The 71377-nt window shown below is 38.1% G+C and overlaps 7 protein-coding genes and 1 long non-coding RNA gene across 11 annotated transcripts; 4 read left to right on the forward strand and 4 right to left on the reverse strand.

Moving 5' to 3' along the window:
- Nucleotides 1-3004: 3004 nt before the first annotated feature.
- Nucleotides 3005-18396, forward strand: LOC104090458 (deoxyhypusine synthase). Of its 2 annotated transcripts, none has more exons than XM_009595555.4 (7): nt 3005-3324; nt 4083-4250; nt 4795-5013; nt 5284-5370; nt 17061-17193; nt 17276-17511; nt 17916-18396. In XM_009595555.4, exons 1-7 carry the CDS (start codon nt 3124-3126, stop codon nt 18009-18011), a joined length of 1140 nt encoding a protein of 379 aa, XP_009593850.1. In that variant the 5' UTR covers nt 3005-3123; the 3' UTR covers nt 18012-18396. The 2 variants fall into 2 exon arrangements, with proteins under 2 accessions (XP_009593850.1, XP_018624387.1); XM_018768871.3 differs by having other exon boundaries at nt 3025-3324; nt 4087-4250.
- A 357-nt stretch (nt 18397-18753) lies between these two features.
- On the forward strand, nt 18754-24258 carry LOC104090456 (uncharacterized). 3 transcript variants are annotated; one of them, XM_009595553.4, is made up of 8 exons: nt 18754-18974; nt 19098-19122; nt 20038-20299; nt 20378-20497; nt 20579-20737; nt 22911-23083; nt 23301-23406; nt 23986-24258. In XM_009595553.4, exons 3-8 carry the CDS (start codon nt 20060-20062, stop codon nt 24013-24015), a joined length of 828 nt encoding a protein of 275 aa, XP_009593848.1. In that variant the 5' UTR covers nt 18754-18974; nt 19098-19122; nt 20038-20059; the 3' UTR covers nt 24016-24258. The 3 variants fall into 3 exon arrangements, with proteins under 3 accessions (XP_009593848.1, XP_009593847.1, XP_009593849.1); XM_009595554.4 differs by lacking the exon at nt 18754-18974 and adding an exon at nt 19831-19906 and having other exon boundaries at nt 18995-19122; XM_009595552.4 differs by having other exon boundaries at nt 18756-19122.
- Nucleotides 24259-24390: 132 nt separating this feature from the next.
- On the forward strand, nt 24391-27222 carry LOC104103232 (uncharacterized). Its single transcript, XM_070195665.1, has 2 exons — nt 24391-26696; nt 27047-27222. The coding sequence occupies exons 1-2, from the start codon at nt 25505-25507 to the stop codon at nt 27079-27081; spliced, it is 1227 nt and encodes a 408-aa protein (XP_070051766.1). The 5' UTR covers nt 24391-25504; the 3' UTR covers nt 27082-27222.
- A 4499-nt stretch (nt 27223-31721) lies between these two features.
- Nucleotides 31722-32780, reverse strand: LOC104118436 (glycine-rich cell wall structural protein 1-like). The gene has a single exon (XM_070193673.1). The coding sequence runs from the start codon at nt 32778-32780 to the stop codon at nt 31722-31724; it is 1059 nt and encodes a 352-aa protein (XP_070049774.1).
- A 5242-nt stretch (nt 32781-38022) lies between these two features.
- Nucleotides 38023-40266, forward strand: LOC117274919 (uncharacterized). The gene is made up of 2 exons (XR_004505073.2): nt 38023-38253; nt 39817-40266. It is a non-coding gene; the product is annotated as an uncharacterized lncRNA (long non-coding RNA).
- An 11091-nt stretch (nt 40267-51357) lies between these two features.
- On the reverse strand, nt 51358-52556 carry LOC138905169 (uncharacterized). The gene is made up of 2 exons (XM_070193674.1): nt 52269-52556; nt 51358-52170 (listed from the first exon to the last, which is right to left on the reverse strand). Exons 1-2 carry the CDS (start codon nt 52554-52556, stop codon nt 51358-51360), a joined length of 1101 nt encoding a protein of 366 aa, XP_070049775.1.
- Nucleotides 52557-54324: 1768 nt separating this feature from the next.
- On the reverse strand, nt 54325-54750 carry LOC138905170 (WD40 repeat-containing protein HOS15-like). Its single transcript, XM_070193675.1, has one exon. It carries the CDS (start codon nt 54748-54750, stop codon nt 54325-54327), a length of 426 nt encoding a protein of 141 aa, XP_070049776.1.
- Nucleotides 54751-54768: 18 nt separating this feature from the next.
- On the reverse strand, nt 54769-56247 carry LOC138905171 (uncharacterized). Its single transcript, XM_070193677.1, has one exon. The coding sequence runs from the start codon at nt 56245-56247 to the stop codon at nt 54769-54771; it is 1479 nt and encodes a 492-aa protein (XP_070049778.1).
- Nucleotides 56248-71377: the final 15130 nt, after the last annotated feature.

Consider the following 71377-nt stretch of genomic DNA (forward strand, 5'->3'; position numbering starts at 1 on the left):
CTAAGTTTACTTTAAGAGATATCATCCTAGCTTTGACAGATTCTTTTATGTTGGAATCTTCAATTAGGATGTGGGTCACAATTTCCTCAATGGTGAATTTTTTCTGTTTGTGCTTTAAGTTGTTTTTGTAGTCACTCCATGAGTCGGGCAGCTTCTCAATCAGCACTCCAACAACAAACTTTTCTGGTAATGACATCCCCCGGCCTTCAAGTCTTCTAGCAATTTTTGATATTCGTTGATTTGCACGTTCATCTCTTTATCATCTCTCATGTGCCATAGATAAAAATTTTCTAATATAAATTTTTGTTTTGTAGCATCTTCAGCAGTGAATTTTTTAATTAAGGCTTCTCAGATAGCTTTTGCTTTCTTGTAACTGCAATACACATCAAACAGTTCATTTGAAATAGTTTGTAATATAGTATGACGGCATACCTTGTTGGCATGTTGCCATGATTCCACTATTTTATTATCAGTGTTTGGACTAGGTTTGTGGATGCAGTAGTGCATGCGCAATACCATGGACATCAAGCAGTGAGAAAATACATTTTTGCCAACGTTTAAAATTTTTATTGGCGAAAATTTTGATATTCGACACATCTGGAAATGGCCTGGCATATGATAGTGCAACGGGAACAGGGGCAGCAGAGGTAGCGCCAATATTGGTAGTATCAGTAGTATTTTCAGCATTAGTGTTGTTTGCCATAGTTTCTTAGATTGTAGTATAAAAAAACGATACCGAAAATAACAACACTGCAATAATATTATTTGTAAGCAGATACACGAATTGGCTTTAGTCGTGTTGGACACTGTCTTAAAAAATTATTTCAGCAGTGTAAAATCTCTTTCCATGATTAAACAAGCCTATCTCTATCTGGAAGGATACACAAATCAGCAAAATATTAAATTATAAACCCAACTATTTAAAAGAGGGAAACAAAGAAAGTAGACTACAAAAGTTTAAGGTGGAAAGAAAAGAAAGCTGAAGAGGAACGAAAAAGGCAAGAAAAAGATGCTGATGATTGATTGCTATTTCGAAGGCTTATTTATAGGCTTTAAGAGAAGCTTAGAGCATGACAAGTCTTGTCTTGAATTTTCCATGCAAATTGCCCCATGGAAGGACATTTGTCCACTTTTTGAAAATATCACAACACAACCGTGGGATGATCGTCGCGTCCATGTTAGCTATATGCCTATATCATGGGGACGAATTCATTGTGCTGCTAAGACTCAAGTTAAATTTACAAATAACTAAGTAATGAGCTTTATTTTCTCCGACATGCAAGTAAGAACTTGAGAAAATGAAGGCTATGAAGAATAGAGAGGAGTCAGATCTTTATCTGCATATATTATAAATAAATAAAAGTGTTTTGTGTGAGATGAAATGATTCATAAAACTCAACATGATCTAAAGACAAAAAGGAGAAGTTACGAGTTTAGCTAATACCCATCAACAAATAAATTTCACGTATTTAGTTCAAGAAAAAAGAACCATGTCTACGTGTGAGAGAGCGTGTTGCATAACTAAATAAAAAAATAAATTTTTTCTAAAATTTCTCTTTCTAACAAATTAAAAAATTTAATGAGATAGATTGCACATAGAATAGCATTCCCCTAAAGAATTACTTAACACTCAATGACCGTTTTCCATTTGATTATTATTATTATTAAAATAAAATTCCTAAGAGGGAACTTCTATTTCACAGGTTATTTTAACATTAAGGTATAACGTGCAGTATCTTAAAAAGTGAGAAAAATGCACGAATCTTTTTTTGTTTTTTATTTTTGCTTTACATATTCAATATTTTAAAGTTCCCAAAGTCCTAAGCAAAAGGTTCTCCATCAACTAATATAGGGAAAACTACACAGTGTAGCCACCCCGAAATAATAGCCACAAATATGTATTTTTTGTATATAAATATTTAGTATACATACAATATACACATTTATTTGATATATATTTGGTTAGCGGCTATAATTATTTTTGGCCCGAATCAAATATATGAAAATCCTAATTAATATACTAAACGGCAAAGGGAATATACTAAACGGCAAAGGGTTAAATATATCCATATATTTTCGAAAATAGTCTAAAAATACCCCTTGTTATACTATTGGTTATCTATACTCATGTCGCCATACTTTGAAATGGAGTGCCACGTGGCAACGCCAGATTAAAGCGACCCATTTTTTTATCCGATCCGTTTAAAAAAACCCACCACCCGACCCAACGAATTAAGCCCTCAATTCTCACTATCACTCAAATAAGTCAAAAGAACGCACCACTATGTCCTCTGTTGCATAGCCTTCTATACAACCAAGGTAAAAATTTTCCTTGATTAAATCTTTGTTTAAGTTTATTTAGAAGGTAAATTTCTTTTGAAAATTATTTAAGGTTTCTTTTAGGGTTTACAAATAAGTCATATATGAATTTCAGAAACTTTTTTTTAGTCTAGGTTTTGGGTGTTGGTTCAAATCGACAATATATATGTATATGTATATATTTAGGTTGTTATTGTGTAGGTTTAGTACTGAATTTTGTTTGCATGTGTACTTTTAAGTGGTGGTCTTAAAATAATTTTGGTTTCACATATTTTGTTTTAGCTACTATTCTTTTGGGTTCTATATTTATTAATGATTCCGATTACCTTTATGGGATTTTTGTATTATGGCTGAGAGGTACTTTGTTTAGTTTATGATTTGGGTTTTGATGATTTGAGAATTGAGGGCTTAATTCGTTGTAGGTTGTATTTTAAGTGGGGTGAAATTTGGGTCGGGTGATGGGTTTCTTTTAAATGGATCGGGTAAAAAATAAAATGAATCATTTTAATCTAGTAATGCCACGTGACACTCTATCCAAAATAAGAGTATTTTTATTCCAAAGTATGGCGGCAGTACCATAAATAACTCAATAGTATAACGAGTGTATTTTTTGATCATTTCGAAAGTATATAGTTATATTTGATACTTTGCCATATATTAAATGGATAAGAGATATGGGGATAGGCCAACAATTGGTGGACAACATAGAAGCGAATAGAAATCGGCCCGTTCGAGAGAGACCGATTAATTACATAAATAAACTTGCGTTTTGAAAACGCAGAAACTCGCCGCGCAGCCGCAAAAATGGGAGAGGCCCTCAACGTAATGGAGTCAGTAAGATCGATAGTATTCAAAGAATCGGAAAATCTAGAAGGTTCTGCCACAAAAATCGAAGGCTATGATTTCAATAAAGGCGTTAACTATGCTGAGCTTTTCAAGTCTATGGCCTCAACTGGTTTCCAAGCTGCTAATCTTGGTGACGCCATTCAAATTGTTAATCAAATGGTCAGTTTTCACTTCTTTCTTCAACTTAGCCTAGAAAGTTTTATTGCTTTATGCAAAATTATCATATTTCAGTATCTCCGTTTCAATATTTTTTTTCCAGTTAATTTAGATTTAATGCTATTGGCTTTGTTCACTGAATAGTCATAGATACTTCTTTCTTGAGCTTAGGAAAAAAGTTAATTGCTTTACACTGATTTTTGCATTTTAGTGTTTTAAATATTTTTCCAATCTTTACAAATATTTTTAACTAGTCTCGTCTTTCCATTTTATATGATTGGTTTTGACTGGAGACAGAGTTAGGATGTTAATTTGACTTATACATTATCGTAGTGGAATAAAGTATTGGTTGAAAAGTTAGTTTTATGGAGAAAACATTACATCAAAGTTTGAAATTTGAATACCTTAAATGATATGAAACGTTTTGGAACGTCATTAGATATTAATAGTTTCATATAAATTGGAATAAGAAAGTTTAAATTCAGAGTTGTAGAATTCTTATGTAGTCAAAATATGTTAAAAGATGTTCTCCTAAAACAGAAAAAGTGTCAAATAAATTGGAATTGGCTGAGTATAAATGTTATGATTCATTGTATTTTTATGTATATTGAAAGTATGTAGCTCAGGGAGTTTTTCTTAATTGTTTTAATTTGATGGATTACCTTCATCTTTAAATTTCTTGAAGTTCTTGAACTAGTCTTGAGATGATTCCCAAAAGTTTGAAATTTGTGTGTTTGATTCGTGGTGTCATGGGTTTGAAGCTAGATTGGAGGCTTTCACATGAGCAGCCCATGGAAGATTGCAGCGAAGAAGAAAGAGATGTCGCATACAGAGAGTCAGTGACATGCAAAATCTTTTTGGGGTTCACTTCAAACCTTGTTTCTTCGGGTGTTAGAGACACTATCCGCTACCTTGTTCAGCACCGTATGGTGAGTGGCATTTAAGGAACAGTTACAGTTGTTTCTATTCTGTTAACTTTTATGTCTGTACTGTGTGATGAAGTTGTACCGTCAAGTCTAAACCCTGCGGGCTACTTTTGTATGAGAACATCTTTGTATATTGTCTTTAATTTTTTGTGTGTCCACCCCCTTCTAAACACTAAAGTTATACTTACCAAACTAATACTGTCACATCCTCTCAATCAACCTCCATACTCTTTCAGATGATTTATTATGTCAAGCACTGAATCACTGCTAGGCTTGGTTTGTATTTATTGAAAATTATGGATTCTGATATTATTTGCCATGTTCCTCTTTCCTTGCCTCTACTTTATTGGTTATGCGAACTAGAATATCCTCACCATCCTCTCGCTGCCGCACAAGTAGTAAATGCTACTCTAGCAAATATGACTTTTTGAGTTAGGTTTTAGCTATCGTGCTTAGCATTGGTCAAATGAAATTATTGTTGCATATGGAAGAATTTGCTATCATTTATTGCATCTTGGACCTAGCAAATTGTCTTCCCTCGCTGCAGGTTGATGTTGTGGTTACTACAGCTGGCGGTATTGAGGAGGATCTCATAAAATGCCTTGCACCAACCTACAAGGGGGACTTCTCTTTACCTGGAGCTGTTCTACGCTCGAAAGGATTGAACCGTATTGGTAACTTATTGGTTCCTAATGACAACTACTGCAAATTTGAGAATTGGATCATCCCAATTTTTGACCAAATGTATGAGGAGCAGATTAAAGAGGTATATACTCCTTTGTCTAGTCCAAGTGTTAGATCTTCCTGTGACTTGTTTAATATTTGCTGAAACTTTAGTATCTAACCTGTATTATGAATTTACTTTCAAAGATAAATGGATCTATGGATTGAGTTATTGCGTTTGTGAAATTCTTTCGAATATGATATACTTATTATTTCAGGTTGATCCTTACTATTATTTGTTTTATCAGCCATCTTAGCTTTTGCTTGTGATGATTTAATATCTGACCTTTTTTAGCTTCTTGTTGTACTACAGAAGGTTTTGTGGACACCATCTAAAGTTATTGCTCGCCTGGCTAAAGAAATTAATGATGAAACCTCATACTTGTATTGGGCTTACAAGGTACATTTCTAATCTACTTCCGATTCATTACATAGTTGATTAAATTTTATTTGTGAAATTAGAATGCCAAATATATAATAAGTACGAATGTCTGGAAATTATTTTCATAAATGAGAGAATTAGAAAGAGTAAGAGATATTACCTGAGAGCACACGAGTGCATTGTGGTGGCAAATTCATGATTGTGATCAGCAAGTGAAATCGAGAAGAAGCGGAAGGATAAAAGGAGAAGAAACCTATCAGGGTTGTATTGATAACCAAGAATTACAAAAAAGTATATATACGATGTAAAGTTCAGCTACTATCCAATAAATTAGAGGAAGAGAGAGAATGACAGTGTTTATAGTATTTTTGATCTAGAAAATGCAATTGGGAAGGAGAGGTCTCTTTCCAAAGGGGTATGAATTGAAACAACATCTTATGAAGTTCAGTAGGAAAATTAGTGTTCTAAAAATATCCGTTTTATCTCTAGATACTAGATATTTGAAGTGATATTTTAGGACAAACAGAAGACCTCCTATTGAAACTTTATGACTTAATTTCCAAAAGAGAACTGTCACGACCCAAAATCCCAACCTGTCGTGATGGCACCTATCTCAATACTAGGCAAGCCGAAAATCTCAATAAACCACAATTTCTCTCAAGATTGAAAATATAACATTTAAATACAATACAAACACTCCCCAAAACCTGGCGTCACTGAGTACACGAACATCTAATTATGAATACAAGTCTGGAAAATATAGTCTATAATAGTCTGAGACCAAATACGGTAAAAAAGAGATAGAGAAGGAGAGACAAGGTCTGCGGAACACGGCAGCTACCTCAAAATCTCCTGAAAATCAACCGCGCGAAAGGATCAACACCCGCTATGTCCGGGAACACCTGGATCTGCACATGAAGTGTAGGGTGTAGTATGAGTACAACCAACTCAGCAAGTAACAATAATAAATAAGGAACTGAAGATAGTAACGAGCTACACAGTTATGGTTCATTTCGAGTAATTCCAGCAAAGAATAGACATGCTATCAAATCTGGCAGATTAATGTCAAATCAATTTTTATACAGTTCATGTTCATGTAATCCGTATATCAACAATCTTTCAGAGATTTCACAACAATGACAGATAACAACTAAGTGTAACAACAAATGGAAATCAAGTACAACCTCTTAGGACAACAATCACTCACTAGGCTCCCAGCCCTCATCACTCCCTGGGCTCCCAGCCCTCATCACTCTCTCAATGGGTACCCGCGCTCACTGGGGTTGTACAGACTCCGGAGGGGCTCCTACAGCCCAAGTGCTATAATCTGCATGGACAACTCACGTGCTGCACGGACAACTCACGTGCCATAATATAAATATCTGGATCCGCATGGCCAACTCACGTGCTATAATATAATATAAGGATCCGCACGGCCAACTCACGTGCTGCACGGACAATTTACGTGCTATAGTATCAATATCTCACAATCAGGCCCTCGGCCTCACTCAGTCATAAATCTCTCCAGTCTCTCGGGCTCTCAATAATCATGAAATCAGCCCAAACAACAATGATATGATGTATCAATAATAATAACAGAGAATGAGATAAAATGTGCAAGTAAAAACTGAGACTGAGTCAATATAGCCTTTAGCAGTCAATTCAACAAGTACACGACCTCTGTCGGTCCCAACAGTACTATCACATAGCCTAAGCATGATTTCTAACATGGTTTACAGTCAAATTTTATCAACACATAGAGAGCATAGCTAACAACAAAATTATTCAACTTTACAGTTTTTCAGGACGGACCAAGTCACAATCCCCTCGGTGCACGCCCACACACCCGTCACCTAGCATGTGCGTCACCTCCAAAATAATCACATGATACCAAAATCCGGGGTTTAATACCCTCTGGACCAGATTTAAAACTGTTACTTACATCAAGCCGTGAAATTCTTATTTTGCAATGTCCTTTCCTCGTGAATTGGTTTCCAAACGCCTTGAATCTGGTCATAAATAATTCGTTTCAGTCAATAAAATTCATTGGAATTAATTCCATAAGAAAATAATGATTTTCATAAAAATCCTAAAATTAGCTCAAAAATCGCCCGTGGGGCCCACGTCTCGAAATCCGACAAAAGTTACAAAATCCGAAAGCTCATTCCACTACGAGTCTAACCATACTATTTTTACCAAAATCCGACATCAACTCGACCTCCAAATCATCAAATCTCATTTCAAATCCTTAAGTTCAAAACCCCCGATTTACACCTCAAAAACATGTAATCTAGTCGGATTATTCGATGATAATTCAATATTATGGAGTAGAAATGATCACAAGGGACTTACCTCAAGTTTCCCGTGAAAACCTTGCTCAAAATCGCCCAACCCGAGCTTGAAATGCCCAAAAATGGCAAAAGCTCGGAACCCCTCTATTTTTGTACTGCCTAGAGGTTTTCGCACCTGCGGCAACTTGGCCGCTTCTGCGCCAACCGCATGTGCGGCAAAAGTTCCGCATCTGCGCGCCTATTTGTGCTCCTGCGCAAGCCGCTTCTGCACGCGTCCCTCCGCATCTGCGCTCACGCAGGTGCGGAATTTCCTTAGCACCTGCGACCACTGCCCCCACAGTCCATTTGCGCATCTGCGCTTGCCAGACTCGCTTCTGCGAGCTCGCACCTGCGATGGAATTTCCACAGGTGCGATTGCAGCAGAAGGCAGAAACTTCAGCTATTTCTTCTAAGTCCGAATTTGATCAGTTAACCATCTGAAACTCACCCGAGGTCCCCGGGACCTCAACCAAATGTACCAACAAGTCCTAAAACATCATACGAACTTAGTCGAGCATTCAAATCACATCCAACAACACTAAAACACGAATCTTACATAGATTCAAGCCTAATGAACTTTGAAATTTTCAATTTCTACAAACGACTTCGGAACCTATTAAATCACGTCCGATTGACCTCAAATTTTGCACAGAAGTCATAAATGACATAACGGAGGTATTCAAATTTTCAGAATCGGATTTCGACCTCGATATCAAAAAGTCAACCCCCGGTCAAACTTCCCAAAAATTCAAATTTCGGCATTTCAAGCCTAATTCCACTATGGACCTCCAAATAATATTCCGGACACGCCCAAAATCACCATACGGAGCTATTGGAATCATCAAAATTCAAATCCGAGGTCGTTTACATATAGGTCCATATCCGGTCCATTTTTCTAACTTAAATTTTCAATTATGAGACTAAGTGTCTTATTTCATTCTGGACCCGAACCAACTAACCCGATAAATCAATTGCAAGACATAATTTGAGTAGTAAATGGGGGAACAGGGTTATAATATTCAAAACGACCGGCCGGGTCGTTACAAGAACCCCCTCTTAAACAAACGTTCGTCCTCGAACGAGTTTAGAATAATACCTGGAGTCTCAAATAAGTATGGATATTTGTTACGCATCTCCTGCTCAGTCTCCCAAGTAGCTTCTCCGATTGGCTGGCCTCTCCACTGCACCTTCACTGATGCTATGTTCTTTGACCTCAGCTTTCGAACCTGCCGGTCTAAAATAGCCACCGACTCCATATCATAAGTCAAATTACCGTCCAGCTGTACTGTACTGAAATTCAGAATGTGAGACGGATCCCCGACATACTTTCGGAGCATGGATACATGGAACACTGGATGAACACCTAATAGACTAGGTGGCAAAGCAAGTTCATAAGCCACCTCCCCAATTTTCTTAAGTATTTCAAAAGGCCCAATATACCGAGGGCTCAACTTGCTCTTTTTCCCGAACCTCAACACACCCTTCATGGGTGAAATCTTGAGCAGAACCTTCTCCCCAACCATGTGAACAACATCACGAACCTTCCTGTCGGCATAACTCTTCTGTCTAGACTGTGCCGTGCGAAGCCGTTCCTGAATCACTTTGACCTTCTCTAAAGCATCCTGAACCAAGTCAGTACCCAATAACCTAACCTCACCCGGCTCAAACCAACCCACTGGAGACCGACACCGTCTCCTATATAATAAAGCTTTATACGGAGCCATCTGAATGCTTGACTGGTAGCTATTATTGTAAGCAAACTCTGCGAGTGGCAGAAATTGATCCCATGAACCCCCAAAGTCAATGACACAAGCGCGTAACATATCCTCCAATATCTGAATAGTGCGCTCGGACTGTCTGTCCGTCTGAGGGTGAAATGCTGTACTCAACTAAACCTGTGTGCCCAATTCTCGCTGCACTGCCCTCCAAAACTGTGAGGTAAATTGCGTACCCCGATCTGAAATAATGGACACCGGCACACCGTGTAGGCGAGCAATCTCGCGAATATAAATCCCAGCCAACCGCTCCGAAGAATAATTAGTACCGACTGGAATAAAATGTGCGGACTTGGTCAACCGATCTACTATCACCCAAACAACATCAAACTTTCTCAGTCTGTGGGAGTCCAACTACGAAGTCCATGGTAATACGCTCCCACTTCCACTCCGGAATTTCAAGTCTCTGTAGTAATCCGCCCGGTCTCTGGTGCTCGTACACGGAGATACAAACCCAACTATATCTTTCTTCATCCGCCTCCACCAATAGTGCTGTCTCAAATCCTTATAAATCTTCGCGGCGCCTGGATGAATAGAGTACCGCAAACCGTGAGCTTCCTGGAGAATCAGCTCACGCAACCCATCTACATTAGGTACGCATAGCCTGCCCTGCATCCGTAATACACCGTCATCTCCAATAGCGACTTCCTTGGCATCATCATGCTGAACCGTGTCCTTAAGGACAAGCAGATGTGGATCATCATACTGGCGCTCTTTGATGCGATCATATAAAGAAGACCGAGAAACCACACAGGCCAAAACTCGATTCGGCTCGGAAACATCCAATCTAACAAACTGATTAGCCAAGGCCTGAACCTCCAAGGCTAAAGGCCTCTCTTCTACCGGTAAGTATGCTAAGCTGCCCAAATTCTCTGCCTTACGACTCAAGGCATCGACAACCACATTGGCCTTTCCGGGATGATAGAGAATGGTGATATCATAGTCTTTAAGCAACTCCAACCACCTTCTGTTTAAACAAATGTTGTAGACAAGTTAAGATCCTTCTGTTTAAACAAATCAGTATATACCTCACACTGGACACCGTACAAGTAATGCTGCCAAATTTTCAAGGCATGAACAATAGCTGCTAACTCAAGATCGTGGACTGGATAATTCTTATCATGTACCTTTAACTGTCTGGACGCATAAGCAATCACCCTACCGTCTTGCATAAGTACTGCGCCGAGACCAATCCGCGACGCGTCACAATACACAGTATAAGACCCTGAACTTGTAGGCAACACCAATACTGGAGCTGTAGTCAAAGCTGTCTTGAGCTTCTGAAAGCTCTCTTCACATTCATCCGACCACCTGAACGGAGCACCTTTCTGGGTCAATTTAGTCATAGGCGATGCAATAGACGAGAAACCCTCCACGAAACGACGATAATAACCGGCCAAGCCGAGAAAACTCCGAATCTCAGTAACTGAGGATGGTCTGGGCCAATTCTGAACTGCATTTATTTTCTTCGGATCCACCTTAATACCTTCACTGGACACTATATGTCCCAAGAATGCCACCGAACTAAGCCAGAACTCACACTTAGAAAATTTGGCATAAAGTTTCTCCTCTCTCAGCCTCTGTAATAAAATACCCAAGTGTTGTGCATGCTCCTCCTGGCTACGTGAGTACACCAGAATATCATCAATGAATACCACGACAAATAAATCAAGATATGGCTGAAATACACTATTCATCAAATGCATAAATGCTGCTGGGGCATTGGTTAGCCCAAAAGACATCACAAGAAATTCATAGTGGCCATAACGAGTACCGAATGCCGTCTTTAGAATATCCGAGTCTCGAATTTTTAATTGGTGATACCCAGACCTCAAATCAATTTTGGAGAACACCCTCGCTCCCTGAAGCTGGTCAAATAAATCATCAATACGCGGCAATGGATATTTATTCTTGATTGTAACTTTGTTCAACTGCCTATAATCAATGCACATCTGTATAGTACCATCTTTCTTTTTCACAAACAGAACCGGTGCACCCCAAGGTGACACACTAGGCCTAATAAACCCCTTTTCAAGGAGTTCTTGAAGTTGCTCTTTCAATTTTTTTAACTCAGCTGGTGCCATACGATACAGAGGAATAAAAATAGGCTGAGTGCCCTGCACCAAGTCAATACCGAAATCAATATCCCTGTCGGGTGGCATACCCGGCAGGTCTGCAGGAAATACATCCGGAAAGTCTCGCACGACCGGTACTGAATCAATAATAGGAGTATCTGCATCAACATCTCTCACAAAGGCCAAATATGACAAGCATCCCTTTCCAACCATACGTTGGGCCTTCAAATAAGAAATTACCCTGCTAGGAACAAGATCTAGAGAACCCTCCATTCAACCTTTGGCAACCCCGGCATCATCAACGTCACGATTTTTGCGTGACAGTCCAGAATAGCATGACATGGAGACAACCAATCCATACCTAGGATTACATCGAAATCAACCATACCGAGTAATAAGAGATCAACTCTAGTCTCCAGTTCCTCAATAGTTACCACACACGACCGATACACACGATCCGCAATAATAATATCGCCCACCGGTGTAGATACACAAACAGGTGAAACTAAGGACTCACAGGGCATATCCAGATAATGAGCAAAATATGATGATACATATGAATAAGTGGAACCAAAGTCAAATAATATAGAAGCCTCCCTGTGGCACATTGAAACAATACCTGTGATCACTGCGTCTGAGGCAACAACATTTGGCCTGGCAGGAAAAGCATAGAATCGAGCCTGCCCGCCACCTGATCGGCCTCCCCCTGGGCGACCCCTAGCTGCCTGACCCCCACCCCGAGATGGCAGGGCGGGTGGTGCAACTGCTGGTGTTGGTGCCGTCGGTCGAGAACTCTGCTGTGAAACCCCACTCAATAGCTTAGGACACTCTCTCTTGAAATGTCCAAATTCTCCGCACTCGAAACAACCCCTCCTCTGACGGAACTGCTGCTCCTGATAACCCGAGGAATGACCTGCAGAAGCCTGTGCGAACGAGGCATGATGAGAACTCTGCGCTGGTAGTGCACTGAATGAAGACTGGCCTGAGTGAGCGCTGTAAGAACCATGGCTAGCTGATGCACCACGATGAGCTGGACGACCCGTCTGAGCGTGTCTGTAAGAACGACCCCTACCTCGGTGAAACTTACCCCCTGAAGGAACACCGCTGTAATCACCCGGACCACGAGGCCTCTTAGCCTCTCTCTCTCCACGTTCCTGGCTACGAACCATCTCTATCTGCCGAGCAATATCCACTACCTCATCAAAAGTAGCACCAGATACTCTCTCCCTAGTCATAAGTAATCGCAGCTGATATGTAAAGCCATCAATGAACCTCCTAATCCTCTCCCTATCAATGGGAACCAATCAGACTGCGTGACGAGCCAACTCAGAAAATCTCATCACGTACCGCGTCACGGACATATCACCCTGGCGAAGCTGCTCAAACTGTCTGCGCATCTCTTCTCTGCGGGACTGAGGTACGAACATCTCCAAAAAGACCACGGAGAACTGATGCCAAGTAAGGGGTGCTGCGCCAACAGGCCTACGTCTCTCGTAAGTCTCCCACCATCTGAGTGCAGACCCAGAAAACTGAAAAGTAGTGAATGAGACCCCACTGGTCTCCAGAATACCCGCTGTTTGAAGCATCCGTTGACACCTATCCAGAAAATCCTGAGCATCCTCTGACTCAGTACCGCTAAATGGTGGAGATCGAAGCCTCTCAAATCTCTCAAGTCTCCTCTGCTCATCATCTGCCATAACAGGAACTACCGAGGCCTGAGCAGCTACAGCCGGCTGGGATGGTAGCGCTCCCGGTATCTGAAGTCCCTGTACTACCTGGTCTGGAGTACGGGCAACAGGGGTGTGAGTACCTCCCCCAGCCTTAGAAGTGGCAGGTGCGGCCTGAGCCGAAACCACCTGAGCAAGACCAGTGCAGGCTGCCAATATCTGGGCCAAAGTCTCCTGAATGCCTGCAATCTCAATGGGCACAGCTGATGCCTGAGCTGATCTTGCCGGCTCAACTATATTTGGAATCTGCTCCTGAGATGGAATAACTGGTGGTACTACAGGTGCTGTTCCAACTGTGGTACGAGCTACACCTCGACCTCTACCTCGGCCCCGGCCTCTCGCGGCCCTAACTGGTGGCACTGGTGGCTGACCGTCCGATCCGGTAGTACGTGTCCTCACCATCTGTGAGAGAATAGAATAGCAGAAATTTAGTTTCCAGAATCAACAAATTCGCACGACAGAATACAAGAAAGTGAAATTTTCCTAAGGGTTCTGCAGCCTTTCGAAGATAAGTACAGACGTCTCCGTACCGATCCGCAAGACTCTACTAAACCTGCTCATGACTCGTGAGACCTATGTAACCTAGGCCCTGATATCAACTTGTCACGACCCAAAATCCCAACTTGTCGTGATGGCGCCTATCTCAATACTAGGCAAGCTGAAAATCTCAATAAACCACAATTTCTCTCAAGATTGAAAATATAATATTTAAATACAATACAAATACTCCCCAAAACCTGGCGTCACTGAGTACATGAGCATCTAATTATGAATACAAGTTTGGAAAATATAGTCTATAATAGTCTGAGACCAAATACGGTAATCAAAGAGATAGAGAAGGAGAGACAAGGTCTACGGAACACGGCAGCTACCTCAAAATCTCCTGAAAATCAACCACACGAAAGGATCAACACCCGCTATGTCCGGGAACACCTGGATCTGCACACGAAGTGCAGGGTATAGTATGAGTACAACCAACTCAGCAAGTAACAATAATAAATAAGGAACTGAAGATAGTAACGAGCTACACAGTTATGGTTCATTTCGAGTAATTCCAGCAAAGAATAAACATGCTATCAAATCTGGCAGATTAATGTCAAATCAATTTTTATACAGTTCATGTTCAGGTAATCCGTATATCAACAATCTTTCAGAGATTCCACAACAATGATAGATAGCAACTAAGTGCAATAACAAATGGAAATCAAGTACAACCTCTTAGGACAACAATCACTCACTGGGCTCCCAACCCTCTTCACTCTCTCAATGGGTACCCGCGCTCACTGGGGATATACAGACTCCGGAGGGGCTCCTACAGCCCAAGCGCTATAATCTGGACGGACAACTCACGTGCTGCACGGCCAACTCACGTGCTATAGAATAATATAAGGATCCGCACGGCCAACTCACGTGCTATAGTATAATATAAGGATCCGCACGGCCAGCTCACGTGCTGCACGGACAACTCAAGTGCTATAGTATCAATATCTCACAATCAGGCCCTCGGCCTCACTCAGTCATAAATCTCTCCAGTCTCTCGGGCTCTCAATAATCATGAAATCAGCCCAAACAACAATGATATGATGTATCAATAATAATAACAGAGAATGAGATAAAATGTGCAAGTAAAAACTAAGACTGAGTAAATATAGTATTTAGCAGGCAATTCAACAAGTACACGACCTCTGTGGGTCCCAACAGTACTATCACATAGCCTAAGCATGATTTCTAACATGATTTACAGTCAAATTTTATCAACACATAGAGAGCATATAGCTAACAACAAAATTATTCAACTTTACAGTTTCTCGGGACGGACCAAGTCACAATCCCCTCGGTGCACGCCCACACGCCCGTCACCTAGCATGTGCGTCACCTCCAAAAATAATCACATAATATCAAAATCCGGGGTTTAATACCCTCAGGACCAGATTTAAAACTGTTACTTACATCAAGCCGTGAAATTCTTATTCTGCAATGTCCTTTCCTCGTGAATTGGTCTCCAAACGCCTCGAATCTGGTCATAAATAATTCGTTTCAGTCAATAAAATTCATTGGAATTAATTCCATAAGAAAATAATGATTTTCCATAAAAATCCTAAAATTAGCTCAAAAATCTCCCGTGGGGCCCACGTCTCGGAACCCGACAAAAGTTACAAAATCCGAAAGCTCATTCTACCACGAGTCTAACCATACTAATTTTACCAAAATCCGACATCAACTCGACCTCCAAATCATCACATCTTATTTCAAATCCCTAAGTTCATAACCCCCGATTTACACCTCAAAAACATGTAATCTAATCGGATTATTCGATGATAATTCAATATTATGGAGTAGAAATGATCACAAGGGACTTACCTCAAGTTTCCCGTGAAAACCTTGCTCAAAATCGCCCAACCCGAGCTTGAAATGCCCAAAAATGGCAAAAGCTCGAAACCCCTCTGTTTTTGTACTGCCCAGAGGTTTTCGCACCTGCGGCAACTTGGCCGCTTCTGCGCCAACCGCATGTGCGGAAAAAGTTCCGCATCTGCGCGCCTATTTGCGCTCCTGCGCAAGCCGCTTCTGCGCGCGTCCCTCCGCATCTGCGCTCACGCAGGTGCGTAATTTCCCTCGCACCTGCGGCCACTGCCCCCACAGTCCATTTGCGCATCTGCGCTTGCCAGGCTCGCTTCTGCGAGCTCGCACCTGCGATGGAATTTCCGCAGGTGCGATTGCAGCAGAGGACAGAAACTTCAGCTATTTCTTCTAAGTCCGAATTTGATCCGTTAACCATCCGAAACTCACCCGAGGCCTCCGGGACCTAAACCAAATATACCAACAAGTCCTAAAACATCATACGAACTTAGTCGAGCCTTCAAATCACATCCAACAATACCTAAACACGAATCACACATAGATTCAAGCCTAATGAACTTTGAAATTTTCAATTTCTACAAATGACTTCGGAACCTATCAAATCACGTCCGATTGACCTCAAATTTTGCACACAAGTCATAAATGACATAACGGAGGTATTCAAATTTTCAGAATCGGATTTCGACCCCGATATCAAAAAGTCAACCCCCGGTCAAACTTCCCAAAAATTCAACTTTCGGCATTTCAAGCCTAATTCCACCATGGACCTCTAAATAATATTCCGGACACGCTCCTAAGCCCAAAATCACCATACGGAGCTATTGGAATCATCAAAATTCAAATCCGAGGTCGTTTACACATAGGTCCATATCCGGTCCATTTTTCTAACTTAAATTTTCAATTATGAGACTAAATGTCTTATTTCATTCCGAATTCCTTTTGGACCCGAACCAACTAACCCGATAAATCTTAAATCAATTGCAAGACATAATTTGAGCAGTAAATGGGGGAACGGGGTTATAATATTCAAAACGATCGGCCGGGTCGTTACAAGAACTTCCATTCATTTTTGTGAAGTTACTAAAGTTTGCCCCCAAAATTTTTTGTCTCAAATCCAGAATTTGCTCTAGTTGCAGGTTTGGAACACTAGAGAATTAACTTAGATTGAATCCCACTATTACCCCTTCTACTATATTGATTTACAGCCTAGTTATCAACATGTTATGATAATTTTTGGATGACCAGAAGCTCATGCATGGAGGTTCATCTAATTTTACTTGGGCAAGTCTTTCGAAAAGTCATATTCATTCTGTTGAGAAGAGGTGCTTATTTCAGTACATGCAATTTATTTGAGTATTTAATTTAATGCTACCCTGGTATTTATCATCATGCATTTTCTTTGAGTATTTAATTTAGTGCTACCCTGGTATTTATCATTCTCAGAACCGGATTCCTGTCTTCTGTCCTGGCTTAACTGATGGATCACTAGGTGACATGCTATACTTCCATTCTTTCAAAAAGGGAGATCCAGATAATCCAGATCTTAATCCTGGTTTAATCATTGACATTGTGGGCGGTATAAGTATCTTATCAAGTGATTCTTTCTCTCATCAAGTATCTTTGACTAACGAATTGACAAAATTAAATTCTATAACCAGATATCAGGGCCATGAATAGTGAAGCTGTCCATGCTGGTTCAAGGAAGACTGGAATGATTATCCTGGGCGGGGGGCTGCCTAAGCACCATGTTTGCAATGCCAATATGATGCGAAATGGTGCAGATTTTGCTGTCTACATTAACACCGCACAAGAGTTTGATGGTAGTGACTCTGGCGCCCGTCCTGATGAAGCTGTATCATGGGGAAAAATACGTGGTGGTGCCAAGACTGTGAAGGTTAACAATCTTCCCTTCAATACATTTTGGCCGAGCATCTCCTTCTGGTGCTGTCTTTTGGATTAAGTTTAGGGGAAACGGTGTGTCTGACAAGTGGTGATGGGTGTTGAATTCCTGAGGAAGTGTTACAAACTAAGAGGTGGTTAAGTTTAATAACTAAAAGTTTCAGCTGGGAAACATCACAATATTTAGCTTTGAGGGTGGAAGTGCTAGAGATAATGCACTTTGCTCATCCTTAAAATCAGTTTTTATTTGTCTGTTAAACTCTTTATGTTTTTTGGGCTGGGATTAAATTAGAGTAGCAGAAATCATTAGAGGAACAAGGTTTCTTTTGCTGGCCTTTCCAGCCCTGCTATTAACATAACATAGATTTCGTGTGATTTTTAATGGTTCTTACTTTGCAGGTACATTGTGATGCAACAATTGCATTTCCCATATTAGTAGCTGAGACATTTGCAGCTAAGAGAAAGGAACTCTCCCAGATAAGATGCCAAGTTTAACCAATTGAGAACCTGTCCCTCCAATTACATATGAATTGCTAATTTTTGAAGCCAACCGTTAGTGTGTGTTATTAATTATTCTGCAAACTGACTGGAGATGGTACATTCAAGTACCCTGAGTTAGAGAGTCCTGTATGGTTCAAATAATTTTTCCCTTCCCACCATGTTATTTTTGGGGAGGAGCAAGCAATATTTAGTTCTCTCCCTGGTCTTATGTGGAGAGCTCAGCTGTGAATAGGTTTTGAATCATGTTGTATCAACAATTATGTTTTTTAGCTCTTTAGACTTTTGTTGCAAAGGGCACTTATCGATATAGATAATGCTTGTAATCTGAAATTTAAAGATGTTATTTATTGACTAATGAGACAGAATTCTTTAGTATTTATTTATTTCTTCAGTATCTTCCTGCTGAGCAAAATGTTATTGATATCCATGTTGGATATTTCTGTAGCAGATAAGAACGGAGATTTTTAATCAAATTGGTGGATGTTTCTTGCCCAAGTAGCCCCTCAAATATCTATTTTTTTCGGGCTGACAAATCCAGAAATAGTGTAAATCGTAAAGAAAATTGTTCTAAAATGTCCGGAAGCGAACATCTAAAACTGGCTTTGATATGTGGACTGTGGAGTGCAGTCATATTTTAAGCTGGAGCTCCGTTACATGAATAGACCTATGGTATAATGAAGATAAAATTAAGCAATTTCAAATAAAACAAGGACAAATTTGGACATTTCCCCTTCCATCTATCAAGTGCACCCTTAATGAAATTCCCCTTCAAAAGTTGGTGTAGCGTGGCAAAGAAAGGTCAAACGTACAAAAATCAACTGCCACTAAGAAGCAATTGGAGAATTTGGTGGAAGATAAAAGGGGATTCAGATGAAGAAAAGTCAGAACCATTCATGAAATTCGTGGCCCCGGCAAATTGTCCAATAGATTTTTCGCATATATCTTCACAAAGCTCAAGTATCCTTAAATAGCTATCTGCCTATTTAGTATCTGTAAAATAAATACGTGGCTATTTTCTTGATCTTTCTTTCTGTTCCAGTCTTGTTAGAACTGAACTCTGTCTTTCTTTATCCTTTGCAGATGATATCACAAAGTCCCTGATAAGGTTAGTTTAAGCTTTCACAACTCTGCAAGTTCATTCTTTTGAACACGATTTTTTTCTGTCCTCTATGACCACTGTGCATCATCTTAATCTTCCAATTTTTTTGTGTCAAAATTATCCATGTGAGTCTTGATGTTGGACAGTAGCTTCACTTTCCCCTTCAAATTATTTATGTGTTTCTGGTCTTTCAGCATGAATCACAATCTCAAATCAAATTTGCTGTTAGTTTTCAGAAAAGCGCAGCATCATTCTTGGACCAACAATTTTCAACGCAAATTATTTTTCCAGTATTGAAATGAAATGGGAATAGACCTGAATTGATATAGAGGATTCATATAGTCGATGCTAACTTAGTTTAAGCTTAAGGCATAGCTGTTGTAGTAGTCGATGCTGGCACCTTTCTGTTGTCGTGTGTAGAGTTGTAGATGGTGCTTGCTACTTGCTAGTAGACAAAAACCTTCTTGTTGGATTATCCATGAAGGTCAAAGTAGATACATAGATAAGATCACAACGTAAGTTAACCAGTTCAAAGTGTCAATTTGTGTACATTGCAGTTTATTAGTTATTAATCATTAGATTAAGGTTTTATTGGGAAGAAATACTTGAAGAATATGAGCAAAAGCCTTAGTCATATGATGTTGTATTGTCAAGAAGAAACAAATAAATTGAAGCCACGAAAGGGATAACATCTGTTTCTCTATATTTTCCCAGTTTCACCTGCTCAAGGAAACATAGAATGGTCAGAGCTCAGAAACTACATAGTCATTTGCAATACTAACTTGATAAAGTACGAAATTATTTGCACAGCTGCTATACATTTTTTATTTCTGCATATTTCTGAAAAATGCTTCTGAAGATGGTTAGTAGGAAACAAAATTTTACTTTGAATCTCATATTCTCTGTTGTTTTTGCTTAAAGGTGAGCATATCATGGTTCGACAATGTTAAGGCTTCAGAATCCACTAGCCTTTTGCAGCTGCCAATCATTTCCGGATACTAGTTTGCTGCATGAAGCCGTTCCTTGCAAGACTAAATATGTTCATCCTTTGATTGGTAGTCGTAGTTCTGCTAGCCTTCTGAGTTCTCCTAAAGGAGTCAGCACTTCTTCTTGCTCTTGGAATTGGACAAAGCTGCTGAAAACTTATAGGCTCTTTCAGCATGCCGCTTCATATAGATTGTTGGTAAGCGCCTAATAACATTTTCGCTCTCTTGACATGTAACTTATTTTTATGTAGTTTTTGTTTCTGTGATTTCTTCAGTGCCGGTCACAAGATGCCACTTCACCTGAAAATGAGTATCGCTCCTCTCGAAATATAGCTATCAGCCTGTTTAGGCGATACAAGAATTTTCTTGAGCGTGGAGGAGGTGACAACCTAAAAGTATTCTCAGTCATTTCTTCCTTCCTCTGTTAGGTCTTTCTGTTGCTTTCTTTGTGTATTGTTATGATTCTGATCTTTCAGGAGTTCATCAGTGCTGGTGTAAATGCATATGCTTTGGGATCTACTGATGAAGGATTGAGGAAAGAGCTGACTGCTTTGAAGGAATGTGGGGCTGAAATTGAAGCCATGGAAACATATGGAGGAAGTACCACCCTGAAGTCCAAGATTTCATCTGAGGAGGTGAGTCACTTTTGTATTACAAAACTAGCCGGGGTGGATGGAAAGTAATTGCATATGTTCCGTCATATGATTGGAAGCTTTCCGGCACGTTGTGAATGCTACTGTGTCTGCATCTAGGATTATGCAACATGTACATATTCCATAATATATAAAGAGGAAGTTGAAAGAAGATGTTTCAGTAGATACTTAGCAGCATGTATTGACTGGATGTCCCAAACTAATCTTGGTACCTTACGTGTTAATTATTTAGTTCTATGTTGTTTTCTTTTTCTTTTCTCTCTATAGTCTCACTTCAGATCATTTCAACAACTGATGACACCACTGTCAGTATTTCCATTGATTAATCAACATTTATGTAAAACTGTAGTAGCTACATTTAAGGGTTAGAGTTGTTACCGTTCTTGACAAGATTGAGAAAAGTTTCCAGATTACTTACTTTTATTAGCTATATACATTGTCAGTAGTGTAATCTACATGTTAGGATCGAAATAATCAGATGTCATGCGTAAGCTAGTAAAGCAAACCTTGAACGACGATAAATTAGACAACAAAAGAGAAATATACCAAAAGAGACACAAACATTTATCGTGGTTCGGTCAATTGACCTACGTCCACGGGCGGAGATGAACAATCCACTATATAAAAGAGAGTACAAAATATTGAGAGAACAACCTCACAAAGAGGCAAACACAAGTGACACACTAACACTTGTCCCGTAAAGTTCTCCCCCTAAGCAAGACTCTCAAACCCCTTATGGCTACATTGTGGATGCTGCTAATTGAGAAGGAAGGATCCTCAATTTATAGAAGCCCAAACCTTTTCCTACAAGAAAAGGGACTAGCCAAATATGGAAGAATTATATTTTCCCTTTTGTAAAAGGTAAAATCAATTATGATAAATATGTTGTCCCTTCTTTCAAGAGATAGGAAAACCAAACATGGTAAGAAAATCAGACCAAACTCTTAACATTACATGTATTATCAGCCATCATGATTATATGACCGCTCATGAAGCTTCAATTTTTTTGTTGCCGAAATGATAAGTGACTGCAGCACTACATGTTTTGATTCCAAATTGAGACAACTGCAAAAGGTTCTAGTTGTCATGATAGAAACATATGTTCTACTACCCATAAATTTGATAAAGATGTATCTGCAAACCATAGGTTATGTTTTCCAGCAATACACATTGACCTGATATAAAGCATGTGCAAAAGATGGTTTCTTTTTCCTTAGAATGATCGACAAAAGAAGACAGACTATCTTAAACTGTTAGAAGCATGTGCAAGCAGTGTTTCTTTTCCTGAGAGAACAGGGTGGAATGTGATAAGGAGGATGCATACTGTTCTTTGGTGAATTCTTAACAAAATAATGACAATTGTAAGAAAAGAAGTAATACCTGTTTATATTTGAAGTCTATTGTTTTCGCGTTAGTAGGTTCTAGGATCAAAACGAGAAGGTTGGTTTTCAGAATCAGTGTTTACAACCAGTGATGTTCTTTGCTCTAATTAATGCCGAGTCAAATGAAGTGGGAACCCTACGTTTGATTTGTGTTTTTGATGATTCAATTAGCCGGATCTGCTCAGACCTGATTTGAGGCATATGTTTTTGGTTCAATTACCAAATCGTTGACTTCCTTCCCGCTGACTGTGATAAGCACACATCTATAGGCACCAAGGTAGAACATCTCAAAAGTTCTTGCTAGGCTGCCTCTTTTTTTAAAGTAACACTAGCATACATCGAAATAAAATGTTATGCTGCTGTTTGGTTTCAGAGAGGCAAGTTTCTCAGGAGTCTTGAGGTTTTTGATTAGAAGCAATATTTCTTCTTTAGAAGTTTCCTTGGAAACACTGGATATCGACTCTCATTCTGAAAATTTTGGATGCTTGTTTCAGGGATTCCTCCCTAATCTTGGAAAAAATTGTCTGGAAAAGAATAAGCATGCTAATATGTTCTTACTTTTCATCCATGCTACTGCATAATGATCTCTTGCCAGAATGGTCCAGTAGGTGTTAAAGCTTCTCTCAAGATCTCTGAGTTTCCTCATCACTGAATGGATACAAGTTTTCTAAATCAGTTGATTACATGTAATTTTTGGTATAATTATGAGAACCACCATAACTACTAGAAGAGATGTGATGGCAATTATCTAATGACACCTGGTTATGGTGCAGGTTGATGAGTGTATTATGTGGTTGAGCATTATATTCATCACCATTCTATGTACACCTCAACCAACTATAGTTCGATGGTCATCCACTCCCCCAGTTTCTGATGAAATGATAGTCCACTGGAAAGGCTTCTGTGCAATCATAGCAAACGCATACTTTGTGAGAGGAATGGCATGGTAAGGTTGTCCGAGGCCATACCGTCTTAAAAGATATTTTTCTGTTAAACGAAAAACCTGTCATCCACCATTTTGCTTTTGAGGAATTTTATGAAACTTTCCTTTAATATTTCATTTAGTTCAAGAATTGAGCGTAGTTAATTGGTTGATATACTTCCCTTCAGTTGTACAAGAAAATAGGTATCATGTGTATTAATAACATGCTGTTCTCGTGAAGGCTTCCAGTGAAGACTCTCCAACTAGAGCAAATGGCAGTTGTGGGTCATGCTGAAGAGCCATCACTTGTTGCTAGCCGGATGAGACTAGTTTTTACCACTCTGGAGGTAAGTTCAATTGACAACTTTCTACTTCTAATACTCTTTCCAAAACAACATCAACAGAAATATGCAATAGCGGATTCAGCAATAGTTTCGCCGCTCAGTGTTTAGGCATAGTATAGATAGAATTACATCTCAACTCAGAACCCACAATGCCTAAATTCTAAAGCATGACAAAACTGTGTCTCCGAGTGTTCATGGGTCAAACTTCAAATGATCTGGCTTTTGCCTCAAATCAAAACCAAACAGATGTTAAATCGTTGGCAATAGAAATAACACAGAAATAAACGAACATAGCAATAGCAAGTAATTAAGGAAAAAAAATAATGACTATAACATAGTCTCTTGTTTTATGATCTACTAAACATAAGAAACTTATCTATAGATGGAGATTATCTTGGATATATACATAACCAGATGTTAAATGTATATAAACGAAGAACCAAAAATAAGTTTTACTTACATATATAAAAGATCTGCGGTTTCAAATTTTTATGGTTTTCAATTGACCCCCAAAAAATATAAATTTGAAACTGCTGGTTTTCATTCGTAACATGTTATTTCTTATTTTCTTGTTCTTTTTAGGTTGTGAGTCCACAATGGCCTAGAGGATGAAGCAGTTTATTTAGAATTCGGACAGCAAGATATCTCTTTACATTTCTTTCCTTTGTCCAAAAATATTCTGCTAAAGAAATGTTTGCTTGACATGAAAATACTCCAGAGGCTGATCTCTGTCAACTCGTACTTGAACATATTGCTAGGCTACTTTCATAGTGAGTTAGAGCATATAAGAATATCAAAAACCATATAACTGACATGTACCTAAAGTGTAATTCTGAATTCTGATTTAGATCAAAACAGGCTGTCCAACAGGGTCAGGTCAATAATCTACAAGAGGGCAAAACACCTTAAAATCACCTGTCATAAAAAAATCAAATTCCCAACTCTTGATCACTTATATCAGGAATTTAAAGGAATAAATGCGCCACTTCATGGATCTTGTCTTTAAATTTTCTTTATACACAAGTATAGTTCGAGTCGATGTATATGCTCTGGCATATCTTAACAAGAGGAAGCTGTTTTCAGTTTTCTAATGAGGAAGTCATTTCTGGGTGATTATTTTAATTTTTAACTTTATATTACTGCTCATACTAACATATAAATATTACTATTAATTTTTAGTACTCAAAAATTGCGTCAGAACAGTACTGACCAATTTGCTAATTTCATTTCCTGAAAGCATTTTCTACTGACCAAACAAACAAACATCATAAAGCATTTCCAAGAAAATATTTCCATGAAAGACATTTTTCGAAGAACATTTTCCTTGAAGAGTGAGTTCCATCAGACAAAACACGCTAAATTTTCACTTTCTATTGACTATGGAGGTGATTATGAGCTCTGTTATGAGGCATATATACTTTGGGTAATTTGGAAGTTTTTGCCTGAATCCCATTCCACTTTGCTAAAAATCAAGTTTTTTGTAGTGCTAATTAACTCCTTTTATTATCAAATGATTTAATAGAATTGTTGCAGTTATCACTTCATCAAACAGCAAGTTTATACTTTTAATAAACAAACTCATGTACTATTATCTCACGCCGCGCGTTTTGATACTGTTAAGACTTGTATAATTATATTGTTATATGTTAATTGCATAGTTGGTGATGTTAGTTAACTGTAATTGAGCAGAGTTAGTTGTGTAGTTAGTGGTCAGCTTAGCATTAGCTGTATCCACACATGTATATACTCGGTGTAGTAATGAGAAAGGGGTCAGATTTTCACTTTCCAATTTCTACTTTTATCTCTCACTAACTCTCTCTCATAGAATCCTCTAGAAGGACTCCATTGGAGCTCTAGATCGAGCTTCAAGCTCATCCTCAATGTCAGATTTAACATGGTATCAGAGCAAGGGACGCTCATGCTCGACTATCCGTCATCGTCTCCATCAAATTTCCCCATTTTTTCCTTCCAATAATTCTGCTTTTCTGGTCTGATTGATTTTTTCTATTTTTTTGCCCTAATTTCTTCAAATCGCAAATTGACAGTCTATTCTTCAAATTTCTACTGGAATTAGTGTGTAACTCAACAAAATCTTACACTCATGGCCACATTAGATCAGGAAGACACATCTGCTGGTGTCGCCGCTGCGACAAACTTTGGAATAGATCCAAGCGATCCTCTTTATCTACATCCGTCAGATAATCCTGGAGCGATGCTCGTCTCGGTTCCTTTTAGTGGAATTGGATATAGGTCTTGGAGACGCAGTGTTATGCGTGGTATGTCCGTCAAAAATAAGCTTGGGTTTATAAGTGGAGAATGTAAACCACCAGAGCCTCAATCTCAGAGATTCCGACAATGGGAGCGATGCGACGATATGGTAACGTCTTGGATTCTAAATTCACTCTCTAAAGACATCGCGGATAGTGTGGAATATGCTAATAATGCTGTTGAGTTGTGGAGAGAATTGGAGGATCGATATGAGCAGACTAATGGTGCTAGGCTATACCAGATCCAAAAGGAGATAAACGACTTGTCTCAAGGTGTGCTGGATATTACATGTTATTATAGTAAGCTGAAGAAGCTGTGGGAAGAACTAAATACTTTGAGCAAAAAGACTCATTGCAGTTGTATCTGTACATGTGGTGCCAAGGAGAATATGCACAAGGCCGAGCAGGACAGAAGATTGATACAATTTCTTATGGGACTTAATGAAGTCTACACTGTCGTACGTGGAAGCATTCTTATGATGAATCCGCTACCAAATCTTGCACAAGCCTTCTCACTACTCATTCAGGATGAGAAACAGAGAGAGATCAAGCCAAATAATCAAATGCTATTTGAGTCTGCTTCCCTAAGTGTCAACACATCAAAACCTGGTTCTTACAGAACAAATTATGCTGCCAATAACAGTTCAACTGGAGGCAATAAGCCCCGTCCATTTTGTGACTACTGCAAGAAGCTAGGACATACTAAGGACAAATGCTACAAGTTACACGGGTACCCTCAGAACTTTGGAAATTCACACACTCAGAATCCAAATAGAGGACAGAACATGAACCAAGCTGAAAAGTTCAGCAAAGGAAGGAGAATAGTAGCTAGTGTGCAGGGGACTCCTTATGAGGCAATGCCAACTGGAAAAGATGGATCAGAAGATGGAAATGAGGTCGGGCAAGTCAACCTCTCTAAGGAAGAGTATGGACAGATCATAAACTTGCTGCAACATTTTCAAATTGGAACAGGAGGAGAAAGCTCCAGTTGCACAAACTATGTCAATGGTGCTGTGAACTTTGCAGGTATAATAGTATGCACTTCCTCTATTGATTTTAGCAAATTGTCCTGTGAGTGCTTCAAAAACAAGGCAGACTCTTGGATATTAGATTCAGGAGTATCTAATCACATGACCTTCAATATGTCCTTATTAACCAACATTGTAACCTTACCATATCCCTTATTGGTAGTTCTTCCAAACGGATATAAGGTAAGAGTAACACAAATTGGAAGTGTGACATTGTTTCCTAAGATCATTTTGCATAAGGTTATGTACATACCTTCCTTCAAATACAACCTTATATCAATTCATTCATTAACTAGTTCAACTCCTCATAGCATAGTTGCCTTTACTGATAACATCTGTATTCTGCAGGCCCCTTCAATGAAGAGGCCTCTGGAAATTGGTAAAGTCAGTGATGGACTCTATCTCCTCTGCCCAAGGTGTCTCAGGAACAACCATTCAAAATCAATTGTAAATAGTTCAATTGCTAGTTCTGTTTCTTCCAATTGTTGCACACATAACTCACACTGTTTTTATCATTCCACTGTAAATAGCTCATTGTCTAGGGATAATTGCACATCTCATTCAGCTGTTAATACATGTTCCCCAAATAATAAAGTGCAACTCCCCATTGTGAATAGTATCAATCCTTTCTTTCCTTCAAGTAATGACATAAATGTGTTGTGGCATAACAGACTGGGTCATGTGCCCTTTATCAAGATGAAGGGAATATCCAGTATTCCAGCATCTTTCTCACCAAAACAACCATTTACCTGCTCTGTCTGTCCAATGGAAAGACAGGGGAGATTACCATTTCCAAAACAATCCATTAATTCTACCAAGATCTTCCAACTTCTTTATGTTGATCTCTGGGGTCCTTACCATATGCCAACTTATGACAATTTCAGATATTTCATCATCATGGTGGATGATTACAGTAGATCCACCTGGACTCACCTACTAACCAACAAAAGTAATGCCCTACAAGTCATCAAAAACTTTGTGTCAATGATTGAAAACCAATTCAATACCACTATCCAATATATAAGGTCAGACAATGGCCTAGAGTTTAATAATACAGAAGCAAATCAGTTCTTCCTTTCTAAAGGGATTATCCACCAAAAGACATGTCCTTATACACCACAATAAAATGGCATAGTGGAAAGAAAGCATAAGTACCTATTGGAAACAGCCAGAGCCCTCTTATTCCAGTCAAAATTACCTCTAAGATAGGGGTGAATGTATCCTATGTGCAACCTATATAATAAATAGACTGCCTTCTTCTCACTTCAAGGGCAAGTCACCATATGAACTATTACATAACAGAAAACCTACCTACTCTCACATGAGGAGTTTTGGGTACTTGTGCTATCCTACAGTACCCAAGATCCACAAAGATAAATTTGAACCTAGAACCACACCACATGTTTTTATTGGATATCCCTTTGGGGTAAAGGGATACAAAGTGCTCAGTCTGGCCACCAAGAAAACACATGTATCTAGAGATGTAATTTTCAATGAAAATATCTTCCCTTTTAGTATGAAGGGAATATCCAGTATTCCAGCATCTTTCTCACCAAAACAACCATTTACCTGCTCTGTCTGTCCAATGGAAAGACAGGGGAGATTACCATTTCCAAAACAATCCATTAATTCTACCAAGATCTTCCAACTTCTTTATGTTGATCTCTGGGGTCCTTACCATATGCCAACTTATGACAATTTCAGATATTTCATCATCATGGTGGATGATTACAGTAGATCCACCTGGACTCACCTACTAACCAACAAAAGTAATGCCCTACAAGTCATCAAAAACTTTGTGTCAATGATTGAAAACCAATTCAATACCACTATCCAATATATAAGGTCAGACAATGGCCTAGAGTTTAATAATACAGAAGCAAATCAGTTCTTCCTTTCTAAAGGGATTATCCACCAAAAGACATGTCCTTATACACCACAATAAAATGACATAGTGGAAAGAAAGCATAAGTACCTATTGGAAACAGCCAGAGCCCTCTTATTCCAGTCAAAATTACCTCTAAGATATTGGGGTGAATGTATCCTATGTGCAACCTATATAATAAATAGACTGCCTTCTTCTCACTTCAAGGGCAAGTCACCATATGAACTATTACATAACAGAAAACCTACCTACTCTCACATGAGGAGTTTTGGGTACTTGTGCTATCCTACAGTACCCAAGATCCACAAAGATAAATTTGAACCTAGAACCACACCACATGTTTTTATTGGATATCCCTTTGGGGTAAAGGGATACAAAGTGCTCAGTCTGGCCACCAAGAAAACACATGTATCTAGAGATGTAATTTTCAATGAAAATATCTTCCCTTTTAGTATGTCTAAGGATACTTCTTCATTTCCCTATGTCCTTCAATCCATTCCTTTCATTGATCACATGTCTAGTGAGAATGAGCAAAGTCAAACTAGTGAGTCAAATGATCAAGGGGTTTCAAATGTCACACATCCAGATTTGTCATCTGATCCTTCATCCCTTTCCCCCAATAACATAGATTCACTTGATTCACATACTCCAGAAGATCCATAAAATGACTCACCAATAAGATATGTAGGGAATACCTCACCTGAACATGTCTTGGCACCAAGGCAATCTCATAGAACACACAAAGTTCCCACATATTTGAGGGATTATGTTAACAAACTACCCCAGCTGAAACCAAATGCCAAAAACACCAATGCATCTCTTTCTGTTAATGCCTTATCCTCTCCTCACATTCACATATCTACTGAGAATCTAAATCAGGATAATCAGTGCCCTATGAGAAGCACTTACAGTGACAACGAGCCTAACTCATATGAGGAAGCAGCTATGTATCCTGCCTGGCAAGCAGCAATGACACAAGAGTTTGAGGCATTGCATGCCAACAACGCTTGGGAGCTAGTACCATTACCAGTTGAGAAACAAGCCATAGGATGTAAATGGGTGTATAAAGTGAAGCATAAGGCAGATGGAAGTGTAGAAAGGTTCAAGGCCAGGTTAGTGGTAAAGGGGTATACCCAGCAAGCTGGAATTAATTACACAGAAACATTCAGTCCTGTGGTGAAAATTACTAACACTAAGAGCTCTCATAGCTGCATCAGTCAAGAAAGGCTGGGATATATTTCAGCTAGATGTGAACAATGCCTTTCTTCACGGAGACCTTCATGAAGAGGTGTATATGGAAGTGCCACAAGGTTTGGTAGTAGACAATGGACATCTAGTATGCAAACTCAAGAAGTCCTTGTATGGCCTCAAACAGGCAAGCAGATAATGGTATGCAAAATTGAGGGAAGCATTATGCTGTAAGGGATATACCCACTCTATGTATGATTATTCACTTTTCTACAAGAAGACAACTGAATCAACAATATATGTGACAGTATATGTAGATGATGTAATACTGATAGGAACAAACAAGGAGGAGATAGAGGAACTGAAGGCATTCCTACATAAAAGTTTCAAGATTAAATACTTGGGTAAGCTCCACTATTTTCTGGGTCTGGAAATATTCTATAAAGCTGATGGAGTTGTAATTTCACAAAGAAAGTTTGTGCTTGATTTGCTAAAAGAGTACAACTGCATAGATTATAGTAGCCTAGCCTCTCCACTTGATCCAACGGTGAAGTCGAAAGCTAAAGAGGGGACTGCATTAACTGATCCCACCTATTACAGAAAGCTGGTTGGGAAATTGAACTTTCTCACCAACACAAGAATAGACATAGCCTATAGTGTACAACATCTTAGCCAATTCATGCAAGATCCAAGAGAACCCCACTTGAAAGCAGCCTTTCACCTGCTTAGATACTTGAAGGGTGACCCCTCCATGGGAATATTCATGTCACATGATCCAAACTATAATGTTAGAGCCTATTGTGATTTTGATTGGGCTGCTTGCCCAGACTCAAGGAAATCAGTGAGTGATTACTTAATTCTATTAGGGAACAGTCCTATATGTTGGAAATCTAAGAAACAAGAGACCATTTCATTGTCATCAGCAGAGGCAGAGTATAGGGCACTAAAAAAAGTAGTAGGGGAATTGGTGTGGCTGTGCAGATTACTTGAAGAGCTCAATGTGTCCTTTGGTAAACCAGTAGAAGTCTTTTGTGATAGCCAATCAGCTCTACATATAGCAAGAAATCTTGTGTTTCATGAGCGGACAAAACACATAGAAGTGGATTGTCACTTTGTCAGAAGCAAGCTACAAGAGGGACTTATCTCACTTCAGCATGTAGCAACAGACAATCAGTTGGCTGATGTCCTTACCAAGGTTCTAACAGGAGTGAAGCACTCAGCAATTTTGAGCAAGTTGGCAGTGTACACAACATCTCCAACTTGAGGGGGGTATTAAGACTTGTATAATTATATTGTTATAAGTTAATTGTATAGTTGGTGATGTTAGTTAACTGTAATTGAGTAGAGTTAGTTGTGTAGTTAGTGACCAGCTCAGTATTAGCTGTATCCACACATGTATATACTCGGTGTAGTAATGAAAAAGGGGTCAGATTTTTACTTTTCAATTTTTACTTTTATCTCTCACAAACTCTCTCTCATAGAATCCTCTAAAAGGACTCCATTGGAGCTCTAGATCGAGCTTCAAGCTCATCCTCAATGTCAGATTTAACAGATACAATAATGTTTTCAACTCACTTTTACATGTATGTTTAATCAAATGGGAGAATGAATCAAATGTTTCAATCATACACCCAAAAAGGAAAAACAAAAGGGAAGAATGAGAAGAAAGGAATAGCATGCATTTGTCAAATTGCACGAATAAAGACCCCTTTATTTTAAACGAATTGCCAAACAAATATTAATACAAATAGTATATGGTTTTTGCTCATTGTGCATGGCATGGTACAATACAATGTCAACATGAATCTCTTCTCTGTCTGTCTCTCAGTAACCTTATCCGACTAATTCTCGTTATACTCGAACAGGGAAAAAACAAATACTACAATTTTCATGGCAAATGATTGGTTGACTATTTTGTTCATCTTTTGAGCAAAGTTGGAGCTGAGGACTTTAGGGTTGTTTGTCAACATTCTTGCTAGCTTCATCAACAGGACTAGAATTTCCACTAGTACCAGCTGTTCCAATGCCAAAACCAAATCCCATACCCATTCCAAATCCCATTCCAATGCCACCATTATTATTTCCACCATAGCCACTGCCTTCTCCATGCCCATATCCTTCACCATAACCTTCACCACCACCATTATCATCACTAGTATTTTTAACTCCTCCTCCTCCTCCTCCACCTCCTCCACCACCGCCACCGGCTGCGCCACCAACTCCACCACCTGCTCCAAATCCACTGCCATGACCAGAACCTCCACCAGCAACATTGCTGCCACCACCTCCACCTCCACCTCCGCCTCCTCCTCCTCCTCCACCCCCACCACCTCCATTTTCACCAAAACCTATACCCATTCCAAAACCACTTCCATAACCATACCCACCATTGGTGCCACCGCCGCCGCCACCACCTCCGCCACCACCTCCACCTCCCCCGTCGACTCCCACACCAGCTCCAGCACCGAAGCCACTACCATGACCTGATCCTCCTGCTGAACCACCCCCACCACCACCACCGCCACCACCTCCTCCACCTCCCCCTGCAAAACCACCACCACCTTTACGTCCTAAAGTTTCAAAACCTCCGCCGGCTCCAAAACCACTACCGTGACCATAACCTCCATCAACACTACTGCCACCTCCACCACCGGACCCTCCACCACCTCCACCACCTTCAGCACCAACTCCAGCTCCAAATCCTTCGCCATGACCTGAACCACCAGCTCCATTACCCCCACCACCTCCTTGACCTCCGCCACCACCACCACCTCCCACACCTACACCTGCCCCCGCACCATGACCCTCTCCATGCCCAGAACCTCCATTACCACTTCCTCCACCACCTCCACCGCCTCCTCCTCCTCCTCCAACACGATTTTTGCATCCACGCCAGCCACCATAGTAGCAATAATCATCTCCATCCTCCCCATGTCCCCGCTTCATACATGCCATAACAATGCTTAGTACAAGAAGAGCCATGCATAAAGAACGACTAGAAGTAGCCATGACTCTTTCAATAACAGTTAATGTAAGCTCAGACTATAGTAGTGAGTCTAGTGACCAGCTTGAGCTTCCACTTGTTTGTTCTTCGTTTGTGCAAAAGCCTCCTCTATTTATAGCCATATTCATGCAATCATTTGGCCATACCTCAACCGGTAAGTTTTAAAAAATGCATGTCTTGCAATTTAAAAAGAAAAATGGTCAACATTGACTTTGACAGGCCAACTAACTAGCCGGGCACTTAATATTTTCGATATTTAGTTGGAACAAAATATCGCTACAATGCATATCTGTTGTCATTACTTTTTGCATCTGCCAGTACTAGAATTCCCCCAACTAAAGGATCTTGGTTCGGTCCAATTCCAATTATGTCTAACGACAAGAGAAATCTCAAAAGTGGCGAACCAAATATAAATTCATTGAATTTTTAACGTAGTAAAAGCAACGGGGCTGCATGTGACTAAACCTATGGCTTATACATGTTAGTGTTCGTACATTATGATAATCGACAATGAAATAGTGGAGTTGGTGACTATATCTTCACTAAATTAAGGTATTCTTAACAAAGACTTTGGATTCGTTTTGATCATGAGCTCCAGGTGTCATTTCTGTTTTATAGCTCTACATGCCATTTTCTAATAATACCAAAGATTAGAGTATAAAAGATTGTATTTCTATTGGCATAGAGAAAAGAGAAAGGCCCAGCAGAAAAATTCCAATTTTGAGAAATTGTTTGTGCAGCCCATGTGAGTGTAGGAGTTATAATTGGAAAAATAATTATTGAGAAACCAAATGAATAAAGGAAAAATAAAAAGGAAGTAGGAAAAACTTATTGGTATTATAGGTATAGTGGCATTCCATTGGTTGGATACGTGAAGTGTACTTGTGGCAAGGAGCAAAATCCAGCCGATAATGGCACCCATATTGTCACTCATGGTCCAAGCAGTATCTCAGAAAGTCAATAGTCATTCCGCTTACTTCGAGGTTTTGATCCGAATTAAGGACCACTTTATTATTATTATTATACGTTTAGAAGTTTCTATTTGTGAGTGGACACCTTTGGGACTAATTTCGGTGAACTAGTCGTTCTACTTCAATCAGCATCCGGTTACGCCAAAAGGTTTAAGTTATATATATATATATATATATATAGAATGGTACCCCAGTAAAAGTAAAAGGGCTAATCAATGTTGTATATGTAAATAGTACCCCAGTAAAAATAAAAGGGCTAAGTGTAAACTATGTTATCTAGAAGGATGTATCATATGCATAAAAAAAGAATATAAAATAAAATTAGAAAAGAAAGATAAAGAAATAGGTAATCCAAACTTAGATTCTACATTCAATCTAAGAATAATGATATTAGAAATAAGGATAAATGAATTAGAAAAAAGAATACAAAAATTAGAAAAAGAGAAGAAAATACTAGAAGAGACTAAAGAACATGATCAAGAAGATCAAGAACAAATGAGTGTAGAAGATCACGGTGTATTAATATGTAATGAAGATAAAAAATTAAGTACGATAAAAATACTTGCACGAATTAAAATAGAAGACTATGAGATAGAAACAATGGCAATAGTAGATTCTGAATGTACGAGATGTATAATAAATAAAAGAATAGTTCCACAAGAATTAATTAAAACTTTAGACAAACCAGTCGCAACAATGCAAATGGATGGGACACATAATATATATAAACATTATATAGATAAATCACAAATTAGTTTTAAAAATAGATGTTTAGATTTCTATAAGCCTAGTTATAAGTTAGATAAAATATGGGTAAGAGACTTAAATATAAATGCAGACTTTGTATTAGGATTAAGTTTTATACTATAAAATAATGGTAGTTGTTTAATTAGTAGAGATGGTGTAATATTTTTTAAGAATATTACCCATACCCCAGTACAAACAATAAATACAGGAACTAAAATAAGAACAAGACTAAAAATAGATCAGAAAAATCTACAAGAAAAGCAAAAAGAATGTTGCAAAGAATGTAGAGACAAAAATACATGTTGTAAGATAGAAGAAGAATCTAAAGACCTAATATTAGAAGATAATCAAGATATATTAGAAAAAGATTATACTTTAATAGATGTTGAAATAGATTTATATAATTTTAGATCAGGAATAGAAAAAATAGGAATAATAAAAAATCAAAAAGATTTAGATAACATAATAAAAATATTAGACGAAATAGAAATAATAGGAGAAAAACCCTTAAAACATTGAAAAAATAATAAAGTTATGTGTAAATTAGATATAATAAACCCAGAATATATAATTAAAACAGCCTCAATAGAAGCCACAAACCAAGATCTAGAAGACTTTAAAATTCAAATAAAAGAACTTATGAATTTAGGTGTAATTAGACGATCTACATCTAAACATAGGTCAGCCGCTTTTATGGTAAGAAATCATAGCGAAATAGTAAGAGGAAAAGCAAGAATGGTAATAAATTATAAAAGACTTAATGATAATACCAAAACAGATGGATATAAATTACCTGATAAAACAGAACTAATAAATAGAATACAAGGAAAAAAGATATTTAGTAAATTTGATTGTAAATCAGGATATTGGCAAGTAAAAATACATGAAGAGAGTATAGAATGGACAACATTCACTTGCCCTAAAGGGCATTTTGAATGGCTAGTAATGACATTTGGACTAAAGACAGCACCACCTATTTTTCAAAGAAAAATGGATAGTATATTTGGAGAATATAAAAGATTTGTTTTAGTATACGTAGACGGTATATTAGGCAAAGATATTAAAGAACATTTAGGACATTTACAAACAGTCTTTAGATTATTTATCGATAATGAAATAATAATTAGTAAAAAGAAGAAGGAGCTATGTAAGAATTATATAAATTTTTTAGGAGTAGTATTAGGGGATGGAAAAATTAAATTACAACCCCACATAGCTAAAAAAGCTTTAGAAATGCCAGATAAATTAGATAATATTAAAGAATTACAGAAATTTTTAGGAATAGTAAATTATGCAAGAAGTTTCATAAAAGATTTAGGAAAAATAGCAGGACCTTTATATGCTAAGACAGGCTCTACAGGACAGAACATTTTAATTCAGAAGATATACAATTAGTACAAAAAATTAAATAAAAAATAAAAAATATTCCTGACCTAAACATGCCGTTAGAAACAGACTACTTAATTATAGAAACAGATGGAAGTTTTGAAGGATGGGGAGCAGTATTAAAGGCAAAAACCAATAAATATAAAGATAAAAATGAAGAAAAAATATATGCGTATCAAAGTGGTAAATATAAAGAAAAAGAAAATATGAGTAGTATAGATACAGAAATATTAGCTGTAATCTATGGATTAAATAGTTTTAGATTATATATATATTAAATAAATCAGAAGTATTAATTAGAACTGATTGCGAAGCTATAGTTAGATTTCACCAAAAAATAAATGAGAAAAATAGTAGCAGACGAAGATGGTTAAATTTTATTGATACTATATCAATATATAACCTAGTATTTGAACGTATTAAAGGAAAAGAAAATAATTTAGCAGACCAATTAAGTAGATTAAAGATTACTGTTAATTAATAAGTATATTGTATTTACAGCATGAGACCAACAGCCCCCAAGACTGGAGACAAGAGAAAGGGCATCAACGCCTCACCCACAGACAAGTATTCTCAGACAATGTTAGGTAATCTTTTATTTAAACGACATGCATCAGTAGAACAGGCTAGTATAGATAGAATATATTTTGAAAAACATAATCTAATATTTTTTCTACCTTCAAATATGTCCTTTAGAATATTACCAGAATGTGTCAGAGACAGACCACAAAGGTGTTTGATAGATAATTTATGGATAGCTTATAATAAAAAGGATACTAAATACTTTATAGCAGCGCTTAATGCTTTAGGACAATTTTTCACAGACGAAAACCAAAAAAAAAGATTTAAATATTATGTAGTTATACATGGCAAGAAAAATGGTATTTTTCAAACATGGTTGGAAGTATTAGATTCTATTAAAGATTTTGAAAAACCCTTATTCAAAGGTTTCAACGACTTTACTGAAGCATTAGACTATACAAGAGGAATATTAGGACCAAATTATTATATCTCCCCAGCTCTTAGACAAAATCCAGAAAAAATACCCCAATATAATATCCAAAAAGACACAGACAAAATAATTTTTTGTGACCATTGTTCTTCAATGACGGAAGCTTTCAAAAGACTCAACCAAAAGAATGAAACCCTAGAACAAGAACAATCAAGAATGATGGAGCAGCTAAAAGTATTAGAACAGAGACTTCAAGCAATAAAGTTTGAGCTAGTACAATCTCAGACCCAAGAAGTCTCTCATTTGAGTTCTCCATCTCAAAATAAAATGGATGAGAGGGGTGTGCATTCTATACTGAATGCAATAAAACCCACTGTATCAGATGAAGATACAGCTAGTCCGGTTCAAACGGTAGCCGGTAAAGACCTATCAAATCCATTGATGGCTGTCACTTTGCTAAAAAGTGAAGAAGAAGGATCATCAAGCCAGTTAAGAAGAAGACTACCAAAAACATTGATACAAGGAGAAGTATTAAGAAAAAAAGGGAACAACTTCCAAAAAGAAAAAAAATAAAAAAATAGAAATTATTGTTAAACAAACATTGGAGAAGTTTTTTCAAGACAAAGATAAGCAAGACAAACATATTATTAAATATCCCAGCCCAGAAAGAAACAGTCCAAGTCCCGGTCCAGAAATATCCCAAAGATCAGGAGAAGATGGTAATTACGAAGACGGAAACTATTATCAAGATGCGCAAGACCCAAACGAAGATTCAGAGATGAGCTTTGATTCAGTAGCACTACACAATCTTGATACATAAAAATACAAGAGGTGCTATCTGATATAAGAGTACCATAATACAACTAGCAAAAAGAGAAATGACATAAAGTAAGTAATACGGAGACATGTGAAAAAGAAGACTGAAAATAGCTGAAGAAGACTTGACTTGAAACAAAACTGAAAGAGACTTGTAACAAACTTTGAAAATAATGAGCGAGTGGAGAAAATAATTGTAAAAAGACAAATAAAAGAGAATCATTTCTGTTCAAGCCATGTGAGGATGGGGCTCAAAAGAAGTACCCGACAAGGCTGAAAAGAAAAATTCTAAAAGAGTTTAGAGTCCGTTTTTAAATCCGCACAAAGATTTCAGCTATAAAAGAAGGAGAGACTGAAGAAAGAAAAAAAAAGAAGAGAAGCAATCAAAAGAAAAAACACAAACCCATCTTTTCTTTCAACCGTTCATCATCCACAACCCCTCTCAAACCCCTCTCTGTAAAATATTTCTATATGTATGATATGTTAGCTCCTATGCTAAGTCTGTAAGATAAATAAATTCTATGTTCCGGTGTGCAAGTATTTATTTTCAAGTCCAGTAAAATTCTTTCGGGTTCACCGAAAGGGAAATCTCTCTCCTATAATCATGTAAGTTACTGTTTAATAAATTATGACTGCTTATTACCCTTATTAAGTTATTCATATTATGTCTATATTTCATATCATGTCTATATTTCATATTTTGTAAATTTTTATAAAATCACTCTAACTATATGGTTATCTTCCCAATTTCTTAATAGCTCTAATGGATTAACCTGTAAATTCCTAGGAGAAACTAGTTAAAAAGTCCACAAGTTCAGATATTACAACTAGGGCACTAAAAGGGTAATTAAATTTAACTATGGCGAGGGTGTGGTTAAAGAAGGAGATGTTAAGAAAAAGATTGATTCAGATCTGATCTTTTAAACAATTGGGAAGAAGAGATGAACAGAGTGAATATTAATTTTTTTTTTTAAAAAAGGGGTAATATCAGTTCATAATTTTGAAAAACATTAAATATACATTTTTATAGATAAAGAGAGAGAGAGTACGAGTAGGATTTTAACAACATAAGCTAAAAAACAAATCTGAAAGCCTATAACCAATCGATTTTTACGTTATGTTATAATATATATATCCTCTATAACAATACTTTACTATAGCATCCAAAAAATATCAAAACAAATAATGTTGTTATAGAGATGTTTGACCGTATATAGACTTATAGAGAACTTTTATACCATTAATGCAATTTCAGCCGTTTTTATTCATGTTACATAGTTTGAATCGACACAATATTTAAGGGGTAAAAATGGAGGCTTTTGAAATTTGCAACCTCAAACATTGTCTTAAATCTTTTACGAGTATAAAAAATTACTCATTCAAGGTAAAATGAGAAGTGTAAATTTTTTTTAAATATAAAAATATGCCAGTTTTTTTAGTGAACTAATAACAAAATAGTAATTAAAAAGTACTTTGCTCATTACCATATCAATTTTGTCAGAACGAGAACATGTTATTATATATAAATCAAATTTAATTTAAGTGTGTAAGAAATTTCTCACTAATAGTGCAAAGCACCCAAACTATTGGCAGAGTCCACCTAAAGACACTGATATATAGAATAAGTCTTTGTCTCCTTAAAATTCTCCTAATTTAATGGAGCTTTCTCCTTTGTGTTGAACACTTCAGTGTAATTATTGGTGACTTCCGCATAAATAATCACAATGCCCCATAGTCAGAAGGAAACGTGAAAACAGGACAAAAGAAAAAGTGATCTAAACAATAATCCGATCCGTTTTATTTTATTTGACTGTCACAAAATTTAATTAAAAAAAAAAGACTTTTATAAATTATAATCTTAAATATGTCATAATATTTGTGCAATAACAAAAATTTTAAAATCTATGGTCTTAAACAATTTCAAAGCATTTATATGGATATAAAACTTTTCATTAAGAAAATATAAAAGTATGTTATTCTTTTTGGAGTCGACTAATAAAAAGATAGTGTCAATTAAAATAGAAGGAGGGAGTTATAGTTATCAAGAAAATACCCAAAAATATATTAAGTGGTTCTCGCATCATTAACTTCTTAGAATAATTAATTTACTATGCCAAAGCATCTAATCATTCGAGTATCATTTGTATTACTTAATTAATACATTTCCAGTCAACCAATCTTCACGGTGGCTGACCGGCGATACGGACATTTTTATAACTCAGTAGCTGTCAGCTTTACAAGGTGGGTTGATCTGATGGTAAGTACTCTCCACTTCCAACCAAGAGGTTGTGAGTTCGAGTCACACCAAGAGTAAGGTGGTGAGTTCTTGGAGGGAAGGATGCCGAGGGTCATTTGGAAACAGCCTCTCTACCCCATGGTAGGGTAAGGTCTACGTACACACTACCTTCCCCATACTCCACTAGTGAAATTATACTGGATTGTTGTTATTGTTGTTATAGTAGCTATCACCTTTATGATACAAGGGTTCCTGGTTTAGGTTGCAATTTTAATGTTCCGAAGTGGGGTGGCTTGATGCAATATGTGATTAATTAGCTTTTGTATATCCTACAAAATATTTCGAAAAATTAATTGTAAAAAAATGTATTGAAAAGAGTAAAAGCTGGTCTCATAAAACTTCTGGATTAAGAATAATTGCAATTGACATCTTAGAATAACCAAACGAAAAGAATCTTTAATACAATTATTTTGGAAATGAAGGACTAATGTTTTTTTAACAACTATTGTCAGAATCACTTTAAATGATCACTAAATAACATCCCATAGCTTGACATTAAAATTAAAAATAAAAAAATCCAAAAGCGTCTTCATCTTGGAAGAGAAACAAAGTGTGTATGCTTGAACAACAAGGGTTGTGGTGGAGTGGTAAGTACTTCTTTATCCTTAACCACATGTCTCGGGTTCGAGTCCCTGAGTATGGAGTTACCTTTGTTAGGGAGCGCTAATTTAGTCGGATCCCAATTTAGGTACCGAATACCGAGTGAAAAACAAAAAAAAAAAGTGTGGATGCTTGTGCTTCATTCTTTTTCCATCATGAACTCCTAAAAATGGAACATGATAAAGCATTGGAGGGGAAAACTTTTTGAAAGTTAAAAGTATTCTATTTTCCTGTTTATAATTTTGTAGAGTGCAAGATTAGAGTGGTCATAGTTTTGGAGTGAAGGAAACATAGAAAGGAAAAGATAAATTGTACAGATGGGATTTTATTTTGCAGCTATATAGATTATTAGCAGCCCTGCCTAGTAGGTATGCTAAGCTAAATGAGTCTGCACAGATTTCGTTTGTATTTATTTTGTGGTGATTAATATTCCCTCTATTTTAAATTAGATGAAATACTTTTTTTCTTAATCTATTTCAGAATAAATAATATATTTTTAAATTTGAAAATAATTCAACTTTAAATTTTTCATTTTACGTTTATTGAGAACCTTTTATAACCACACAAATGTCATGACCCCATAAAGTTTTTACCCCTTAAGGTTTTAAGACCACAAATTTTAAATTTTTTTTTTTCTTAAATTTCGTGATGAGTCAAACTAATTTAAAACGGAAAGAGTAATATCTTTTATTTTTCCCAAAAAATAAAAAAGCTAGCACATTTAATTTTGAGAATGCTCTACTTTGTCTTTTTCCATGCACCAAATATTCAAGCTTCTTCTTGTAAATCTTCTAGTGGAAAACAATTGTACAAACTACTCCCACTTGAGCAACTATACATGTAGGTATACCTTTAACTTCAATTTAAAGTTTTAAAATTATAGTGCCTTCCAGTGCCCTCTTCAATGGCTTAATTATCAAACCATCTAATTTTAAAATTTCCCGACTTGGATATTCTAGATCTTTTTTCTATCAAATATGCATGTTTCCGATTTCATGCTCTCCCCAATGCATTATGTGACCCGCGATATTTCAATTGTCTAATTACCATAGAAATAGATCTTAATAAGCAAACATGGGGCTATTTGATGTACGTCTTTAAACAGTGTTTATGATAGATGCTTAGGGTCCACCAAACTATATAGAGAATCAGATCCCACAGAACATACATAATAAGAGATAAGTAAAAGACACAATATAATTTTACGTGAAAAACTCCTAACTCACTGGATTAAAAACCATGACCTACACTCGTAGGATTTTAACTTCACTAACCGAGTAACTTTAGATTACAACCTATTGTAACCTAGGAATTAAACTCTTAATCCATCACTCACTTGTCATTCCTCTGTCACACCTCCTTTTTCCCTAGGGATAGGCAGCCAAAGGGGTTTTTCCAATTTAAGTGACATTAATCGAAATGAGATTATTTATTAGATTCAGAGTCGCCACTTGGGATAATTTTTGGTGTCCCAAGTTACCGGTTTATTTTAAATCCCAAATCGAGGAAATTTGACTCTATTTTACGGTCCGCGAACACAGAAGACCGGGTAAGAAATTTTGTTAACCCGAGAGAAGGTGTTAGGCACTCTCGGATTCCGTGGTTTTAGCACGGTCGCTTTAATCATACATGACTTAATTAAATTATTTAATTACTTATTTTAGAACCCATGTACATTTACCTTTTTACCGCTTTTAATTGCTTGATTATTCGTAATTATGAAATTATCTCGAAACGAGTCACGCGTACGTGTACTCTTTTTATTTGGCGTGTCAAGAATCATGTCACGCGTACATGTATACAATTCACAACACTTAATTATTTAAGAAAGCTTGGCCAAAGTCGCGCGAACGCGTACCTTAATTTATTTTAAAAATCGTAATTATGTCACGCGAACGTGTACACAATCACGATGATAGATTAAGTCGCGCCTAAAGCATTTTCTATGAATATTTATTTTTTAAATCAACAGAATAAGGCATCCAGCACATAACACCCAAACCATTTAAAGAAGATGAAAAGTAAAGTAAAATACTAGTAGAATAGAAAAATGTGAATTAAAAGCAATAAAAAAAAGAACCATCTAAAAACTACTGCACCCCACCCAATTTTAACTTCTCAAATGTATCATGTGAACCTTTCATTGAGTGAGTTTAAAATTGCCTCCTTTTATATCCTTAAGGCCAAAACTAAATAGGTGACTCAAATTCACCACAATAAGTATCTAAACAAATCTATCAAAACAACAAGATGGCATGACAATTTAGTGCCCCGGACAACTAGTAACATTCAAGCACATAAAAATAATTAATGACAGCAGGCACTTAGAAGCAATAAATAGGACCAAAACCAACACATATTTTAAAGGACTAGAGAATTTCTTTAATCAAATACTACGAAAGAACTTTTTAAAAACAACTAAAGAATAAAATATCATGTTGGGCACTCATCTTTAAGAGCTTTAAACCTTTTTGACAAGAGCAAATACTCAAACATTTACACACGAGAAACAAAACCAGATTAAGCACAAAAAATGGATGAAATGGGCTCCATGACACTTTTGAGTTAGACTCTAAATTCCAACGATCATTTATCAATTTTCAAGCAAAACACAAATTACTCATCATACTTAAGATTTAATGAGGCCAAATATTAAAGAGACGGAGATGAACCTTTTTATGAAGATTTCAACAAAATCACAGCTACAATCTACTGATTTCCAAAGCTAGCAATGCTAACTTTTCTAGAACCACGAACTCGAAACCGCGAACGAAATCTCGAACTCCGGCTTCACACTAATTGACTTAACTAAACGGTTTTTCAAATGAATATTTACTATCAAAGAACAATGATCATTCTTCTTCTCTTTACTCAATTCTCTTCATTTTTTTCCGTCTTCCTTTGTTGCTAAAAGTGAGTGTATTATATAGTGCATTGTGTGTTTTATAATTGATGCGAGGATGTGGAAAAGTGGGGAGGACTTACGAGGGGAGATGTGAGGGAGTTAGGGAAATGTGGGATTAGGAGGAGTAGATCGTGGGGGTTAGTTAGGACTTATATGGGGATTATGGGATTGTGATAGTTGTTAGCAAGTAAAACAATAGATTTTTTGAGATAAAAGTTTAATAACAAACTTAATATCTTTCACGTTAACTTCATTTTGTCTTTTTTTTTAATTTTATTTTAAAAGATAAATTAAATTATAAAGATAAGAAGATTAACCAATATTTCTTACAATATCGGAAAATTAAATATATACATGTACTTTAAGTGATATTAAAAAAAATTCTATAGTTTAATTATTAAAAGAAACTATATATATATATATATATATAATTAGTTGTTCACAGCATGCCCCTCTTTGCTTGGAAACATGAAGAGTTTTCAGGCAAAGAAAATGAACATGGTGACTGATTTTTTACCTCACTATTATTTAAAAAGGAAAAGAAGATAAAAAAAAAAGATGTGACCGAGCCTTGGTTTTAGGCAGCCTACATATCCTGGGTTATAAGGAAATAATGTCACGTGTAGTTCAAGTGGAAGAAAAGTGATGGAGTATGCTTAGATGGAGAATCGAGCGAAGTTTTATCGAGGTTCCGGTCCGCGGTTCCTACTATTACAGCAAATTGAATAGAAAATTACATACTCTTGAAATCTAAGAGTTACAAAATTCCTATCTAAAAGTCATCTGGAGTCTAGTCTTGATTCTTGAGTTGCTTCTCCCATTGACTTTAGACTGAAACTTGATGCTCTCGATGCAACAAACTATGAAATATTCTCACAAGCTTGTTTCTTGATCTGATAATGAGAAGATGGATCTTGAGACCCTATATCTTCGCACGCATTATGTCAAAGTTGGTTGCGGCTGATGTTGAGATCAAAGGTTCCACTTTCTTTTGGCAAGAGTTGGAATCTTATTTTTGCACATCCAATCCGTGCTTTGCAGAAAAACCTACAAGCCATCACAAACAAACAAAACAAACAAAAATTTTCTGCCCCAGTTTGCACTAGGAAAGTTTTGTAAATTATTGAAAATACATTAAACTACCTTTGCTATTGCAAAATAAAGAATTGAAAAAGATGTTTTTTTTTGTTTGATAATAGGGGATGTCGTACCCTATGTTAATAAGATGGATGGAAACCAAGGTATGTAGTATGTTGGCAATAAGATAAGGCTCAAGGCACTTTGAGATGCAACTAGGGAATGGCGTACCCTATATTGGCAAAAAGTAATGCAGCCAGGGGGTGCAGTACCCTGTGTTGGCAATAAGATGAGGCTCGTGGCACTCTAAGATGCTACTAGGGAATGTCATACCCTATGTTGGCACTAAAATATAACCAGGGGATGTAGTACCCTGTGTTTGGCAATAAAATGAGGTTCGTGGCTCTCTGAGATGCTACTAGGGAATGTCGTACCCTATGTTGGCACTAAAATGCAACCAGAGGATGTAGTACCCTGTGTTTGGCAGTAAGATGAGGCTCGTGGCTCTCTGATATGCTACTAGGGAATGTCGTACCCTATGTTGGCAATAAAATGAGGCTCGTGGCACTCTGAGATACTACTAGGAAATGTCGTACCCTATGTTAGCAATGAGAAATGCAACCAGGGGATGTAGTACCATATGTTGGCAATAAGGTGAGGCTCGTGGCCCTCGGGATGCTACTAGGGAATGTCTTACCCTATGTTTGCAATAAAAATAAGGCTCGTAGCACTCTTAGATGCTACTAGGGAATGTCGTACCCTATGTTGGCAGAAAGTAATGCAATCAGGGGATGTAGTACCCTATGTTGGTGATAAGATGAGGCTCGTGGCGCTCTGAAATGCTACTAGGGAATGTTGTACCCTACGTAGGCAAAACATAATGCGAGCAGGGGATGTAGTACCCTGTGTTAGAAATAAAATGAGGCTCGTGGCACTCTAGGATGCTACTAGGGGATGTCGTACCCTATGTTGGCAATAAAATGATGCTCGTGGCACTCTGAGATGCTATTAGGGAATGTCGTACCCTATGTTGGCACTAAAATGCAACCAGGGGATGTAGTACCCTGTGTTTGGCAGTAAGATGAGGCTCGTGGCTCTCTAAGATGCTACTAGGAAATGTCGTACCCTATGTTAGCAATGAAAAATATAACCAGGGGATGTAGTACCCTGTGTTTGGCAATGAGATGAGGCTCGTGGCTCTCTGAGATGCTACTAGGGAATGTCGTACCCTATGTTGGCAAAAAGTAATGCAACCAAGGGATGTAGTACCCTATGTTAAAGATAGGGTATTGGTTCCTTAAAATTAAACTAAAAGTAACATGATTATATGTATATTGGAAGAAAAACAAGGATTTTGAGAACTTCACTTGGTGGGGTTCGTCCATTCACGAATTGTTTCCTAAAACTATTCAGTTCCTGCTTTGAACAAAGAAAGATTCGTTAGTTTTAAAATGGTGGTCAATTTGTGGCCTTGATTTCTTGGGTGACTTGACCTTGCGTCCATTACACTTGTTAGAAAAATGAACTCCGTCGATGGTTATACAAATTGCCGGGAGATTCTATCCTTACTTTCTGGAGATCTTGTTTCTCAACATAGAAACCTGACTATTTGGCGCCTATCACCATTTTTGTTTGTGGTGCAAACAATCTTGCTCCCAAAAAACTTTTAACTGAGTAACTTTTGTTGACCCTTGGAACATTGTTCAGTCCTTCCAGCCTTTTGCTCATCAAGGAAAATCACAGATGGCTTTATGCCTTTGCCCATACGGTTTATGCCTAGCAATATTTGCTTTATATAACGGGGAAACTGTACCTAATTTTATGGCCTTTTCTTTGCTTTGCTTTGACAAAATTAGACTGAAAGGGACTCAAGAATGTAATGCGAAAGAAAACAAGAAAGTGAACTAACATGTATTACAACTTAATCAAGAAGTGTCCCTTTCAGGGGAAAAATAACAAATAAGAAAGGACTTATCTGGAGGAATATGCTGACTTCAATGAACATGACATGCACTTTGGACTGGATGCCCGATCCGTTTGAACCGTCTAATTCTCGAAATTCTGTTGTAAACTTCACTTTGAAACTGAGTTCTTTGTCTTAACCATGCTTGTGCCAAGATATATGAAGACCTAAATCGATCAATGATGCCCTTTGTGGGTTTTCACCAATTGACCTCTCTCATTTGTCTTTCTCTCAACTCACCATTGCCTTATAATGCCCGTGAGGGTTTTCACCAATAAGACTCTCTCATTTATTTTTCTCTCTTTACAATGACTGAGGCATCACCCGTAGTATACTGACTTAGCATTCTCGAAAGTTGATCAGAAGGTCTTAGCAGGGAAAGGTAAAAAGAAATATTCAACTGAATTACAACTTTTGGAACCATTTTGATGGAACAACCATCGAAAATAAAATAAAACCATGCCCCAGTTTATTTGAATACTAGGGACATGTGGATTTTTGTTTTGGTGTGACCGAATCCCAGAGTGAGGCTGCCTACGTATCCTTTCGGAATCAGGTCAGACGTAGTTCAATTAACATTAACTTATTTTGATGATTTTTTTTGTTATTTTTTTTTTAAAGTACATTGGTTCCAAAAGAGGGGAAAACAAAGAAAGATAAACAAGGCTTCAAAGGGATAACTAGGGTTGACCAGTGTTTGGGTAGCGAGAATGATAGCCTTTCGTCATCCTAACCTGAAAATGCTAAATATAAGAATGCCCCAACAGAGCCATGTCATACATAATATCTCTTGACCGCATCTGCATTAACGGATATATCAGTCACCTTTCCTTCTATATCTGCCAAGTGTAGAGCTCCTTTTGACAATACTTTCTTGACGAGGTAAGGACCTTGCCAATTTGGGGCGAACTTTCCTCTTGCTTCTTCCTGGTGCGAAAAGATACGTTTCAAAACAAGTTGTCCTACCTCGAATTGTCTTGGGCGCACTTTCTTTTTGTAAGCGCATGCCATTCTTTGTTGGTATAACTGTCCAAAACAAACTGCCGCCAAACGCTTTTCATCAATCAAATTCAACTATTCCAATCGGGACTTCACCCATTCAGTGTCCTCAATCCCTACTTCAACAATGATCGGAGAGAGGGAATCTCAATTTCAACAGGTATGACCGCTTCAGTTCCATAAACCAATAAGTAGGGCGTTGCGCCAACTGATGTACGGACAGTTGTCCGGTATCCCAAAAGAGCAAAAGGCAGTTTCTCGTCATTGTCTAGACCCTTGGATCATCTTCCTAAGAATCTTCTTGATGTTCTTATTCACAGCTTCAACAGCTCCATTAGCTTTGGGACGGTAAGGAGTAGAATTGCGATGCTCAATTTTAAATTGTTCACATACCTCATTCATCAGATGACTATTCAAATTAGCAGCATTATCTTTAATAATGGCTTTTGGAATACCGAAATGATAGATGATGTTGGAGTGAACAAAGTCTACTGCTGCTTTCTTAGTAACTGCTTTCAATGTAATAGCTTCCACCCATTTGGTGAAGTAATCAATTGCAACCAAGATGAATCTGTGCCTATTTGAAGATTTTGGCTCAATTGGGCCAATGACGTCCATTCCCCAAGCAACAAAAGGCCAAGGAGCCGACATAGGATACAACTCTGAAGGAGGCGAGTGAATCAAATCACTGTGAATCTGACACTGGTGGCACTTGCGAACAAAACGAAAGCAATCTCGTTCCATAGTAAGCCAATAATATCCTGCCCGAAGGATTTTCTTTGCTAGAACATATCCATTCATGTGCGGACCACAAACTCCCGAATGCACCTCATTTATAATCATTTTAGCTTCTTTGGCATCCACACATCTCAACAGATTCAAATCCAGAGTTCTTTTGTATAGGATTTCCCCACTCAAAAAGAAACCATTAGAGAGTCGCCTAATAGTTCTCTTTTGATCCCTATTAGCATGTTCCGGATATTCTCTTATTTTCAGAAACTGTTTAATATCATGATACCATGGTTCACCATCAGGTTCTGCTTCAATTGTATTGCAATAACAATGTTGATACCAAATTTGAATTTCTAATGGGTCAATGTGAGTATTACCCGGATATGGAAGCATGGAGGCTAGGGTGGCCAAGGCATCAGCTAATTCATTGTGAAACCTGGAAATGTACCTGAATTCGATGGACTTGAACCTTTTGCTAAGATCCTCCACACATTGTCTATATGGAATGAGCTTGATGTCTCAAGTCTCCCAATCACCTTGAGCCTGCCGAATAAGCAAATCTGAATCTCCCATCACCAACAGTTCATGAACATTTAGATTTATTGCATGTTTAGACCCATGATGCAAGCTTCATATTCTGCTGTGTTGTTTGTACAGAAAAAACAAAGTCGCACCGTAGCAGGGTAATGTTGCCCAGTAGGTGATACCAGAATTGTCCCAATCCCTACGCTTTTGATGTTGACAGCCCCATCAAAGTATAGTTTCCAAATTTGACTGTCATCTTGGACTACTTCTTCAACTAAATTAACCTCTTCATCTGGGAAATATGTGTTCAAAGATTCATACTCATCATCAATCGGGTTTTCTGCCAGATGATCAGCCAAAGCTTGTGCCTTCATGGCAGTGCGAGTGACATAAACAATATCAAACTCTGTGAGCAAGATTTGCCACTTTGCCAATTTGCTTGTTGGCATCGGCTTCTGAAAGATGTACTTTAGGGGATCCATTTGGGATATGAGGTAAGTTGTATAGGCCAAAAGATAATGCCTAAGCTTCTGGGTGACCCAGGTTAAGGCGCAACATGTCCTTTCCAAAAGAGTGTATTTGGCCTCATAAGTGGTGAACTTTTTGCTCAAATAATATATTGCTTGTTCCCTTTTGCCTGTGGCATCATGTTGACCCAGAACACAACCAAAGGAACTATCCATTACTGACAGATATAAAAACAGAGGCCTATCAAGTTCCGGCGGGACCAAAACATGGGGATTTGACAAATATTCCTTGATCTTATCAAAAGCTTCTTGGCACTCATCTGTCCACTTGATAGCGGCGTTCTTTTTCAACAACTTAAAAATAGGCTCATATGTGGTTGTAAGATGCGAGATAAACCTGCTAATGTAATTCAACCTCCCGAGTAAACTCATGACTTCTGTTTTGTTCTTTGGGGGAGGCAGCTCTCGAATGTTCTTTATCTTGGAGGGATCTAACTCAATGCCTCTTCGACTAACTATAAAACCCAAAAGCTTCCCAGAAGGAACTCCAAATGCACATTTGGATGGATTGAGTTTGAGATTGTACCTTCATAGCCTTTCAAAGAACTTTTTCAAGTCTTGCACATGGTAAGCTTGTGTTCTCGACTTAATGATCACATCATCAACGTATACTTCAATCTCTTTAGGCATCATGTCATGGAATATGGTAGTCATGGCTCTCATGTAAGTTGCCCCTGCATTCTTCAAACCGAATGGTATGACCCTATAACAATAAGTTCCCATGGAGTTGTGAAGGCGGTCTTTTCTGCATCTTCTTTATCCATCAGAATTTGGTGATATCCGGCATAACAATCCACAAAAGATTGGATTTCATGTTTAGCACAATTATCAACAAGGATATGAATGTTGGGTAAGGAAAAGTTGTCCTTTGGACTTGCTTTGTTTAAATCCCTATAGTCAACACAAACTCTAATTTTCCCATCCTTCTTTGGCACTGGCACAACATTTGCTAACCATGTAGTGTATCGGACGACCCTGATCACATTTGCAGTTAGTTGCTTCGTGATTTCTTCTTTAATCTTATCACTCATGTCTGTCTTAAACTTCCTTTGTTTTTGCTGGATTGGTGGAAAATTAGGATGTGTGGGAAACTTATGGACCAATGGAGCAATGGGGTTCACAATTCTTTGCAGAGAGGATCCCAATCCTTTTCCTGGTTCATAGCCGTTCCTCAACATCAGCGAAACTACCATCATAGATGTGGCTGAAAGACGGGGATGCAGAATTGGTTTTCCTTCTTCCACTTGGTCCACCTCAATCACCTCAAATGCTTGATATATGATGGATTCACATCCTTCCTTAGCCTCGATATATGGAATGGACGGGTCTTTATAGACGGATGAGTCGTCCTCCCCATGAACAATAATTTCTTGCCCGTCACACTCGAATTTGACCATTTGATGTATGGTGGATGGTACAGCTCTGGCCATATGGATCCACGGCCTTCCCAAAAGAAAATTATAGGAAGTTTCCATATCTAACACTTGAAAGATAATGTTAAAATCAACCGCGCCAATTGTCATGGTGAGTTTGATTTCCCCAATAGTGTCTCTTTTTGAACCATCAAAAGCTCTGATGCTGACATTACTGGTTCGAATTCTGTTAGTGTCGATGTTCAGCTGTTGTAGAGTAGAAAGAGGACACACATCTACACTTGAGCCTCCGTCAATCATGACTCCTTTTACCTAGTGCCCTTCACATTTGACCATAAGATGCAAAGCTCTATTGTGGCCAGCCCCTTCCTCAGGCAAATCATCATCGCTAAAAGTAATTCTATTTACTTCAAAGAATCTTTCAGCCATTTTTTCTAGCTGATTCACCGTTGTCTTTTCTGAGACATATGCCTCGTTCAAAGTTTTGATCAATACACGACGATGCTCTTCTGAATGCAAAAGCAGAGATAACAAAGATATCTGAGCAGGAGTTTTCCTTAGTTGGTCAATGATTGAGTAGTCTTGCAATTTCATCTTCTTAAGGAATTCCTCCGCTTCTTTTTCTGCAACGGGTTCTTTCACTGGCAAGTGACTTTCCTTGGCTTGCTTAGCTTTTCTCAATTCCTCTGGTGAATAACACCTTGCAGAGCGGGTCAAGCCCCCCATTTCATGACAGTCTTGTTATAATTCCAGGGAATAGCTTTTGTGTTTGTCACTAGGAGTTGGGCAACATGTCGGATCACGACTGGCTCTGTTATATTCCTCAAACCATTATTCGGAATGATCTTTTGAAAGCCCCCGGGGATGTAAAGTTTTGTCCCACCCAATTGAACCTCAACCTTTTTTGTGCTTCCAGGAACATAGAGAATCATTTTTTCAGAACCTGCCAAGTTCAAACTAGAACTCGCACCTTTCAAAATCAACTGTGCCAATTGCGGCGGGCTCACTATCACTTTTGGTTCTGGCCTTATGGTTCTAACAACCATCTCTGTCTTGCCAGGCTTCTTATAATCCTGATCATCACAAATCATCCCAATAAAATGTGTATTATCATGAGTTGGGAGCGGATTGTTTGTGATATTAGGAGTATCCTCATTGTTTGTTACCACAATTGCCTTTGCTTCAATCAAATTTTCAATGGCTTTATTTAATGTCCAATAATTTTCGGTACTATGCCCTTGGGTGTTAGAGTGATACTCACATCTTGTATTTGATTCAAAACCTTTTGAATTTGGATTCACATAACGCAGCATAATAGGTTCAATCAACTTCAACTGCATCAACTTTCGAAATAGACTTGTATACGATTCTCCAATTGAGGTGAAATCTATCTTTGGCTCTTGTTCTCTAACATATTCTTGTCGGGGACGAGGATTATATGGTGCCTGAAAATTCGGCCGGAGTTGATGGGAGCCTTGTGGAATCGGTGCCCTCCATTGTTGGTGAGTGGGAGGCCTAACATAAGCCTGAGCATTAAACACTGTGTATTGTTGCAGGGGAACTGAGTATCGGGGGGCGGATAATAATGTTGAGGAGAATTGGATTGTCCTTGTTGGAATTGCACGTAAGAAGGAGCTATTCCTCTTTGAACTCCCCCGAACCCAGATGCCATCATGGATCCTTCCTCCTTCTTTTTCTGATTTCCGAAACTGCCTGACCCGCTTTGAATTGCTTGTGTGGTCGCCTTAAGGGCTGCCTGACTCACAATTTTGCCTGACTTCATGCCATTCTCAACTATTTCACCAATCTTAATTGCCTCAGCGAAAGGTTTACCAATGGCGGCCAACATGTAATTGAGGTAATCAGGATCCTGAGCTTGGAGAAAATAGTCAATCATTTCTGCCTCTTTCATTGGTGGTTTGACCCTAGCAGCCTTCTCTCTCCACTTGATTGCATATTTTCTGAAGCTTTCTGTTGGTTTCTTCTTTATGTTGATGAGAGAGGAGCGGTCTGGCACTATATCAATATTATACTGAAACTGTTGGACAAAATCTTGAGCCATGTCATTCCAAACGTGCCAGTGAGAGATGTCTTGATCTATGAACCACTTTGAAGCAATTCCTGTCAACTTTCCCCAAAATAAGCCATGAGCAATTCTTCTTTGCCTCCCGCTCCCCTTAATTGGTTACAATACCTCTTCAAATGGGCAACGGGATCACCATGCCCATTATACTTGTCAAACTTGGGGGTCTTGAAGCCGGGTGGCAAATGAATATGGGGAAACATGCATAGATCGTTAAACGAAACACTCTTGTGGCCCCCTAAACCCTGTATGTTTCTCATTGTTTGTTCCAAGCTCTTCATTTTTCTGGTCATTTCCTCTTGTTCCATATTCTTTTCGGGCTTTTCGATCTCAATTGGGAACATGTTATGAGGAGTATGCTTGTATGAATATGGAACCTTGAAAGTCAGTTCTGGAGAGTAATGTTGGGCATCATGAGCATCCAGTTGTGGATCATTATTGGACTTTTGAGCAAGAGCCGGTTGAGGGACAGTGAAAGTATGGACAATGGGTATAGTAGGTGGGTCATTTCTGAGGGGTGCCATTGGAGGACGTGGAATGGAGGTACTGGGGATAGTGGGAAGGTTAATGCTCGGACTGAATCCAGGTTGGTACAATGGGTTACTTGTTATGGAGATAGGCACTTGAGTGGCAACTGACACATTATGAAGATTATCCGAAGGCCCTATGGGTAGTGAGGGCGGTGCTTGTCCATTCACCCAAGCTTGGTACATCTCTGCCAATTGTTTCTTCAACACTCTTACTTCTTCAACCAGTCTTGAACCTTGTTCAATCAATTGTCCATGGACATCATCATTATCTGACTTATTCTCACTGTTGTTTGCCATTCTACTTTTTCCTTTTGATCTCGTGTTGTAAGGGTGAGTCACCAGTTTAAACCACAAACCAACCACCTCTGTTTTACTTTATCTTTTAAAATGACAAACAACAAACGTGTTAGAGTTAGGCATTTTGCAGATATTAATCACATATTATATGTCATGCACCTAATGCCATTTTCATTTCTAAAATGATCTTGGAAGGCTTTATGCTTCATCCTGGCTTATTGATTTATTGGTTTATTTTCATCTTGAATTTAACGCTTTTTTTAATCATTTTTTTTAGATTAATTATGGTTATGATCGCATCCGATGAGGATTGCCTACGTATCATGATGCCGAATGAATCAGACTATTACGTAGTTCAGGGGAAAACAATAATAGTTTTTTTTTTTTTTTAACAAAACGAAATAATACAATAACATAAAGGACATTACATTGAAAATGACTTACCAGACTCTGACAAGACTAAAAGACAGCAATTTTAAAGATTCAACAATGACTCAAACTAAAACATAACTACTACATGAAAAGTTCTAATAACTACCACTATAATTCAACTCCACAATCTTCTTGCTTTCAAACACTGGAACATCTGCTCATGGTGGGGCTTGCCCTGGTTGACCCCCTAATGTACGGTACATCCTTTCTAACTCTGCTGCAAAATGACGGGCAAAAGTAGGTGCATGCTCCAAAATCTTCTCATAATCCATCCCTTGGCAGTTCACATAACTTTGAGCGGTATAAACAACCAAATTATGGACTTGCTCTTTGAAGTACTAGAAATTCTGGTCTCGATCTTGTAACTGCTGCTGGCGAGTGGTGGCTATCTCCCTTATGTGGCCCTCACGATCTAAGGCTGACTCTAACTGAGCCCGAAGTCTAGCCTGCTCGAGTCTCACCTGAGCCATCTCCCTATCAAAATCTGCATGCTGGTATTCTCTATTGTACCTTCTTATTTCTTCCAACTGTGCATGGAGCTGAGCTTCTGAACGTACCCAATGGGCCTTCTCTCTCTCTCTCTCTCTCTCTCTCTCTCTCTCTCTCTCTCCCTCGAATTGAGCCCTCTCTTCTTCAAATTTTGTTACTTGGCGATCCTTACTTGATTCGTCCTTCTCATTTAGCTGTACGATATTTTCCTTGGCTTTGTCCAATGACTTTTCAGTCTTTGCCAAGAGGGAATCATAATCTTGTACTTTTTCCATCAGATTGGCAATGGTTCTCTAGTCTTTCCAACTTCTCACTGGCACTTCAGAGGCTTTCTTCATCTGTTGAAGTTGAGCACGAAGGGCTTCATTTTTACGGATCAGACTCTTCTTTTCCCCTTCGGTTTCTTGTTCTTGCAAGTCTTTCTCAAAATTGCGGTTTCTCAGCCTTTCTTCTAAGGCATGAATAGTTGTTTTGTATCCCTTTTCCCGTTCACCCCAGGCCAACCATTCTTGGATTTTATCATCAAAGGCTTGAACATGCGGCCTTTTTGTGGGCCTTTTGGGCTCTGGCACATCATCCACGTGAGACCTCTTCCCAAACCATATAGCATAACCCGGATCTACCTTACCTCTCGCAGGATCTGGCACCTGAGTATCATCTTTCAAGTAGCGACAACCATTCCAAATTTGCTGGATTAAAGCTTCGGGGAGTGGGGCTTCGGGGTGTAGCTCAATCACTTGCACACTCAAATCTTCATCCTTAGGTACTACTTGGTACCTTCCTAGCTGTCTTAGAACTCTGTGTGGCGCATACGGCTGGACACTTCTCAAACCCAACAACATCAAATAAATTTTTAGGGCCGACATATGTATCCCCTCTCTTAGCGAGAGCCATCCCAAAGTCCACTCAATTTGACTTGCATTTAAAGATCTTAGGTGGGATATCCAGGCTTCCACCCCTTCTGGAGAGTTGTAATCTTTTACTCTTTCTTCGTAACTCTCAATGAAATTGTCCTTGCTCAGACCATAGCTCATGAACTTGGGGTGATGTCGGAGATGCTCAATCAACCACATTTGTAATAAAATATTGCACCCTTCGAAGAATTTGGCCCCAGACTTGCAAAAAGTCAACGCCCGATAAATTTCTGATAGAATGATCGGGGCAAGAGTGTGATGTTCTTTGGTAGTGAGGACCTGTACAACCCTGGCTATGCGGGTATCAATTGTCCGCTCCTCATTTAGGAAGACCATAATTCCCAGAAATGCCATTATGAAGGCGAAACGACGATGAATCTGCCATGTGTCTTTGTTCTGCTTGTTGTTAAGGCCCTTTTCATGCATTTCAAACCCATTTGGCTGCCCGAACCTAGAGTACAGGAAGTAGAAAGAACAACACCCTTCGACTACGTTGGTCTTTCTAATTTGCTTACTGATGTTCAGAAGATCGAAGAATCGGTGTACAGAAAGAGCCCTCGGGAATATGAGCTCCTGGTTTCTCAAATCCCTGCCAAACCCGAAATATTCAGCTATCTCTTCTAAAGTGGGAGTTAGCTCAAAATCGGAGAAGCGAAAAACATTGTGAACAGGGTCCCAAAAAGTTACTAGTGCCTCAATCAAATCGTCCTGTGGTTTAATTTTCATAATATCTGTGAGGGCTCCCAGGTGCTTGGTGACCCATTTATGACCATCTTCTCCTAAATCATACCACCACATCTGAAGCTGAACTGGAGCCTCGTCTACAACTGTGAACGGTGTGTTCTGGATAGTGCTCATTTTGTACCTGTGGGTGGTTAAGGTTAGGGTTGACACTAGTCTCAAGAGACAGAACCAATGCACTCCTTTTGCAAACAATCTTTTGTAAATAATTCAATTTTAAGAAAAATCAACGAGAAGAGGGGCTATTTTTGCAATTGTGACCGAAGAAAGGGTGGTTATTTTCGCAACTATGGCCCCTTCTTACTTTCAAGGATAACTTTAGAGGTGGGGGAAGGGCATTATGGTAAAAGTGATTCCCAATTGACAGACACGTCCGTTCTTGCGAGAACAACCCTTCAACAATTTCGAAGATATTCTAAGGCTATTCCGACAGGAACGATTTGGGATTAACCGAAGCTGGGTCTGCTTATTTTTTTTTGGATTAAAAAAAACACTAGACACATTTCTTTTTTTTATTAGTTATTTTATAAAAATAGGGCCGAACCCTATGAAGGTTTCCTACATATCTCACATCCGGTGAGAATCAGACCCGCATAGTTCGTAAATATTTCAGGAATATGATGACATGTTTTTTGAAAAATTCAGACTTTTTTGGGGTAAATACTGAGATTTTCGAAAATCGGGTAAATTTTCTCCCTCATATTTTCTTCTTTCTGGTTTTCCCTCAATATTTTTATATTTTTATTTTATTTTAGAAACCGGTCAACATGCACAAACCAAATCAAACATAATGCACAAGTAGCACATAAGATGCATCAGGATGGTCTTGTAATTTCGGGTACACCTATCCTAGACGGACCCAACCCCTGTGTTGAGTCCCCAAAGTCAAATGCACGTGATGCAAACAAACGTACCTACTAGGTATCCGGCATGAGGCTATGTTATTCTAGGTTTAAACCTGGGGGTGTGTTCTTGCCATGCTTACCCAAGCGGATAACTCGAGCCGAGGTGGGAGCAATGTACCGGGAGCATGAAAGTCTACCCGGCCTAGTTACTGACCCAGCCTCGTTCTAATTGGTATGACTTCTAACAGAAAAGTGGGCCACGCGCACGTGTGCACCATAAATTCAGAAGACTCAGAAGAGAGGCGTAAGAAAATAATTTAATACAGTTCAAATAATATCAAAGCGGTAATTAGCACATTAGGCCCCAAAACACAGTAATAACATCAAATCAATAAAGCCAAGTATATATCACATTACAAGCTGGAATTCTGAACCCTGAATCAGAGATTCTGGGTTCTATTCCCCAGCAGAGTCGCCAGAGCTGTCACACCTCTTTTTTCCCTAGGGATAGGCAGCCAAAGGGGTTTTTCCAATTTAAGTGACATTAATCGAAATGAGATTATTTATTAGATTCATAGTCGCCACTTGGGATAATTTCTGGTGTCCCAAGTCACCGGTTTATTTTAAATCCCAAATCGAGGAAATTTGACTCTATTTTACGGTCCGCGAACACAGAAGACCGGATAAGGAATTCTGTTAACCCGAGAGAAGGTGTTAGGCACTCTCGGATTCCGTAGTTTTAGCACGGTCGCTTTAATCATACATGACTTAATTAAATTATTTAATTACTTATTTTAGAACCTATGTACATTTACCTTTTTACCGCTTTTAATTGCTTGATTATTCGTGATTATGAAATTATCTCGAAATGAGTCATGCGTACGTGTACTCTTTTTGTTTGGCGTGTCAAGAATCATGTACACAATTCACAATACTTAATTATTTAAGAAAGCTTGGCCAAAGTCGCGCGAACACGTACCTTGATTTATTTTAAAAATTATAATTATGTCACGCGAATGTGTACACAATCACGATGATAGATTAAGTTGCGCCTGAAGCATTTTATATAAATATTCATTTTTTAAATCAACAGAATAAGGCATCCAGCACATAACACCCAAACCATTTAAAGAAGATGAAAAGTAAAGTAAAATACTAGTAGAATAGGGAAATGTGAATTAAAAGCAATAAAAAAAAGAACCATCTAAAGACTACTGCACCCCATCCAATTTTAACTTCTCAAATGTATCATGTGAACCTTTCATTGAATGAGTTTAAAACTACCTCCTTTTATATCCTAAAGGCCAAAACTAAATAGGTGACACAAATTCACCACAATAAGTATCTAAACAAATCTATCAAAACAACAAGATGGCATGGCAATTTAGTGCCCCGGACAACTAGTAACATTCAAGTACATGAAAATAATTAAATGACAGCAGGCACTTAGAAGCAATAAACATGACCAAAACCAACACATATTTTAAAGGACTAGAGAATTTCTTTAACCAAATACTACGAAATTTTTTTTAAAAGAACAACTAAAGAATAAAATGTCATGCTGGGCACTCATCTTTAAGAGCTTTAAACCTTTTTGACAAGAGCAAATACTCAAACATTTACACACGAGAAACAAAACCAGATTAAGCACAAAAAATGGATGAAATGGGCTCCATGACACTTTTGAGTTAGACTCTAAATTCCAACGATCATTTATCAATTTTCAAGCAAAACACAAATTACTTATCATACTTAAGATTTAATGAGGCCAAATATTAAAGAGACAGAGATGAACCTTTTTGTGAAGATTTCAACAAAATCACAGCTACAATCTACTGATTTTCAAAGCTAGTAATGCTAACTTTTCTAGAACCACGAACTCGAAACCGCGAACGAAATCTCGAACTCCGGCTTCACACTAATTGACTTAACTAAACGGTTTTCCAAATGAATATTTACTCTCAAAGAACAATGATCTTTCTTCTTCTCTTTACTCAATTCTCTTTATTTTTTCCCGTCTTCCTTTGTTGCTAAAAGTGAGTGTATTATATAGTGCATTGTGTGTTTTATAATTGATGTGAGGAAGTGGAGAAGTGGGGAGGACTTATGAGGGGAGACGTGAGGGAGTTAGGGAAATGTGGGATTGGGAAGAGTAGATCGTGGGGGTTAGTTGGGACTTATATGGGGATTATGGGATTGTGATAGTTGTTAGCAAGTAAAAAAACAGATTTTTTGAGATAAAGTTTGATAACAAACTTAATATCTTTCACGTTAACTTCATTTTGCCTTTTTTTTTTAAATTTTATTTTAAAAGATAAATTAAATTATAAAGATAAGAAGATTAACCAACATTTCTTACAATATAGGAAAATTAAATATTTACATGTACTTTAAGTGATACTAAGAAAATTTTTATAGTTTAATTATTAAAAGAAACCATATATATATATAGAAATAAAATTTGTACTCTAAGAATGAGAGTATTTTTGTAGTTTTCCTTTTTTTAAAATAAAATCTATTAAGAGTAAGATAAAAGTTTAAATATTAAGATTAAATCTAAAAGAAATATTTACACTTAAATAGTATAGAATTTGGGTGAGGTCAAAAATTAGTTGTTCACAACCTCTATTACAAGCCTCTTTGTAATAACTCTATTACAAAGCTCACAACTCGACTAACTCTAGTCAAGACACAAACACAAGGTTTATGGTTTTACAAATAATTTCCTACACAGTGCTTCTAGCTAAGCTAAGTAGGAATTACAAGTAGATCACTCTAACAAAAGTACAACACAACTAAGTACATATGATAACACAACGCTGGAAATTGGTCATTCGTTTTGTTGTTCTTTGTTCTTGAAGCCCAAGAAATCACTTGCAAGATGGCAACGCACTTGAGAGAAAACTTATTTAATTTGTTGGATGTGCAAGTGTGTGTTTTTCCGCTGCTTCATGTTAATAGTATCCAAGTGATGTCACTTGGATGATGCAAGAAAATATCCGGTACAAGGTATTCCCCATAAAGTGACTGCTGCATTGTTTGAACTGTTGCGTGTGGGGAGAGGAACAATTGCAGCGGCTTTACAGCTGTGGGGAGTTGACTGGTACAGTCAGCAAGGAAATTGATGCCCATTTGTTTCCTCTATCGTTTCTAACTCTAGTTGTTAGAATTTGTGCCCGACTTGAGACTTGTTGTTCTTGAGCACTTTGAGGAGGTGTAACATGTTCCTGACCTGGTTCTTACCATTAAGTTTGTTAAGTTGGCAAATCATAACATGGCACATAACTTATCAATTTTCTCCTTTTTGATGATGACAAACTTATAATTGAAGTTCCTCCTAAGAACCAGATTACTATACAATATTTTCTGTATTCCCCCTGAACCTGTTCCCCCTCTTAATAAATAATTTTTCCCCTTTTGGCAGCATAAAAAGATTATTCACAAGTAATAAGAAAAAAAGACGTCCAGCATGGTTAACTCATGCCACATGTGTGCACACAAGTATGGCTAAAAACAGAGCATAAGAGTATAACATGCATAGTAAAAAGGACTAGGTGCTCATTAATTTTAAAAAAAGGAGAATAGAAATAGTAGGACCATTGTTATACAACCATTCACAAATCAAAACAACTTAAAAGTACCAGCCACAAAACGACAAAACAAAAAAAGGACTAGGGTAAGTTTGCACAACTTAATAGAAATCACTGGCACGTTTGCAGACACTTGCTCGTTAAACAGCCGCTCCTTCAGGTCCTCGACCTGTTTCCTGAGATCTACATTTTCCTTGGTCAAACGGGCAACCTATGTGCCTTGTGAAGTGCGGGAACCAGGTTCCTTCTGGGCCTGACTAAGCTGCCATTCAAGAATGACATTTCGTGCCTTCAACCTCCTTATCTCCTCATTTGCAGCATTCTGAGCATCAATCAATTGTGAGATAGTGGAATTGCTGCCAACCCCTCCTTTCTTATCAATACACTCACATTCCTCCAAGGTGGTCTTTGAGAAAGTCTACGTGTGAGTGCCCAATGTTGCTTTTCCCAAAGGGACTTTGAAGAAGTTAAACACCTTAGTGAGCAAGAACCCGTAGGGCAACCCATGATTACCATCCTTAACGTCTGCCACTTTCTTCATATGCTCGATCATGAGACCTGGCAGATTGATAGTGGTGTAGGCATCTGGTTCTTCCATAAGGAATAGGTATGATTTGGACGTAATGGAATGCTTTTTTGCACGTGGAAGCAAGACCTTGTTCACTATCTCGAACATCAGTTGATACACTGGAAGGAGGGGCTTCTTGTGCACCTGCTCCCCTTGCTGCACAACATCATCCTTCAGAATGGCACTTCTGAAATTGGGAAAACAAGTCCCTACAATGGATGAGATCCCTTCAGTAGGCACTCCCAAAATGTTCCCCAATACAGCCTCATCCATCACAAAGTCTACGCCGCTCACCTTTAAGCAAATATTATCATCTTCCATTGTAAACATGTCTGCGTACAAGCTACGTACCTCTTCCTAATATACCTTAGGGCTCTCACTGGTGAACAAGTGTGTCCACTTTTGAAACTCACAAATATCAACCATTTGACGTATCCCTGTCATGTCAAGAATGTCAGCGGGAAATGTTCTGTCCCACAGTACCCTATGTTTTCTCAAGTTTTCTCTGCTTTCATCTTGGCCACACTTACTTTGGCCTTCTTGGAGGAACCAGGTTCCTCGTTGTCACCAACCTTCCTTTTCACAGGTTTTCTCATTCTTTTCTCTTTCTTTGCAGACTTCTCAGACAATTTCTCATCAAACTTCTCAGACAAATATTTACCAAACTTTTCAAACACTTTTTCACCAAACTTGTCTACCTCAACATTTGCCACTTCCACAGCTTTCACATATGGCTCTCTCCTGGGTTTTGGAATCACAGATTTCTTAGAGTACTTATGAATTAAGGAAGCAGGTTCATCATTCACCTCTTCATTGTCAACATCAACAACAAGTGCTGGAGGAACTTCTTCCTCATTTACCAGCTTTCCCCCTTTCACCAGCCTCCTCATTTTCTTCACTTCTTTGTTTTTCTTCAGCACAGATTCAAGGGCTTCCTTCTTTTGCAGCCTAGTAGTAGGTTTTTTAGGAGTGGGATCTTTGGGAACTGCTCTTCTATTCCTAGCCGCAACGAAGCTTGCTACAGACATATTGTCATAGTCATTCTCATTGTTTTCATTTTCCTCTTCAAATAGAGATCTCATCTCAGGAAAGATAATGGATAATGGCTCAACATCGAAATGAGGAGAAGGAGCAGGATCAGTACTAACCTGGGGCTCTTTTGAGGAGCAAGGAGTTTCATCCCAAGTAGGAGTAGAGGGCTCCTTTTGGGCTGAGGGATTAGGTCCCTCATTTAGTTTCCCAGTAGTACTAACATGTGCCAAATTTTCAGAGGGAAGTTCCCTCTCATCATCCTTATGACTTTCACCTCCCCCCCGAGACCTAATGGTCTCAATTTCACACTCATACCCACCAACCAACCCTCCCTCTGTAGTAATTAGTAACATATTCTCAATGGATTCTTGTCCATTCACCCCCAAATTAGAATAAGAGGATACAAGAGGAACACTACCTGTAGGATTGGCAATATTCAGATCAAAACTTGGAACGAGCGCTACTGAGTCTTCACTACTACGAACCACACTTTATTGGGCTTCAGAACTCTCCCAAACTTTCTGACTAGAAACTTCCTGCCCCTGCCTCCATCTACTATTTCACCTTCTACCATTATTTCTGGCGAGGCAGAAAGAGAGGTGACAACAACGAATCGTTTGGGGTTTTGAGTCTTACGACTGCGGTGAGAACCAGAACTCAATTGGGTTGGATAGGAAGTAGTAGGTGGTTGTTGGTATGGTATGGGGTTTGTACTGGGTGACAGAGGGGACTCCGACTCACATTCTTATGCTTTATGAGACGAAGACACAGTGGGTACTATACTAGAAACGTTTGAAACTTCTGGATATTGAGACATAGTGGAGATTTGTAGTGGGGAACACGAGAAGAATAGTATTTGCTTTGAGAAAGAAAAAGGGAATTTTTGGCTTTGATATGGATAGTGAGGAAAGAGACAACGTTTGGGGTTATTTAGAGGAAGTGAGGGACCAGTTAGAAATGGGTACAAATTACTGGATAGACAGGTCGTTTAGTAGCGGGTGTAACGTTTGAGTTCTAAAGGGATGAGAGAGAGAGAGAGATTAAAATTTTTAATGGCGTGGCACTTTTACAACCGTTTAAAAATGTACATGAGAGTATAAAGGAACTACTAACCTAAGTCAAGGGAACCAGGTTCCCTAACTTAGTTTTGTAAATGTGAGCCACATCTTTTTACCAAGATGCAATGTCCCTGGCTGCTTGTTTGCTCTGTGGTTGCCATGCGTGTCTACCTATAACGGTATAGAGATGAGTTAGAACTTGCCAGAAAAAACTTTTTAGCTTTTTCACCTGTTCATTCTTTCATAGCCAATCATTGAGGGACCTGGTGCTCATTTTAACTTTATCAACCCCAATGCCAATCGATTCTTTTCAAAGTGCTCTCTGATCAGTGCTTTGGTGAAGATATCTGCTACTTGGTCTTCAGTTTTGCAAAACTTCATGCAGATAAGGCCCTTTTTAATATTGTCTCTGAGAGAATGATGTCGTACATCAATGTGCTTTGTTCTCTTATGCTAAACCGTGATCTTTGCCATGTTGAGAGTACTGGTATTAACACACAGTAATGGCACGTAATCAGAGAATACACCAAAGTCCTCCAGTTGTTGCTTGATCTACAACAGTTGAGCACAACAAGTGGCAGCTGCTACATACTCAGCTTCTGCAGTTGAAAGAGCCACATAGTTTTGTTTCTTTGTACCCTATGAAATCAAACACGATCCCAGAAAATGTGCCATTCTAGGTGTGCTCTTTCTATCCACCAGATACCCAGTATAATCAACATCAGCATACCCGATTAAGTCAAAATTGTCCCTTGAAGAATAGTAGAGAACTAGGTCCTATGTTCCTTTAAGATTCCTTAGAATCCTCTTGGCAGCTTTAAGATGAGATTCCTTTGGACTAGATTGAAATCTAGCACTTAATCCCACACTGAATACGATATCAGGTCTACTAGCTATGAGATACAAGAGTGAACCAATAATGCCTCTGTACATAGTTTCATTCGCATGAGAACCAGGTTTATCCATGTCCAGACGGGTGGCAGTGGCAATTGGAGTATTAATGGTTTTTGAACTTTCTATCTCAGATCTCTTTAGGAGCTCTTTAATGTACTTCTACTAGCTTATCATCGTTCCCTTAAGGGTTTGCTTAAATTGCAACCCTAAGAAAAAATTCAATTCCCCCATCATGCTCATTTCAAACTCGCTTCCCATAAGCTTTGAAAACTCCTCACACAAGGAGTCGTTTGTTGCACCAAAGATGATATCGTCAACATAAACGTGTACAATGAGCAGGTTCCTTCCCCGTTTCTTCATAAATAAGGTGTTTTCAATATTTCCTCTTGTAAAGCCATTTTCAAAAAAAACTTGGACAATCTTTCATACCATGCACGAGGGGCATGCTTCAGTCCATATAATGCCTTGTCAAGTTTGAATACATGTTCAGGATTCTCCTGACACTCAAACCCAGGTGGTTGTTTGACAAAGACTTCTTCCTTTAAATATCCATTCAAAAATGCACTTTTGACATCCATTTGGAATAATTTGAATTCCATATGAGATGCAAAAGTAATGAGAATTCTGATGGCTTCCATTCGAGAAACTGGAGCAAAAGTTTCATCATAGTCGATCCCTTCTTCTTGATTGTAGCCTTGAACTACTAACCTGGCCTTGTTCCTTATTGTATTCCCAAATTCATCAAGCTTGTTACTGAACACCCACCTAGTTCATATGATCGTTTTATCTGAGGGACGAGGGACCAGGTACCATACAAGGTTCCTCTCAAATTGATGAAGTTCATCTTGCATAGCAGTAATCCAGTCAGCATCTTTCAATGCCTCATTGATACTTTTAGGTTCAATCTGAGAAAGGAAGGCTGAGAAGGCAAACGAGCTTCTTGTCTTTAATCTGGTTTGAATTCCCGAATCAAGAAAAGTGATCACATTTTGGAGAGGATGTGAACTTTTGTGCTTCTAGTTAGACACCTGAATCTCATTGTATGAAGATCTAGGTTCCTCAGAATGGGACCAATTGTTTGCATCTATGGATGGGTGAGTACCACTTCTCTGCTCAGCATCAAGAGTTCCTTGCACGACATCAACAACTTTATCCTCTGCTTCAATTATTGTGATGGAGGAGCCAGGTTCTTCTGCATTAGCTGAGAATTCTGTTGTATTTTCTTTGTTGAATTCCTTGACTTGGCTCATCAATTCTGCCTTTCCATTTGCCATATCAATGACTTCTCCAGGAACCTTCGACTGCTCTCCGTCTTGATCAATCTTATCATGTGAATTTTTCCTACATAGGTGGTGTGATACATCAAAGATTACATGTATGATTTCTTTAATACATTGAGTCCTTTTGTTTTAGACCTTGTATGCTTTGCTCTCTGAGGAATATCCAAGAAATATTCCTTCATCACTTTTGGCGTCAAACTTTCCCAGCGCTTCCTTACCATTATTTAGAATGAAGCATTTACATCCAAACGTTCTTAGGTGAGTTAGCTTGGGCTTTCTCCCGTTCAGCAATTCATATGGGATTTTGTTGAGGAGGGACCTGATCATGCACTGTTCACCAAGTAGCCCAAAAGCCTTTTGCTATGCCACTGTCAATTAGCATAGTTCTTGCCATGTCTTCAAGAGTCATATTTTTTCTCTCCACAACACCATTTTGTTAGGGTGTTCTGGGAGCTAAATAATTGTGACTTATGCCATTTTCAGCACACAATTCGTCGAATTTTGCATTGTCAAACTCCGTGCCATGATCATACCTTATACTTACAATATTATGGCTCATCGTCACTTGAATATGCTTCACAAATACAACAAATACTGGAAAGGTTTCATCCTTGGTTTTGAGAAATAAGGTCCATGTGAATCTGGAATAGTCGTCAACTATGACAAAGATGTACTTCTTTTATCCTCTACTTGGAACCCTCATAGGTCCACATATATCCATATGGAGGAGATCAAGTGGACTTGAGGTGCTTACTTCATTCTTAGGTTTGAAAAAGGGACTGACTTGCTTTCCTCTTACACAAGCATCACATACCTTGTGACCTTTGAACCTTGACTTGGGCAGCCCACGGACCAGGTCCTTCTTGACCAACTTGTTCAGCAATGAAAAACTTGCATGTCCCAATCTTCGGTGCCACAACTCAGCATTATCATCAACAACACTCAGACATGTAAGATTCCCATTGTGCAAGGACACAAAATCAGCAACATAGATATTTTTGTATCTTTTTGCCAACAGAACCACTTCACCAGTCACAAGTGTTACACCCCATATTTTTGTACGTGAAAGTACGTCGTAAGTCAATTGATGTAAGTTTGAAAATGAGATCCTCTTTGAAAGTATATAAAGTGATTTAATGATGTTACGTCCCATTATCGCAAGTCTTTAAGAGTTATCATCGGGGACAAATGTTTCTAAGGGGACATGTTATGACACCCCATACTTCAGACGTCACTGTCATTATAAGACTATCTAATGTAAGCTAAAAAAGGATAAAATTTTGCTATAAGGATAAAAAAGGTTTATCGAAATCTTAAGTAAGTTAAGATGAATATGAGGCATTTTAATCATTATTTAAATGCGTTTAAAGTCATGATATGACTATATATGATGTTTGGATATGAAATATAAAGTTAGTGAAAAATGGGATTTAAGTTGCGGAAAATATCGAGCTAAGATTTGCCTTGTAACGAGCCGTTTTGAGAAATTAATTCGTAAGCCTTATGATGTCATTTTGGGACATATATCATATAAAAATGAATGTATTTGAACCTATTTTACAACGGTCCAAACCATTTATTCATACGATATCAGGGTAGAGAAATATGGATTTTTAAAGTAGGGTCGCCAAATCACGTCGCTGCACTTCGGAGAAACTGGCAGGTTTATAGGCTAGGTTGAGAGGAAGTTTTCTCCCAATATTTAGAGTTACAGGGAGATATTTATATGGAATTAAAGCCCCATGTATCTAGTTTCTAACTCCACAAACCATTTGTCAATACGATATCGGTGTAGTGAGATATTTGCATTTTCGCGAGACTGCGTAGGAAGCCCCTATGGGACCCACTTGGTCGGGGCTCGACCTTCACTTATTCTTATCTCGTTTTTAGGATGAGCTTTGCTCATTTTTCGTCCTCCTTCCAGCCTCACACTCTCCAAACCCTCCTAAACAGTTTCCCAAAGGCTCCAAACAAATTCCAAATAAATACACCATAATCAAACATCAAAGTTAGCCTAAGTGAAGAAGAAAGTCTCTATAGTGTTGTGGTGTGATTGAGGGTTGTTGTGAGCTACACCAGCTGGGGATTTCAAGTTGTATATACTGCCTAAGGTATGTAAATCATGTTCTTGGTTGTGCTTAAGGTTAATCATGTGTTGTTTGAGTTAAAATCTTCAAGATAGTAATTGACATGACATAAGAAATCGTTATCTTTTTTTTTTGTGGGCTGTATTGAGGCTATATATATGATTTGTTGTGGCTGGAAATTTTTATAAATAGTTTGATTATGTTGTGCCTGCTGTTGTTAAGATTATCTATGTGCTAATTCAGTGGATTGAAGAAGATAACGTAAAAAATAAGAGGTTGACGATAAAGGTTAAGGTGCTAGGCGTGTGGACTATTTTTGAAGATTATTCTTATGATGTTTTGGGATAAAAATGATATGGTAAGCATAAGTATGATGCTATATAAGTTGTAGGTAGATTCATGGAAAAGGAATTGGATTAAATTATATTTTGTTAATTGTAAATCGAGCTTGCCGCTCAAAATGGTTGTTGAAGTAATCAGAGAGCTTATTGTGAATTATATTGTTGTTGTTTGGGCTGTTTGGTGACTTTTAGTAACTTATGGGTTGTAGGGGAGGTGCTTTCCGTTTTCTTGTAGAATATTGGCTTTGAAATATGAGAGTTACAATGCTTATATGATGACATCAAAGTCGGGTTACTCATTGTAGACGTAAGAAGATCATATTGAGCTTAGTTGACGATTGGAGAGAAGATTGCAAAGGTATGTTAAGGCTATCCCTTCTTTCCTTTTGGCATGATCCATATGATGCAACAAAACGAGCAAGCACGCAACTTTCATAAATGATTCTATTCTTAGAAGTACTAGGGATACCTATGTTCTTGATTCCCCATGTGTCCTATTATTCTATCGTCTGTTCATGGGTCTCAGAAAATACGTAAGTTGATAATGTTTATATTATGATATTAACCGAAGGAATATTGATCTTATGACATTCTGAGAGATCTTAATGACTTACTTCATTATGCATTGCATTCATTTATACATGTACATTGACCCATGACCAGATAACGTTATATTTGTGTATATTATATGTATATGGGATATGGGAAAAGGTTATGGTGTTATATATGCACCACCACCTGATCAGCTGGTATACGTTGATGATTTCGCCCACAATGGCTAAGATGATATGATGGGATACCCATAGAGGCTCGATGATATTATTTACGCATATACCTATGCATGGTATGGAATTTATACGCATATGCATGACATTATAAATTTTTCATGATTCACAGAGCTATTCAGAATTACAAGTTGAGTTCTTTACTCCATGTTTCTTTCATGTATTATATATACTACTGTCATGCCTTACATACTTGGTACTTTATTTGTACTGATGTCCCTTTTGCCTGGGGACGCTGTGTTTTATGCATGCAGGTCCCGATAGACAGATTGAGAGTCCTCCTAGTAGGCTATCAGCTCAGCGGAAGGTGTTGGTGCACTCCACTTACTCCGGAGTTGCCTATCTGGTCAGTATGATTTGGACATGTATTGATTGGTATGGAGGGGCCATATCTTGAACTTTTTGACATTTATGTACTCGTAGAGGCTTGTAGACAGATGTCATTTATATGGATGCTTGTATGGCCTTGTCGGCCTATGTTTTGAGTATACAAATGATCATATCAGCCTTATAGGCCCGTATGTCACATGTATAAGTTTCTATATCATGTTGGGTCGTCCTATGTCTAGTATTCCCTTTATTTTATTCTGGTTATCTCATGACGTCCCTTCTGGCCCATTTAACCATGATGGTATGATAAGAAAGATATGTTACGTTGGTATTCAGTTGAGGAGTGCTCGTCGCGGCCCTACGGTTTGGGTCGTGACAAATGTGGTATCAGAGTAGTTCTGTCCTAGGGAGTCTACAAGCCGTATCTAGTAAAGTCTTGTTTATGGGTGTGTTGTACACCATACTTATAAGCAGGAGGCTACAGGGCATTTAGGACTTTCACTCTTTCTTCTTACTCTAAATCATATGGTAGAGCTCAGTTTAAGAATTCAAACTCTTAAATTTTATTTTATTCGTAATACAAAGATACCTACATCCAGAAAGACAGTTGGTAAGAGATTGAATGTGGCGTGGAAGGGTTGAGTCATAGGAACTCGATTTTGCATCATGCTTATGATGAGTAAATGTGAGGTCTTCAGTAGATCATGTGTGTACTAATATGTGTAAGCTTCTTGATAAGGAGACCTAAGGCAAGAATATCTATCCACCCATATGGTAAAAAGAAATATGAGAATCAGAAAGTAGCTACAAGTTTCGGCAAGTAAAAGAAGCAAGATGAAGAAGGGCACGAGGTACCTAGTTAATGAAGATTATCAGTATTTGCAATTCAGACAGAGAAATACAAGCATTATGAGTTACTTTCAACAGTAATATAGTTATATACAATTGGCCACACTCATCTTAATTATGCCCTATGGGAGCCATGAGATATAGTTTAGAGTAACCCAAAAATGGTGGATGGATTGTTATCATTAGCTAACATTTCCGAAGATAGTGCAAATGTGGTAATAGATCTCCTTATGAGACACCCAGATGGTGAACTCTAGAATAGTACAGTCAGATATGAATATTAGAATGTTCAGAAATTTCAGAAGATAGGCAGTGGAATCCTAGAAGGGATAAATATTTATCTTAGTATGACTCCAGTCCCGAGTAAAAAAAAAGGAGAATGTTAGGTATTCCGAAGAGCCAGTGAGATGAAGCAAGGGGAGCTAAAAGTGAAAGAATATTTTGTTGAAGTTTTCAGAATAAAGTGACAGACAAAAATATTATCCGGAGAATAAGAAGAGAGTAAATGAAGCATCATGAGTAAGATGTGATATATGGGTGATAACGGTAAATCAAAATATGACACGATGACAGAGTCTATAGTCAAGTGAAGGAAAAGATAAGAGGAGACATGCCTTGAAACAATAGAGATAAAGTCATAAAGTCATATCCTTCTTTTGAGAAATAAGTTGGTGACTCCAACGTGATTACCAGAAGGAAACGTTAGACCCCGAAGTAATAAAAATTAGTATGAGCTGGTGAACAAGATAAAATGAATATGAATTAAGGACCAAATGATTTGACAATAGCCTGCATCATGAGAATTTTAGAGATCACATTCCGGCGATAATAGAATGGACAACAGAAGAATAACCTTTAAAGGACATTCAGGAAGAACGCTTCCCTAAAGCGAGCACTGTGAGCAAAGTTAAGCTTAAGGGACTAAGTGTGCCAGTTACACTAGGTGTCACCCTCGTGCGTAAGAACTTTAGTTATCCTTGGTACAGAAAGGTTACCGCAAGGCGGATAAGATATCAATAAAGATGTGAAAAGACGCCAAAGATGAAGAGGTAACTATGGAATAGTAAAGAAAGAATGCGGTAAAAAGGTGAAAGGAATGAGATTGCATTTATTCAGATCCTACAGATATGATACGACTCCAGAACATTATGCAAGCATGATGCCGGGGAGAGGCAGTAAGGGTTCCGCATCAGATGATACTGATAAATAAGTGGGGATGAACACTTGATACATAAGGAGCCAATACGAGAGGTAAGTTAAGACAAAGGACATAACCCAAGAGGGGCTACGCATAATATAGATATGAGAATGGACCAACGAGTAGTCTGTAGTGGATTCAGGAAGAGTCTAGTTATGGCTAGACAAGAGGATACAAATAAATCAACAGATCGTGTAACATAAACATAGTGAACCCCAACATAGGGAATCCAGTCTCGCAGATACAAGATCACAATTGCTGAAAAAATTTCAGATAGGAGTTGGGTTAGTTAAAGGTACTGTATAAGTGTTCCAGAAATAAAGAGAGTGCCACTGGGGAGACATTCAAAATTTCAGTTCAGAAGCAACCCTAAAAGCACAAGGGCGTAGA

Source organism: Nicotiana tomentosiformis, chromosome 2 (assembly GCF_000390325.3).
Source record: "Nicotiana tomentosiformis chromosome 2, ASM39032v3, whole genome shotgun sequence".
NCBI lineage: Eukaryota > Viridiplantae > Streptophyta > Magnoliopsida > Solanales > Solanaceae > Nicotiana > Nicotiana tomentosiformis.

Excerpts from the sequence above, each read along its gene's own strand:
- LOC104090458 (XM_009595555.4), top strand. The coding sequence starts at position 3,124 with ATGGGAGAGGCCCTCAACGTAATGGAGTCAGTAAGATCGATAGTATTC. Across the intron at positions 5,371-17,060 it reads ACTTGTATTGGGCTTACAAG|AACCGGATTCCTGTCTTCTG; the intron begins GTACATTTCTAA and ends TATCATTCTCAG. Across the intron at positions 17,194-17,275 it reads AATCATTGACATTGTGGGCG|ATATCAGGGCCATGAATAGT; the intron begins GTATAAGTATCT and ends TTCTATAACCAG.
- LOC104090456 (XM_009595553.4), top strand. The coding sequence starts at position 20,060 with ATGTTAAGGCTTCAGAATCCACTAGCCTTTTGCAGCTGCCAATCATTT. Across the intron at positions 20,300-20,377 it reads CCGCTTCATATAGATTGTTG|TGCCGGTCACAAGATGCCAC; the intron begins GTAAGCGCCTAA and ends TGATTTCTTCAG. Across the intron at positions 23,084-23,300 it reads TTTGTGAGAGGAATGGCATG|GCTTCCAGTGAAGACTCTCC; the intron begins GTAAGGTTGTCC and ends GTTCTCGTGAAG.
- LOC104103232 (XM_070195665.1), top strand. The coding sequence starts at position 25,505 with ATGGCCACATTAGATCAGGAAGACACATCTGCTGGTGTCGCCGCTGCG. Across the intron at positions 26,697-27,046 it reads TGGTGCTGTGAACTTTGCAG|GCCCCTTCAATGAAGAGGCC; the intron begins GTATAATAGTAT and ends TGTATTCTGCAG.
- LOC104118436 (XM_070193673.1), bottom strand. The coding sequence starts at position 32,780 with ATGGCTACTTCTAGTCGTTCTTTATGCATGGCTCTTCTTGTACTAAGC.
- LOC138905169 (XM_070193674.1), bottom strand. The coding sequence starts at position 52,556 with ATGAAAGAGGCAGAAATGATTGACTATTTTCTCCAAGCTCAGGATCCT. Across the intron at positions 52,171-52,268 it reads GAGGAATAGCTCCTTCTTAC|GCTTATGTTAGGCCTCCCAC; the intron begins GTGCAATTCCAA and ends TTTAATGCTCAG.
- LOC138905170 (XM_070193675.1), bottom strand. The coding sequence starts at position 54,750 with ATGGAAAAAGTACAAGATTATGATTCCCTCTTGGCAAAGACTGAAAAG.
- LOC138905171 (XM_070193677.1), bottom strand. The coding sequence starts at position 56,247 with ATGAGCACTATCCAGAACACACCGTTCACAGTTGTAGACGAGGCTCCA.